Below are 60948 nucleotides of genomic sequence, written 5' to 3'. Positions count from 1 at the left end.
GCTGTGTGTGGTATTGCAGCTCTGCTGCCTTCACGCCAATAGAGCTGAGCTGCATTACCAGACGCAGGGAGAGAAAGCCCGCAACACAACGCAAGGTCTCCCATTAAAAATAATGGGAGAAACTCCGTGGCGGAGGATCGTTACTGCCACAACGTAATGGGAGAGGATACAAAAACGCCTTGCAGCCACGGGGAAATCGCATGCTGGCGAACGCCATATCGCACTCGCCCATGTGAGATTGGCCAACAGATGTGGAGTGTCTACATATGTGCAGCTGCAGCGCCACCTGCTGGTCGCTTCTGAAGCCACTGTAGAAATGGAATATTGCTGATGGCGGGGTCAGGGCGAGTATGGGTGATGTGTGAGGTGTGGGGGTCTTCTCCGTTCCTCCTTGCTCTGTGGGGCATTTCTGAATTTCTCATCTTTACAGATCTTAATGTTCCATTGCTGAAGATCCTGCGCAGCGTCGTCACATCCGTGGGCTGCCATGGTTGATTCTTCTTGATGTGAAGATGGCGGCCGCATCCTGGCAGAGGGCGCTATTACTTACAGCTCCTATTAAAGCGACCCTCTGGGCCTGAACAAAGATGGCGGCACGGCTTCGTGCCACGGTCTGTGAATTAGGCCTCGTTCACACCGGCTACAGATCGCATGTATGTGAAGCTGATGGCTTCCAACGGGGTCTTTCACAGGAGATGGTTTGTATCCTGAAAGCCCCCGTTAGAAGACATGAGCGTCACATACCTGCGATCAGCGGCCCGTGTGAACTAAGCCTTAGGCTCAGACTCTTCTCAGCAGGTGTAGCGTCTTAGCCTGGGGGCTCATTCCCATGGGTGTAAATACCCACCTTTTACACCCGTGCCTCGCAGTAATAGAACCCACTGACTTCCTTCTCATGTGATTTATGGCTCCTGGCCGGTATTGGTGCCCAGTAGGCCGTAGAGGTGACCGGACCGCCGCAAATACACCACGGGCGCTTCTACGCAGAAGGGCTGGAGTCTTCAGTGGGCTGTAATCCGCTCGTATAAGGATACTAATACATGGCGGTCAGAGAAGCTGGGGCGGCCATCTTGGTTTCTCCAGACCCAGGTCGTCACTTAGGAGAAACCAGTACGGACTACAAGAAGGAGATGAGGCCATGTGACGATTCTAGCGTTGTGATGACACGACGGCCGCCGTACCTGCAGCCAGGACTATGAGGAACAAGTCCCCTCCAAGACTGCGTCGGCTTCCACTAACGTTACAGAGAGACATGGCAGCACTTTGGATCACTGGCGGTTTTACTGCCTTGTTTTTTTTTCCTTCAGCCATCAAAATTATTTTTGCTCTGTTTATATCTTTTTTCACTGACTTTTCCCCCAATTTTTAGTTTTATTGTGGGTAAAAAGCTAAAAAAAAATAATTTAGGTTTATAAAATTAGTATATTTATGCTAAAATCAAGTCCGTGAGCGGGGGCATTTAGTTCCGGAAGGTTCGATATATAAATGTGCTTGGCTTTGGATTACAGGCAGCATACAGCCATGGTTGTGGTTGGCGCTGCCAGTGCGTCATTTTTATTTAGTGTGTGGTGATAAGCCCCGCCCCTGAGGTGTTGGCACTTTGCGATAAATAAGTGGGTTTTGGGTTGCAGTTTGGGCACTCGGTCTCTAAAAGGTTCGCCATCGCTGGCCTAGGGCATGAGTGCAGTGACCCAGAGAACAGCTGAAGGGCTCGGGCCTGACCTGTGTATACAACTGGACCTTTTGTATGGGGAATGCATGCGCCGAAGCCTGAGGACGTCAGCACCTTCTATAGATTTCTTACTTTCACAAGATCTCAGCTTGCTGTCAGAAAATGGAAACTAGAGGATGAAAACTTGTCCTGCTCGCTGTAGGGTTTGTTACAATGTATCCGTGTAGATGGCAGCCGGTCCCAACTTGGTCAGCACTGAAACACTAAAATGATACGTTCACATTGAGGACTTTGCCCTGCGGCAGCAGATCTCTGACTATTCTACTCCAGAGCCGCATGCAGGTTCCGCCCCGTCAGCGCGCCGCGATCCTAAGGAGGCGCCACAGAGACACGTTGGACATTCTGCCCACTGACTGTCAGATCCGCAGCAGAGTTGCAGCTTCGCCGCGGATTTCTGCTGCAGTTTTAGAGGTGGAGTTCGCGGGGAACATGCCAGTATGAATATACCCCAACAGCAGCAGCATGGTACCATCCACTGACAGCAATCAGAGATCTTGACAATGCTGGTTTATTAATGGTGTCTTAAAGGGATTTTTCCCATGAACACAAGTGATAACTTGTCAATTGAGCCGCAGACCTAAAGTTCACTCCATTCATTTCAATGGGACTGCTGGGTTTTTGCCCCTCATCAGTATCCGGTAGATGGAAGGCCTGAAGACGTGGAGCCGGAGGCCTTGTTGCATCTTTCCCAGGGGCGCACGGCTGGCCTAATAAGTCTCCTTGCACCTTCTAGATGCCCTCCCTAAGGAGAACCGTTACCCTTCACGACCCCCGCACCCATAGGCCTTTGGCAGTAAAACTCCTTCCCAGTGGTTTGCTGGCTGTAGCCTATTGAAGACTTAGCCTCAATAGTGGATTGGCAGGGGTTTGTTGCTTGGGAACACCCCACCCTGGATCAGCTGTTCACCAGGCTGGTGCACTCCAGGAGCTCCGTTCCTACTGCAGTGGCCAGGCTTGGTAATGCAGGCATTGAAATGAATGGGACCTTTGCCAGCAATACAGAGCCTGGCCTCTGCAGTGGGAATGGAGCTGTCTGCTTCCTGCGGAGAGCAGCTCAGGGCACAAGTACCCTGGCAAACAGCTGAGCTATGGCGGTCCCTGGCCAGGGACTCCCACTAATCTGCTATTGATGACTTATCCTGCGGATGGGCCATCAATAGTTCACGACCGGACAACCTTTTAAGCTACAGCGCAGTCTGGCAGATGGAATGACGGCGCGACTCGCAGGCGGCTGCTAGAGACCGTTTAATCAGAAAGGTAAAATGAGAAAATTACAACTACAAAAAATAGAGTGGAGACGGGGTTAATCTCATTTCCTCTTTGGTTCCTCATTACATCATATATACAGAGAGCACCGACAGCATAAATAGACGGGGGAATCCTCGCGGCAGTGACATAAAAAACCTTCATAAATAGGAACAGAAACCGACGACGATTGCATAGAAACGTCCCCTAAGTGCAAAAAACAGGATTCAAGTGTCTCCACGACCGTCGCAGGTGGGCGGAGCTGCGGCCGAAACGTCCCGCCCGTCCTTATAGCTGACGTCCATGGCTGGCAGGGCATGCTGGGACTTGTAGTTGTGCAGCAGCTCATTATTTCTCATCCTCATTAGTGTTTAACGAGGCAAAAAGATTTCAAACAAAGAAAAAAAAAATGGACAAAAATCTCCATCGTTACGTTTCATCACTTCTTTCTCGTTTTGCGCTCCTCCTGCTGATGGCGGCGATCAGATCCGTGGATTTGTGATTGGGGGTCAGCAAAGCGAATAATCAGCTCTTGATTCATTGTAATCTACGGGGGGGCTCGATATCTAGCGGGACCGGAAGGTGCGGATGGAGATCAGCGGTGACTGTGTGGGGGGAGGGGCGTGCGTGTACATAGAAGCAGCAGCGCTCAGGCCCCCCGATGGAGGCGGGAATGTGACAAGGGCCCAGCATGGCAGCGAACTGTATGTAACCAGCGCATTTGTCTGCAGCTTCGCCTCAGATGCACATTTGTCTGCTGCGTTTAGACCCCGAGGCAGCAGGTTTCCAATGGATCGCTTTCATCTCTGGACCACCGCAGTGATTTACAGGGATTGTCCAGGTGAAAACTATTGATGGTCGATCCTGAAGAAAGGTCATCAACAGTAGATCAGTAGGGGTCTGGCGCTCAGGACCCCCATCAATCAGTAGTGCTGAGGGCCACAGGATGAGACAGCTCCGTGCTCACTGAAGTAGGAGACGTGGCCTGCAATACCAAGCCTGGCCACTGTAGTGAGAACGGAGCTGTGCGCTTCCTGCAGAAATCATCTCCCTGCCTAAATGCACCAACCTAGGAACCAGCGGAATGGTGGAGTTTGTGGGCGTTGGACCCCCCACTGATCTACCATTCAGGAGCATCAATCGTCTTTAACTGGACGACCCCTTAACAAGCCACTTCCCCCAGTTTTATAGTAGGAAAAAGTCACAAATTTTGCACAAAAATGTGCAGCCTTTTGGATTCTTATGCTACTTAGCTGGCACTATTTAAAGCAGTGGGCGGGGCTTAGCATAGGGGGCGTGGCCTCTTAGTCCATCAGATTTACAGGTGACCCAAGAATGCATCAAATGTGTTAACTATTAATACTGTTGTCGCGCCTCCCATAGAGCGGCGGAGGAGACAATGTTAGCAAATCGCCCAAAGAGCTTCCAGCCACAGACACTCTCCATGCCTGAACATGGCCGCCAGAGACCGGTCACATGACACACGGTGGGAGCGTTACCAGCTGCTGCAGACTATTGCACCTGACGGTCCTGATGGACTGTATGACCATACGGCCTCCTATGTTATGGTGTACAACCCTGCAGATGGTCGCACACGAGCACCTCTGCACTGCCCACCTCTATGAAGATGGTCCTCTGCAGATGGTCGCACACGAGCCCTTCTGCACCAACCACCTCTATGAACATGGTCCTCTGCAGATGGTTGCACCCGCAGTACCGCAGCTGAACTTCCTCTTCTAACCGCTGCACTTACAGATGTGCTTTCTGCTCGGAGCAGCAGATTACGGCGCGGTGATATTGCAGTCGCTGGGGAAGGGACAGAAGTTGCGACTTCCTGAAGAGAACCCGTAATCCGCCATATCTTGCGGGCGTTGCAGTCTACACCCTTCACACTCACAGCTGGTCCTAACCTGTGACGCCCCCAGTGGTGATGACCGGTACTGCAAGTAATAGAGATGTCCATCTAAAATAGCAAAACTCTATTAGACAGCGGTGCTCAGTGCTGGCGTTTCCCCTTTAACGTCCCCCGGCGGCACGCAGGAGGGGGACGGGCGGTCTAGAGGCTGAATCCACAGAAATTTAAATGGAAATGTAGATTTAATTTAAGAGACGATGCGGCCGCCAACGCCGAGGGGCGCTCCGTGCAGAACGGGTGCTTAGATCCACATCCATCACCCCAACATTAAGCCTTAAGCAGAGGGGCTCCCGAACAAGTGCTGACTTCTGTCAGGGGTATTAAGGGGGTCTAATCCCTATTGGTGGAGCCCTGTAGCCCCCCATGCTGTGCCATCTTGTGCCAGCGCCCGAGGCGGGTTTATGTATCACGTTTAGCCGCAGTTTTTCACTTGCGCCCAACCTGACTACCCGGACCAATTAGGGGGGGGGGGGGGTTACGTTTTTCTTCTCTCATCGCCGCCCCTTCCCATCTGCATGATAATTTGCATCTTAAGTCCGAGGCCCTGGTCACCCTGAGGTGGATGTGGGAGGAGTCATCATAAACTCCGCCCAGCTTATTTACATCAACAGTTTAGAACAAAGTCAGGTACCGATATACGGGCTGGCACTGAATTGGTTAAGGCATCACAGACTGATATTAGCCCCCCCTGGGTGCCGTTACCGATCACATGAGGCTGGTGGATTCACCGCTGGACTGACGCGTGATCAATGGCCGTCGGTGAACTGCGGGGGACCTCAACACGTGAACATAAACCCGACAGCATGGTGCGCAGCTCGGGGGGGACACAGCGGGACAGGTCGGCTCGTTCGGAGGAGAGACCACCATTCGGTCACATCTTCACCACCCCCTGGCGGATGCGGCAGCCGGACACAGAGTCACACAGACAGTCCCTGCTCTCTGTACTGTCTATGGGCAGTAAGGACAGACCCCCAAACGGCGCCGGGGGGCTGCAGCTCAGCTGGTTGTCATTCAGTTCGTCCTCTATTTCCATGGCCTCGGAGCTGAGGCCCAGCGAGCGCTCGTCCGGGGGGAGGCAGTGGGTGGGGGTCTGGGGGCTCTCAGCGGGCTTCCTGTTGCTGACCAGCAGCCGGGTACAGTACTCGTCCGGGGCGCCAGTCCCATCCGTACAGTCCATCTCCTCGGTCTGCGGACAGTCGGGGACTGGAGACTTGGGCTTATAGGGCGGAATTTCTGTTACTCCGTATTTGACGTTACAGAGGAGCCTCGCCCGCACCTCGCTGTTCAGCTGCGCAGGGTCACACTTGCCCACAGTGGCAGAGAGAGTCGGAGAGGTGGTGCAGTCTCTTTTCAGGAGTTCTGGAGAGACGGGCAGAGACCTGCAGCGCCTCTTGGGTACGTAGCAATAGTCCACAGTGTCCTGGCTAAATGGCTGCCGCACCAGCCCCGCGGTCTGACCCCCCGCCATCTTGGGGGAGTGCAAGTCAAAGACATGGGAGATGACCGACTTGCTGGGCATGTCGAAGAATTTAATCTTCCCTCCCTTTAAGTCCTCCCTGGCATTGAAAGGGTTCACCTTGCGCAGCTGCCCCCGGCTGGGGGTATAAAAGGGGTCCTGCACATTTACTTTGCGCAGAGGTTTCCGGGCAAACACATCAGACTGACTCCGGGAGAGCGTGATATTCCGCCGGGGACGCGGCGACTTCTGCGGGATCTTGTCATCTTGCGGGATGGTGATGAGCCGCTTGACCCCTTGGCTTTTCTCGCTGGACCCTGGGGGGAGGGGAACAGAAACATTCTCAGACACCGTTCATAATCAGCGAGTAGAAGGAAAAAAAGTACAAGATGCGATCTGGTCGCCGCAGTGGGAGGAGTTATAGGTTACCTCCGCGTTCTGTGATGGGGACACGTCAAGGAGTCGTTCAGTAGGTGCGTCTTAAATCCCCCAGCACGTTTAACCCTTTCCAATCTAGTGTCGGACCTCGTTAGACATGGAGACTTCCCTGCATAGCCGCGCTTTAGGACGAGGTCCGACATATCTCTAACACCATACAGAGGAGAGCGGCGATGGCGCCCCCCCCCCCCCCCCTCTCCTGCGTAGTGAAAACCCCGAGGGGTCATTTCAGTGATCCCAAGTATTCCACAACGCCTTTTGCCACCCAATATAAGGGACACTGGATTGGAAAGAGTTAATTACCCCCCATATCTTTTTGGTTTTTCCTCTTCACTTTACAAATGAGAACGCTCCTATTTCCCGGTCGGACGGCCGCCTGTGTTTTGCGGAACACGTTGTATTTTTCAGTGCTTCTATTTAACCCCTCTGTGCCCGAGTCTCAGTGATGCCCTGCGTCGGGGCACAGCCCGCAATTCTGATATTTGCGCTTACAAATTATCCTGAAACTTTTATGTCTTCGTAGCGACACGAGGGGCGCCATAATACCAATCAACACGCTATATAATGGCAAATACCCCCAGTTACCCCCTTTCTGGAGGGGCGCCTCTCGTTTACCATTTTGGGGTACAGAGAGGATTTTTGATCACATTCTATTCAATTTTTTTCTTGGTGACAAGATGACCAAAGAAAGCGCAATTCTGGCGTTGTGTCTATTCCCTTACAGCAGTCGCCATGCGGGGTCACTAACCTAGTATTTACGTAAACTGGACTTTATAGACGCAGTAACACGGAGGGGGAGAGTTCTTTTTACATGACGACTTAGAACAGTTTTGTTTTTTTACTAGGCCAGCAGTCAGGAAGGGGTTAAGGCTCTTCTATGCACATATATACACATACTTTATATATGTGACTGCCGCCGTCCAATACTGCAATCTTCACGCTGTGGAATTCCGCAGCATGAAATTACCCGTGGCACGTCCTATTTGCTGCGGGAATACGCACGGACGCAGTCAATGGAAGCCGGCCGCCATGCGATACCCCGGCTGCAGCACAGCAGAACCATAGTGTGAATACGCGGCCCCGCCCACCACCGGAGCGTCATGCGCTGTACTGGTGCGTCATTGCGGGAGCTGCACAGCGGATCCGGAAGAAAGTATGGGGTCTTTGGGGGGGGGGGGGAGCTGTGACGGACTCCGCTGTGGTATTCCGCTTGCAGAGCCGGTCACGGCCGTGGGCAGGAGCCCTAAATGTGAGAAAGTTGTTTTTTTTATTTATTTTTTAAAAACGTATTCCTTTTTATTTTTTCTTATAATAAAGCTTTTTTAACGTATCGGGACATTTTTTCTCCACACGGGAATCGAACTTGCAATCATTTTATCACCATAGCATTGCTTTATATCACATTCACCCATGGTAGCCCTGGGGGTCTACTGAAAGCCCCAGACTGCCATGGCAACTGAACAGCACCTCACAATCTCATTACAGGGGTCCGCTCAAGACCCCCATATACCGATTGGGCCAATTAAACACTCCTGTCAGAATATAAAGGAGTAACAGCAGTGATCAGTGTTCGGGCTGACTGCGCTTGTTACGGGGGTGTCAGCTGTCAGACAGCCAGCGCCCACCATGTTTGAAGTGGGGTGGGCTCCTGATCCAAACAAGCCCTGCACCACCATGTCCTGGGGCATGAAGGGGTTAAGATCACTGCTTGCTGTGAGGTGAGCTGGACTGATGCATTGGGTGAGTTGAGCACATGAGCCGTGGCGGCAGCAAGGACTCACCTTTCGGCAGGGATTTCGTCTCGTTGACCTCAGGCTTGCTGGGCAGTCGCTCGTTTTCAGCCTCCTCCTTTCTCAAACGCTGTAGGATTTGCTCCGACTGCTTGACGATGTCCACGAAGGACGGACGGAGCGTTGGGTCCATCTGCCGAAAGCATCAACACATCCATTACTGATGAGCCTCGCCGCGACTATCATTACTGCGAATGTGGAAAGAATCCTGTAAAATGGCGCAGTTGTGGGACGAGGTGCGCTCATTGTACATGAATTCCACAGAAGCCATGTGACTGCGGCGAGAAGAGAACCAACGCATCCGCACTAAGGCGCCGCCCACATCTGGGCTTCATGGACCCAAACAGAGTGACGCCGAAGTTTTACACGCCGGCTGAGGCGTCCGTTGTTGGGGATCGCTCCAACTGATCCCTCATTTCCGCTCGCTTCAGTTTGGCGTCTGTTTTTTGTTTCTGGGATTGCAGGGCGGACGTGTGAATGAGGCCCACCGGTCCGCGCAGCTCTGCTACAGCAGTAAGAGCTCAGACTCGCTGATTACATTGTTGCTCTTACTACTTTTTAGATGCTACAACTGTAATGGCCCTTTTACACGCCGGGCGCTGGAGGTCACCGCTAAGGTCATCGGCGCTCGTGCAGAGCGTTTACACAGAGACTAGCCGCTGGATCGCAGGTTCCCCGTCCGCTTCTTGCTCAGCGCTTCACCCCCTATGAGGACCGCTGAGCACTTACCCCTGACGGGAAGCCCGCGAGCCAACAAGGTTTTTTAAGCTGACTGAAAAGGAGGAAATGTCGTGAGTTTTCCCGCAGTTTTGCACATGGAGGGCGCGTCGGAATCTGCAGCACTGCTGTGCGTAACACTCCTCACCTCCGAGCGCAGCGCCTGGGGGCAGCCTGTCACCAGGAAACAATGGCGGCGCTCAGTAGGGGCTGCCGCGTTATGGTGCGCGCTGCGCTCGGTGTTCGGAGGAGTTACATGCAGGTGGAAATCAGCTGTGGATCTGCAACCCAATCCAAACATCTAACCGATGCGGAGAAGCTGCCGATTCTTCACGCATGAAGCACCCAAAAGGGGTCTTCCAAGAAAAGCGGCAGCCAGCCCAATGTTTGCCCTACAGCGCCCAGAAACAACGCAGTGTTACAGGATGGCAGCAGGTCCGCTCTGGGAGGGAGACCCCCAACCTATGACGTTCACACGCCTTTATAGGCCATACGAACAGGGGGCGCCATCTTGGTCCAGCCCTTCTGACAGCACTGGGGAGGGAGGGTTACTCACATTGCAGCAGTTGAAGGTGAGCTGGAGGAAGTCCTGAGGGCAGTCGCCGACCATGTGCTGGAAACTGTCATAGTCCAGGCCAAAGTTCTAGGTAAAAGAGAGAGATGTGTCAGACCCAGCAGTGCTGCGCCGCAGAGTCGGGGTTCTGGTCCCCATCTTTGGGGTAGGGGGGGGGGGTGTTATTCTGCATTTCGAGTTCTTTTTTATGAGTGTCCGACTTCATCCAGCATTTAGGGAATTGCACTGTGAGCGACTCCCTAATACGCTCCGGTTACAGGCAGGAGTTATTTGGGAGACAGGAGAACAATCTGGGAAACCTCCTTCCCCGTTTCTGGTGGCCAATACTCTGCGGACGGAGGGCAGAGCGGATATAGCTATATACTAACAGCCGCTGACCGACCAATCAGCAGACTACGGGGCGGTTGGTAACCATCGCTTATAAAGCGTTGCCTGGATGCCCCCAGAGCTGCGCTACAGGGGCTTCTGTATGCCCACAACCAGCTATAGCTGAGCTGCCCTGCACTTCCCCTGTGGCCGGCAGGGGGCACTCTTGTCCTCAGACTGAAGGCATTTCTTTAGTATTGATCAGTATTTTGTTACTATGGATACAGCGATAACAATGACAAACATTCCCATCACCGCATTTATTGGGTGGCCATAAAAATACATTTGTCACATGGCATGTGGGCGGGGCCAGAGACACTCCCATTCTCTGCTTCAGGGATCTGGGCTGCGGCGGTTATGGGCTGTGCTAGTTACAGGTTATATACGACCCCTGCTGCATCGGACCTCACCTCGGTGCGCGGCAGGTAATCCGGGTCCGCCTGAATCCGGGCGATGATCTCACACAGGATGATTCCGTAGGAGAAGACGTCGGCCTGCGGGAGGAGAGGAAGTTACATAGAAAATTAGCGCACAATGCTTCCCTGATTCATGTCACACCCCAAGCCGCAGCTCTACGGACCCCATGTAGAAGGCACTGATGTACCCTCAGCAGGGGAGTCACACACGTCACACATATGCAGGTTTGTTACACTATGTCAGCGTCTCTATGAGCGAACCCTTCGGCCGTATTCACACAGGCGGTTACACTGGATCACAGAATGAAAACGGTTGTCTGATACTTGTTGCATCCCATGTGTGCGGCCTCCGCCGGCCGGGGTCTGCAGGCGGAGGAGGTCGCCTCCGCCGGCCGGGGTCTGCAGGCGGAGGAGGTCGCCTCCGCCGGCCGGGGTCTGCAGGCGGAGGAGGTCGCCTCCGCCGGCCGGGGTCTGCAGGCGGAGGAGGTCGCCTCCGCCGGCCGGGGTCTGCAGGCGGAGGAGGTCGCCTCCGCCGGCCGGGGTCTGCAGGCGGAGGAGGTCGCCTCCGCCGGCCGGGGTCTGCAGGCGGAGGAGGTCGCCTCCGCCGGCCGGGGTCTGCAGGCGGAGGAGGTCGCCTCCGCCGGCCGGGGTCTGCAGTCGGAGGAGGTCGCCTCCGCCGGCCGGGGTCTGCAGTCGGAGGAGGTCGCCTCCGCCGGCCGGGGTCTGCAGTCGGAGGTGGTCGCCTCCGCCGGCCGGGGTCTGCAGTCGGAGGTGGTCGCCTCCGCCGGCCGGGGTCTGCAGTCGGAGGTGGTCGCCTCCGCCGGCCGGGGTCTGCAGTCGGAGGTGGTCGCCTCCGCCGGCCGGGGTCTGCAGTCGGAGGTCGCCTCCACCGGTCGGGGTCAGTTCTACACGTATCATAGGCCGTTCATACAGATGCGAGAAATGAATCTCATGTTGGTTATCCGGCCGCCGGACAGAACTAGACTGTACTTCACACCGGAGAGATTACAGAGACGTCTTCACACTAACAGACCTGGAAATAAGACGTTCCACAACGCAGACTGTTCACAAGGGCTGAGCCAGCAGGAGCGGCCATCATGTTGGGTTCAGGGGGCCTGGATGTCTTTCTTCCATGGTGGCGTCTGTCCCCGCCGTCATCATCATGGCACCCAACACACCAGATGAGAATGTCAGACATGAGTGACACTCGGCCGTTACCGATCCGCTGCTAACATGCGGCTTACAAGTTCAGCGCGGTTGTCGGCCCGATGGTTGCCAAGAAGGTTTTGCACAGCCAGCACACGCTTCCAAGCGGCGAGGGCGCAGTTTGAATCTGAATGCATCACGCATTAATTTGCGGATTCCATGACCAACAAAAAACTCCTGCTTTTAGTTTGAAGGACAAATGTGGAAAGACCCAAAGTGCGGCCATATTCTGATCCGTAGCCACGACAGTTTCCCATCAGGCCCGGCTTCATGTGAAGCGGTGGGAGGTGCTCCTTCATGGGATCAACCAGTGATGCATGCTACATTGTATCTGCCGGCAGTGCGCTCGGCTCCGGACGGCCGCTGCGCCACTTTGTAGTGACTGCAGTCATCATGACTGTTCCATAGGCACAGGAGGCACGTGTGTGTTGTGTACCCCATCTGTAGACCCAACAGGGGGGCCACAACCTGCAGGCCACCCCAAATGGGCCACTTAGGCTTTGAACAGATGATCAGCCTCACAAGGAGTTCTAGTAGCCCGCAGCTCCCTTTCATTCCCGCAGGATGAGCGTCGGGGACAGAAGGCCGTTGGTTGCCGTCGTGCAGCTTTCAGGCTTCAGCAGAGTCTATAGCCCTCCACGGCTCCGGCACGGAGTCACCATCCAGCTCCAGCGTTAGGCCGGTCACGACAGCCCCGAAACAAGGCATATCCAGCTTGGAATACGAGGCTAATTCCACATGACGATCATGAAAGTGTGAAGGTGTCCATCTTTGTAGTAAATTCCATCCCTGTAATCTGGGGGCCAACAGTTCAGACTTCGGTTCTGATAAAGACCGGTCTCTCGCTAGAGCATTTAGATCGGCGGGGGGGGGTCGCCCTGTTCAGATCGCCTCCGCAGGCGGGGGTCGCCCTGTTCAGATCGCCTCCGCAGGCGGGGGTCGCCCTGTTCAGATCGCCTCCGCAGGCGGGGGTCGCCCTGTTCAGATCGCCTCCGCAGGCGGGGGTCGCCCTGTTCAGATCGCCTCCGCAGGCGGGGGTCGCCCTGTTCAGATCGCCTCCGCAGGCGGGGGTCGCCCTGTTCAGATCGCCTCCGCAGGCGGGGGTCGCCCTGTTCAGATCGCCTCCGCAGGCGGGGGTCGCCCTGTTCAGATCGCCTCCGCAGGCGGGGGTCGCCCTGTTCAGATCGCCTCCGCAGGCGGGGGTCGCCCTGTTCAGATCGCCTCCGCAGGCGGGGGTCGCCCTGTTCAGATCGCCTCCGCAGGCGGGGGTCGCCCTGTTCAGATTCTGCTTCATAACATGCGTCATCCTCATGATCCCCATCAGAACTGTCCCTTCCAGAGGCACGAGACGCAGGCGGTATTAACCCTGTAATCCCAGTGTCACGGGGCTTCAGACTCACAAGCAGGAGAAACTATTTTGACTTGTTCTCATTTGAAGATCCAGCACTATTGGTCGTGTAGAAATAGCCGTCCGCTGAGGATCTTTCAATTTGCGCCAAATCATAGGCACCGCAAGCGGCATTGCCGTCCTCTGGCCATGGAGCCGCTGTGTGCAGCCGGAGCGGTACATGGTGCGGCGGATGTCAGGCGCCCGGCTTTTGTCTTGATCTACAACTACAGCCTACATAATCCTTGTACGCGATCTTCACTCCTTGTCAGGTTTTTGCGCTGAAGCCATGCAGTGTATCCACCACAAATGCAGCAGACTGGATGGTTAGGGGCGCCGCCGGCTCATCTGTAGGCTGAAGCAGACATACTAGCGATATAAGAGCACCGTATGGTCAGCTAGAAGCCTGCGCCTGGCATTATATAGGCCTAGTAACTGCTGACATCAGCTGCCCGACACGCTCAGATGCTGCAGGGAGCCGCAGCTGCCAGGAGGTGTTGCTGAGGTGCTGGAAGGCAGCATGCAGGTAATGGTGCAGCAGTTATAATGCAGCCATGCATCAGTATGTGGGATCATCCACCGAGCTGTCGCCAAACTGCAGCTGCCCTATAACTGAGGACCCGGACGGCCGAGGCGAATTGGGACTTCGGATTCAGCGCAGCCGATTTCACGTGAATCACCCGTTTTACTCCCAGTTATCAGCGTTATCGGACTGCGAGGAAACAGAACACCTTCACCCAGTGGGGGGCTTCACTCGGATGGAAAATCACCCATTCAAATCAACGAGTGCGCTTAAGAACCGCCCGCCGTCACATGACGCGAGTGTGATCCGTGTTCAATGCATAGAATTATGGGATCCGTAGGAAAAATTAAGGGGCTCCGGCCGCGAGAAAAAAATGGAGGGAAATTGCGCATGAAAAAAATAAATCACAGAGGAGAGCCGGACCATTTGTTCTCAGATCGCGGTCGCCCTCGTGAACGGTCCTGATAGGTCAGACCGCGGTTTTTGCTCGTCTTTCATCCATTTTGCACCCGATTTTTACGTGCGTGAAAAAAAAAAAACCCCGATGAGACCCAATTAAAGGTTCTGCACGCTTTTTAGTTACATGCGATAAAAATAGATCGCGGCGGCATCCAACGACGACAATCCGGGTACTTAAATCGCATCCACGTCCGAACATCTCAACTAGAAGCTGCTGCACATCCGCGGCTCCCACCGTCTGGGCGCTTTACAATCGCACGCCAACAACGCCATTTATAATGTTCGGCCCCATTCCTGTCCGATCGGTGGAGACCTCATTCATGCCCAATATTAGGGTTATTCACACGCTCGCCCTTTGCAGAAATCGACAGTAAAATCCACGTGTAACATCTTCAGTCTCCATTCACTGACAGGAAGCAGAAAGCAGGGTGTCAGTAAGCTGCACGGCCCCTTTAATATTGGTCCAGTCCATGTGAGGACGGGCACGAGAATATCTGCCTGCATCACATGATCAGCTAGTGCCGGGCTGACTAACGCCTCCATGAGTCGCAGCGGGCGGATGTGAGGCGCTACCCCCCGGGGCGGCGGCGGTGGCAGTACGCCATGTTTACACTGTGCAGCCGCTTCCCTTTGTACGAGCCCACAGATTATAAGCGGGTTAATTATCTACCACCGGTGATGGAGCGGCCGGCGCCGCGGGTCTATCCCACTCCGGAGGAATTCCACGTATTTCCCTCTGACATGTCAAATCAATGCTAGTTACTATGGCAACAGCTGTGAGTGTCCAGGGGTTCCACCTTCCAGGTAGGTGGCAGGTAGGTGATCGCTTCAGACCCATGACCTGAAAATCTGGCGCAACAAGGACAGAAGAGGACGAGACGAGAAGGGGAGAATCTCTCCTCACCCATCAACAAGAGACGGCATTCCTACAGCGAGCTCTAGAGTGTCAGCTCCTGCGTCACACTGACTGCTAAGGAGGATTCCAAGACCGTGCGAGAGCCTGAAGGCGGCGGGACACGGAGGGCGCACTCACCTTCTCATTGTAAGGCTCATCTCGCAGAACCTCCGGAGCCATCCAATACGGAGACCCGACAACCGCCAGCTTCTCACCACCGCCACTACAAGGGAGACACAGAATAATGGCGGTCAGCTCTGCAGCTGCAGAACAGCGAGTGCAGCTCTGGAGTATAATACAGGATAAGTAATGTATGTACACAGTGACTCCACCAGTAGAATAGTGAGTGCAGCTCTGGGGTATAATACAGGATGTAACTCAGGAGCAGTACAGGATAAGTAAAGTATGTACACAGTGACTCCACCAGCAGAATAGTGAGTGCAGCTCTGCAGTATAATACAGGATGTAACTGAGGATCAGCACAGGATAAGTAATGTATGTACACAGTGACTCCACCAGCAGAATAGTGAGTGCAGCTCTGGAGTGTAATACAGGATGTAACTCAGGAGCAGTACAGGATAAGTAATGTATGTACACAGTGACTCCACCAGCAGAATAGTGAGTGCAGCTCTGGAGGATAATACAGGATGTAACACAGGATCAGTACAGGATAAGTAATGTATGTACATAGTGACTCCACTAGTAGAATAGTGAGTGCAGCTCTGGAGTATAATACAGGATGTAACTCAGGATCAGTACAGGATAAGTAGTGTATGTACACAGTGAATCCACCAGCAGAATAGTGAGTGCAGCTCTGGAGTATAATACTGGATGTAACTCAGGATCAGTACAGGATAAGTAATGTATGTACACAGTGACTCCACCAGCAGAATAGTGAGTGCAGCTCTGGAGTATAATGCAGGATGTAACTCAGGAGCAGTACAGGATAAGTAATGTATGTACACAGTGACTCCACCAGCAGAATAGTGAGTGCAGCTCTGGAGTATAATACAGGATGTAACTCAGGATCAGTACAGGATAAGTAGTGTATGTACACAGTGAATCCACCAGCAGAATAGTGAGTGCAGCTCTGGAGTATAATACAGGATGTAACTCAGGAGCAGTACAGGATCAGTAATATATGTATACAGTGACTCCACCAGCAGAATAGTGAGTGCAGCTCTGGAGTATAATACAGGATGTAACTCAGGAGCAGTACAGGATAAGTAATGTATGTACACAGTGACTCCACCAGCAGAATAGTGAGGGCAGCTCTGGGGTATAATACAGGATGTAACTCAGGAGCAGTACAGGATCAGTAATATATGTATACAGTGACTCCACCAGCAGAATAGTGAGTGCAGCTCTGGAGTATAATACAGGATAAGCTGTCGATCACTATCAGGTTCTGTGTGGGGTGATCGGACTTTGTGTCTCCTGTGGACTAACGTCTGCTATAAACTCCGGATATCGCCAGTTAAAATGTGTTTAGTTGCTAAATCGACCACAACTTCCTGCCAACGACTATCTGTCCATCAGAACATAAAATGCTGCACTACGCCTGAAGACTATGTACTCTCCACTTGCAAGTGAATAATCTACTACTCTCTGTTGTCAGCTATTTCAGGCTAGGGAGACGTTGGCTGTAGCATTCATTAATAAGATGAGTACCAAGAAGAGACACCTCTGCCCGCCGGTCACCACTATAGATCTCATATCAGCAGTGCCAGTAGCCTCCTGTGTGTGACTGATATCAGCCGCTCCTCTTAGGCTGGGGTCACACGGGACGGAATTCAGCAGAATGGCCGCACCGAAAAAACACGGGATTTCCAGCCTTATAACCTCCTGAGACATCATATAAGAGGAGCGGCTGATATCACATATAACGCTCCAGTACTGATATAACCCCCAGAGACTTCATATCCCACCGCACAACCACTGCAACCACAGGACGGCAACGGATGATTGGAAGGTGTTCCGATGGGGATATTGACTTTAGGTCTGCTCCTGATTGTTACATCCTCCTTTATACTCCAAACACAACCAGAGCTGCATTCACAATTCTCCTGAAAACAGCTCACAGTTTATCTGCAGTAAACAGAGATGTGACCGGAGCAGAAGACACGATGCCGGCAGCTCTGGATGTGACCGGAGCACAAGACACGATGCCGGCAGCTCTGGATGTGACCGGAGCACAAGACACGATGCCGGCAGCTCTGGATGTGACCGGAGCACAAGACACGATGCCGGCAGCTCTGGATGTGACCGGAGCACAAGACACGATGCCGGCAGCTCTGGATGTGACCGGAGCACAAGACACGATGCCGGCAGCTCTGGATGTGACCGGAGCACAAGACACGATGCCGGCAGCTCTGGATGTGACCGGAGCACAAGACACGATGCCGGCAGCTCTGGATGTGACCGGAGCACAAGACACGATGCCGGCAGCTCTGGATGTGACCGGAGCACAAGACACGATGCCGGCAGCTCTGGATGTGACCGGAGCACAAGACACGATGCCGGCAGCTCTGGATGTGACCGGAGCACAAGACACGATGCCGGCAGCTCTGGATGTGACCGGAGCACAAGACACGATGCCGGCAGCTCTGGATGTGACCGGAGCACAAGACACGATGCCGGCAGCTCTGGATGTGACCGGAGCACAAGACACGATGCCGGCAGCTCTGGATGTGACCGAGCTTCAGTAAAGCAAGTGACTCATCCCTAGAGATTGACTGCAAGTGCCTGAAGCGCGGAGCAGAAGTCATGTGGGCAGAGGAACGCTGTAATAATGGCCTCTCCGCTCCGGACCTGATGATTACCGTAATTGCCGGGTGTGCGGCGGCTGCAGGTTCATCCGGTCACCATCAACTTACCTGTAATCTGGAATTTTTTCCGCCAACCCGAAATCCGCCACCACGGCCGAGTATCCGCCCTCCTCGCTCTTGATGAGACAGTTCTGTAAGAGAAAACGGAGCCCGTCATAAGCTGCCCGGCCACCAAGGGGTTAATGCGGCAGCTTAACATCCACTAATGCAAGGAGCACAATCCCAGGAAAGAAGCTGAGGCGGCAAAACCCAGAGACGGTCCTGAAGGGCCACCAGGTGCAGACCACTGTGAGGGCCACCAGGTGCAGACCACTGTGAGGGCCAGGAACAGACAACGGCTCCCACCCAAATAAACACAAAGCAAGAACTCTGCAGGCCGACCCTGTGTGCTCAACCAGGGGGCGTCTGCTATGCGGCGCCTCGGGGGACCTTGCCCCGGTCACCCAGCCCCTGAGAGAACGCGGTACCCATCGCTATGCTGCACCTCGGGGGACTCTGCCCCATCGCTATGCGGCGCCTCGGGAGACTCTGCCCCGGTCACCCGGCCCTGGGGGGATGCAGTACCCAACGCCATACGGCACACATCCCAACTTCTGGAAGTGTTATTTCTGCAGCTCTCATTTATTGTATGCTTGCTGTCAGTGAATAGAACCGTTCTTTATATAATCCTCACCCTGCTCACATAGCTGATGGCCAGTTGCAAAGTGTCACTTTAACTCTTTCCCACCCAGGAAGTTTACATGCTAGCTGCGAAGGGGTTCCCCCAAATGGTTGTAAGCTTATGTCCCATGAATGGCGCGGGCTCAGAAGCTCCACCGTAAATAAGCCCAGGTTTGGCATCGCCACGTCCGTAACGACCCGTACAATAAACTGACACTTGTTAGCCTCAACGGCAAACACTACCTTAAAAAAACACAGACGAAAAAAGCTTTCTTGGTTCATTTCGTCTACCAAAAAAAGAAAATAAAAGTGATCAAAAAAGCTGCATGTGCCCCAAAACGGTAACCGTACAAACTGCAGCTCAAGCAGAAAACTAAGACACCGCGTATACTCCAGTGGAAGGCGACTGTAGAGGCACATTTTTATGCTGAACCCCCCCGCAGCTTATACTCGAGTGAGGGTCCCATGCACCACTGCTGGGCGGCCCCACTGAAAGCAATGGCCTGCCAGCACCCCTACAGTAATTTTCGGGGAAAGGCTTTAAATATCAGCCCTTCCCTGAAAATCATCCCTAGCTGCAGTAAAATATATATACACTCACCTCTCCGCCGCTGCCGGGCTCAGGCAGTCTATCCGCTTGGTCCCCGCTGCCGGGCTCAGACAGTCTAGCCGCTCGGTCCCCGGCATTGTAATGAAGTTTACAACAGCCAGGGATTTAAAATGAATCCAATGAATGCCCGAGCTCTGCCTGTGATTGGCCGAGTGCTGTGACCAATCACAGGCAGCGCAAAAACCCCAAGGAGGTAGAACGCAATTTTCCTCATTAAAAGAGGATTCCTTCCCGCCTCGGATCTGACGATCAGAATAATCCCAGGATCGCCAGCAATAAAAACTACCGCACGCCACACAAACCGCATCCCTCCCGCGGCCATGCCAACGGTAAATATACAAGCTATGGCAATTGGGAAGTGGAGATGAAATCTCCCCAGAAGTCACGCGCTTGTCCCCAATATAGTCTGCGTCATTAAGGGGTTAAGCACCACTAAGAGGAGCAGTGGAAACAGTCTGGCCTACGCAGGATCAGTATATCTGTATACGGGGAGCGCCCCCGAGTGGTGGATACAGGTAAAGAGAATTTTTATCATGCCTATAAAGCGGAGCAGAGGATCTGAACTGCCGGCGGTCAGTCGGACGCAGCGCCATCTCTGATATTATATTGATGAACCTCCTGTTCATCCTGATTCAAGAATACAATATGATAGAGCAGTGAAGACTGACAGGCATTACAAAGAGAGAGGGGAAGATAGGAATATCCAGTACACAGCAATGGCAGCCTCTACACCTTCCAGGGTCTGTGATGGCGGTCACCACCATCCATACCGTGTCAGACGTGGCGTGTAAACGGTCCTCACCGCCCTCAGATTCATGCGCTCAGCGTTCAGATTGTTAGGTGCTGCAATACAGACACCCCTATGTAGGACCGCTGCACACCGCCAGGCGGAACATTAAACTGTCTGACCGAGAATGGAACATCCAATTATTGAACTGCTGAGAACAAAATACCAGAGCGCCAACTGCAGGAATACACCGTCACAGTCCACACAGGAGCATTACCCATCCAAACTGAGCTCCAGAGCTGCACTCACTATTCTGCTGGTGGAGTCACTGTGTACATACATTACTTCTCCTATACTGCTCCTGAGTTCCATCCTGTATTATACCCCAGAGCTGCACTCACTATTCTGCTGGTGGAGTCACTGTGTATATACATTACTTATCCTGTACTGGTCCTGAGTTCCATCCTGTATTATACTCCAGAGCTGCACTCACTATTCTGCTGGTGGAGTCACCGTGTACATACATTACTTATCCTGTACTGATCCTGAGTTCCATCCTGTATTATACCCCAGAGCTGCACTCACTATTCTGCTGGTGGAGTCACTGTGTACATACATTACTTATGCTGTACTGGCCCTGAGTTACATCCTGTATTTTACTCCAGAGCTGCACTCACTATTCTGCTGCTGGTGGAGTCACTGTGTACATACATTACTGATCCTGAGTTACAGCCTATATTATACTCCGGAGCTGCACTCACAATTCTGCTGGTGGAGTCACTGTGTACATACATTACTTATCCTGTCTGATCCTGAGTTACATCCTGTATTCTACTCCAGAGCTGCACTCACTATTCGGCTGGTGGGGTCACTGTGTACATACATTACTTATCCTGTATTATACTCTACAGCTGCACTCACTACTCTGCTGCTGGGGTCACTCCAGAGCTGCACTTGCTATTCGGCCAAGTAAGCAGACAAGTTCTGATAATAGCGGGCTGTGGGCACAATCCCTGTGATGTAAAGCACATAAAAGCAAAGGGATTAACCCAATTTCTCCTGTAAGGCTTGAGGGACAGTTAAGGGGGAAAGCCTCATGGGATCTGGGAGCTTTATGTACATGATGGATGGATGATATGTCACCTTCTATGGAGCCTCATGGGATCTGGGAGCTTTATGTACATGATGGATGGATGATATGTCACCCTGTATGGAGCCTCATGGGATCTGGGAGCTTTATGTACATGATGGATGATATGTCACCTTCTATGGAGCCTCATGGGATCTGGGAGCTTTATGTACATGACGGTTGGATGATATGTCACCCTCAATGGAGCCTCATGGGATCTGGGAGCTTTATGTACATTATGGATGGATGATATGTCACCTTCTATGGAGCCTCATGGGAACTGGGAGCTTTATGTACATGAAGGTTGGATGATATGTCACCTTCTATGGAGCCTCATGGGATCTGGGAGCTTTATCTACATGATGGATGGATGATATGTCACCTTCTATGGAGCCTCATGGGATCTGGGAGCTTTATGTACATGATGGATGGATGATATGTCACCCTCTATGGAGCCTCATGGGATCTGGGAGCTTTATGTACATGATGGATGGATGATATGTCACCTTCTATGGAGCCTCATGGGAACTGGGAGCTTTATGTACATGAAGGTTGGATGATATGTCACCTTCTATGGAGCCTCATGGGATCTGGGAGCTTTATGTACATGATGGATGGATGATATGTCACCCTCTATGGAGCCTCATGGGATCTGGGAGCTTTATGTACATGATGGATGGATGATATGTCACCTTCTATGGAGCCTCATGGGATCTGGGAGCTTTATGTACATGATGGATGGATGATATGTCACCCTCTATGGAGCCTCATGGGATCTGGGAGCTTTATGTACATTATGGATGGATGATATGTCACCCTCTATGGAGCCTCATGGGATCTGGGAGCTTTATGTACATGATGGATGGATGATATGTCACCCTCTATGGAGCCTCATGGGATCTGGGAGCTTTATGTACATGATGGATGGATGATATGTCACCTTCTATGGAGCCTCATGGGATCTGGGAGCTTTATGTACATGATGGATGGATGATATGTCACCTTCTATGGAGCCTCATGGGATCTGGGAGCTTTATGTACATGAAGGTTGGATGATATGTCACCTTCTATGGAGCCTCATGGGATCTGGGAGCTTTATGTACATGATGGATGGATGATATGTCACCTTCTATGGAGCCTCATGGGATCTGGGAGCTTTATGTACATGAAGGTTGGATGATATGTCACCCTCTATGGAGCCTCATGGGATCTGGGAGCTTTATGTACATGATGGATGGATGATATGTCACCTTCTATGGAGCCTCATGGGATCTGGGAGCTTTATGTACATTATGGATGGATGAATGATATGTCACTCTCTATGGAGCCTCATGGGATCTGGGAGCTTTATGTACATGATGGATGAATGATATGTCACCCTCTATGGAGCCTCATGGGATCTGGGAGCTTTATGTACATGATGGATGGATGATATGTCACCTTCTATGGAGCCTCATGGGATCTGGGAGCTTTATGTACATGATGGATGGATGATATGTCACCTTCTATGGAGCCTCATGGGATCTGGGAGCTTTATGTACATGAAGGTTGGATGATATGTCACCTTCTATGGAGCCTCATGGGATCTGGGAGCTTTATGTACATGATGGATGGATGATATGTCACCTTCTATGGAGCCTCATGGGATCTGGGAGCTTTATGTACATGAAGGTTGGATGATATGTCACCCTCTATGGAGCCTCATGGGATCTGGGAGCTTTATGTACATGATGGATGGATGATATGTCACCTTCTATGGAGCCTCATGGGATCTGGGAGCTTTATGTACATTATGGATGGATGATATGTCACCTTCTATGGAGCCTCATGGGATCTGGGAGCTTTATGTACATGAAGGTTGGATGATATGTTACCTTCTATGGAGCCTCATGGGATCTGGGAGCTTTATGTACATGATGGATGGATGATATGTCACCTTCTATGGAGCCTCATGGGATCTGGGAGCTTTATGTACATGAAGGTTGGATGATATGTCACCTTCTATGGAGCCTCATGGGATCTGGGAGCTTTATGTACATGATGGATGGATGGATGATATGTCACTCTCTATGGAGCCTCATGGGATCTGGGAGCTTTATGTACATTATGGATGGATGATATGTCACCCTCTATGGAGCCTCATGGGATCTGGGAGCTTTATGTACATGATGGATGGATGATATGTCACCTTCTATGAAGCCTCATGGGATCTGGGAGCTTTATGAACATGATGGATGGATGATATGTCACCTTCTATGGAGCCTCATGGGATCTGGGAGCTTTATGTACATGATGGATGGATGATATGTCACCTTCTATGGAGCCTCATGGGATCTGGGAGCTTTATGTACATGATGGATGGATGATATGTCACCTTCTATGGAGGAGGTTTTCTGGTTAACCATGATATGTTACAAAGGTCATTACTGGGTCAGATGAGATGGCACAGAGTGAGTTCTGCCCAGTGATGGACTGGTTGGCAGCAGCTAATGATTGGCTGAAGAAAAATGGCGGGAAATGCCTGTGGTCATCAGGCAGAATCAGGTGGCCTGACAGTGGCTGGTGATTGGTCCAGAGGAGCAGGCTGAGAGGAGCAGCAGTGAGATATGGAGGTGCAGAGATGTGGGCCATCATCATCTAGACAGGAAGCAGCATCCCTCCCTCCCTTAGGTTTGTCGCGGTGTAGTTAATGGGGGGATTGTCGCCCGCATTAGGCGGGGGGAGGGGGCAGGTAAACCTGGGGAGAGTTTGGTAAGATTCCATGTGTTCGTTACACTACGGCCGGCACAGACGAGGAGCCTCGGGGCCCCTTCAGAAATACTAATAAAGCGAATGGAAAGTAGAAGGAAGAGCAGGAGAGACAAGTCAGTAATTTTGAGACCATTCAATACATTAAATGGATTTTAACCCTTTGAATCCAGCCACTCGATACAAGAAACTCGTGGAATACCAAATGTAAATAGATGTAAGCGTTGTGATGGGGAGGTGGGTATATACACTACCGTTCAAAAGTTTGGGGTCACATTGAAATGTCCTTATTTTTGAAGGAAAAGCACTGTACTTTTCAATGAAGGTAACTTTAAACTAGTCCTAACTTTAAACAAATGCACTCTATACATTGCTAATGTGGTAAATGACTATTCTAGCTGCAAATGCCTGGTTTTTTGTGCAAAATCTACAAAGGTGAATAGAGGCCCATTTCCAGCAACTATCACTCCAGTGTTCTAATGGTACAATGTGTTTGCTCATTGGCTCAGAAGGCTAATTGATGATTAGAAAACCCTTGTGCAATCATGTTCACACATCTGAAAACAGTCTAGCTCGTTACAGAAGCTACAAAACTGACCTTCCTGTGAGCAGATTGAGTTTCTGGAGCATCACATTTGTGGGGTCAATTAAACGCTCAAAATGGCCAGAAAAAGAGAACTTTCATCTGAAACTCGACAGTCTATTGTTGTTCTTAGAAATGAAGGCTATTCCATGCGAGAAATTGCTAAGAAATTGAAGATTTCCTACAACGGTGTGTACTACTCCCTTCAGAGGACAGCACAAACAGACTCTAACCAGAGTAGAAAAAGAAGTGGGAGGCCGCATTGCACAACTAAGCAAGAAGATAAGCACATTAGAGTCTCTAGTTTGAGAAACAGACGCCTCACAGGTACCCAACTGGCATCTTCATTAAATAGTACCCGCAAAACACCAGTGTCAACATCTACAGTGAAGAGGCGGCTGCGGGATTTTGGGCTTCAGGGCAGAGTGGCAAAGAAGAAGCCATATCTGAGACTGGCCAATAAAAGAAAAAGATTAAGATGGGCAAAAGAACACAGACATTGGACAGAGGAAGACTGGAAAAAAGTGTTGTGGACGGATGTATCCAAGTTTGAGGTGTTTGGATGACAAAGAAGAACGTTTGTGAGACGCAGAACAAATGAAAAGATGCTGGAAGAATGCCTGACGCCATCTGTTAAGCATGGTGGAGGTAATGTGAGGGTCTGGGGCTGCTTTGGTGCTGGTAAGGTGGGAGATTTGTACAGGGTAAAAGGGATTCTGAATAAGGAAGGCTATCACTCCATTTTGCAACGCCATGCCATACCCAGTGGACAGCGCTTGATTGGAACCAATTTCATCCTACAACAGGACAATGACCCTAAACACACCTCCAAATTGTGCAAGAACTATTTACAGCAGAAGCAGGCAGCTGGTATTCTATCGGTAATGGAGTGGCCAGCGCAGTCACCAGATCTGAACCTCATTGAGCTGTTGTGGGAGCAGCTTGACCGTATGGTACGCCAGAAGTGCCCATCCAACCAATCCAACTTGTGGGAGATGCTTCTAGAAGCGTGGGGTGCAATTTCACAAGCTTACCTCAACAAATTAACAGCTAGAATGTCAAAGGTGTGCAATGCTGTAATTGCTGCAAAAGGAGGATTCTTTGACGGAAGCAAAGTTTGATGTAAAAACAATGTTATTTCACATACAAATCATTATTTCTAACCTTGTCAATGTCTTGGCTCTATTGTCTATTCATTTCACAACGCATGGTGGGGAATAAGTGGGACTTTTCATGGAAAACACAAAATTGTTTGGGTGACCCAAAACTTTTGAACGGTAGTGTATGTATACCCCCCCCCCCCCCACTCCCCCGCAGCGTCAGGCATTAGCCGTCAGCAAAGAGGAAGTTTCTGCATTTCAGGAATAAACAAGCAAAAAAGGAACCGAAGATCTGCGAACAGAACCAGACGCTGCGCAGCGCCCCCTGCAGCTGCTACATTATACCCTTACACTACAGTCCAGCAGCACTAACGCCCGTTCACACGGGACGACTGTCGGGCAAACGCTGCCCCACACTCGTCCCCGCAAGCACCCGCTCACATGCTGCACGGGAGCGAGTATCCCAGGCTCACAGCGGGGCGGCTGCAGCAGATTTCACCCCCCCCCCCCCCCCCCATTCACTAACACAGCGGCCGCTCAGTACTGACCGCTACCGTTTACACTCATCGGCCGTCGTGTAGGCTGCAGGAGATCCTGAATGACGAGCGCTCAGTGTAAATGGCCGCTACGTTAGTGAATGGGGGGAGGGGGAGAAATCTCCTGCAGCCGCCCCGCTGTGGAGCAGTGATACCCGCTCCTGTGCTGAAGCATGTGAGCCGATGCTTGTGGGGGACGAGTGCCGTCCAATCTATATGGGGCTTAAGGGATGATGTCACCGCTGGATAATAGAACTGATAGCGGGGAGCCGTCGATGGTACGGAACTACAAATCCCAGGAACTCCAGGCAGAAGTTACAGGTCAGAATTGCTGGAGTCCACACAAACTGATGGGGTCAGGGATGATGAGAGTGATACATTGTGTGTGATGGGGGGAGATTAGATTGTGAGCTCCTGGGGTCAGGGATGATGGGAGTGATACATTGTGTGTGATGGGGGGAGATTAGATTGTGAGCTCCTGGGGTCAGGGATGATGGGAGTGATACATTGTGTGTGATGGGGGGGGATTAGATTGTGAGCTCCTGGGGTCAGGGATGATGGGAGTGATACATTGTGTGATGGGGGATTAGATTGTGAGCTCCTGGGGTCAGGGATGATGGGAGTGATACATTGCGTGATGGGGGATTAGATTGTGAGCTCCTGGGGTCAGGGATGATGGGAGTGATACATTGTGTATGATGGGATTAGATTGTGAGCTCCTGGGGTCAGGGATGATGGGAGTGATACATTATGTGTAATGGGGGGGGGGGATTAGATTGTGAGCTCCTGGGGTCAGGGATGATGGGAGTGATACATTGTGTATGATGGGATTAGATTGTGAGCTCCTGGGGTCAGGGATGATGGGAGTGATACATTATGTGTAATGGGGGGGGGGGGGGGGATTAGATTGTGAGCTCCTGGGGTCAGGGATGATGGGAGTGATACATTGTGTGTGATGGGGGGAGATTAGATTGTGAGCTCCTGGGGTCAGGGATGATGGGAGTGATACATTGTGTGTGATGGGGGGGGATTAGATTGTGAGCTCCTGGGGTCAGGGATGATGGGAGTGATACATTGTGTGATGGGGGATTAGATTGTGAGCTCCTGGGGTCAGGGATGATGGGAGTGATACATTGCGTGATGGGGGATTAGATTGTGAGCTCCTGGGGTCAGGGATGATGGGAGTGATACATTGTGTATGATGGGATTAGATTGTGAGCTCCTGGGGTCAGGGATGATGGGAGTGATACATTATGTGTAATGGGGGGGGGGGATTAGATTGTGAGCTCCTGGGGTCAGGGATGATGGGAGTGATACATTGTGTATGATGGGATTAGATTGTGAGCTCCTGGGGTCAGGGATGATGGGAGTGATACATTATGTGTAATGGGGGGGGGGGGGGATTAGATTGTGAGCTCCTGGGGTCAGGGATGATGGGAGTGATACATTGTGTGTGATGGGGGGATTAGATTGTGATCTTCTGGGGTCAGTGCAATACAGATGAGATGGTAGGAAGGCTGACACGGCATTACACAGGCGACCTCAGAGTATAAAAAAAATGTTTTTTTTAATTCATCTTCTTCTACACTTTTCACCCACAGACCCTGGCGGCCCGGCGCCACCCACAGACCCTGGCGGCCCGGCGCCACCCACAGACCCTGGCGGCCCGGCGCCACCCACAGACCCTGGCGGCCCGGCGCCGATGTGACGCGAGATTCGATAATAATCCCGGTTATATGAAGGGTCAGGGGTTGATTATGTAAAGGAGGAAAACGAATAAAAAATGATTTCTAAGTTCTGCAACTTACTCACAGACTTTGTCTTTCAATTTATCACTATTGTCAAGATCTCCGCCTGCTGTCAGTGAATGACACATTCTATACATTCAGAGACTAAAACTATGTTCCGATTTTGCTCTCACAGCTGAGGGTTTGTTACAATTTATCAGTACAGACAATCCTCTGTGAGCTAAACACATCAGCGGCAGGAGTCCAAGAAGAAGAATCTTTATTTGTATAGCGCCAACCTCAGGCAGGGAGAACACAGACAATACAACAATTACGTGTGATATACTAAGGGGGTACAGGAGGTACAAGGAGGGGGAGGGGTGGAGATGAGGCACGGGGAACACAGGCAGTAGGGGATTTTGTGTGGAAATCAGTTATTAGAAAGCAAATAGGGGAGGCGGGGTGGGGCAGTAAGAAGGTGCAGCGGTAGAGGTCGTGTGTGATAGGCAGGGTGGAAGGTGCGGGGAGCCATAGGGAGGGGCGGGGGACTAGGTCAGGGGATTTGGTATGCCTCCCTGAAGAGGTGCATTTTTAAGGTACGTATGAAATTTCGTGCATCGGAGATTGTTCGGATGCCTTGGGGTAGAGCGTTCCAGAGGATGGGTGCTGCTCTGGTGAAGTCCTGGAGACGAGCGGGTGAGGATCAAATCACAGGGATGTTTAACCCCTTAGTGACGAAGCCTGTTTGCGCCTTAGCGACAGAGCCAAATTTTGGAAATCTGACATGCGTCGTTCAACGTAGCATAACTCCGTAAAGGCTTTGCATATCCAAGTGATTCTGACATTGTTTTTTCGTCACATGTTGTACTTCATTTTCGTGGTAAAAAGAGGCCGATATAATTATTAAAAGTACCAATATTGGGAACATTTTGAAAAAAATTGTCATTTTTTCACATTTTCAACCGTAATATCTCAAATAGGTCCAAACATACTGTACACATTTTTGATAAGATATATATTTCCATCTGTTTACTTTATTCTGAATGCACACTTAAAAAAAATATTGTGTTTTTTTAACCATTTAGATGACGTACAAATGTAACATTACTTTTCAGCATTTTGAGGAACACTTTGTTTTCCTGCACCAAGCCAAGTTTGCAAAGGCTCATGGGTGTCAGAATAATAGAGACCCCCCCAAATGACCCCATTTTAACTCACTCGAGTAACTGCCTTATCCGAGCGTGCTCGCTCATCTCCAATTGTCACAAACCATAAGCTGTGTGAGCATTTGAATGTTTGCATTCACTGACACCAAGCAGACATGTTGAAAATAGTGGGGAAGTGAATCACAAACCATATAAGATATTTGCAGGATGTTTTATTATGCAGAGATGGCGACCGGCCCGAACAATTGTGGTCTGACATCAAGCGGCCGAATACACACAAAGCTCCTGGTCAGTAACTCTGCTACTTGGCAAAATCCAGGAGGTTGTGTGCAGCAGGAAACCATAAAACTGCGGATACCTGCACAGGACTCCCTACATTGTAACAAACCCTCAGATGCAGAAAGGTTCGGCTGCACTGAGTTTTACTGCTGGAGATAACCATGCTTATATTCAGTGACAGCAAGCAAAGATCTAGAGATTGTGAGGAAGTGCAACTTTACAGTAATCATACACAATCTTCCCCATGTGACGTCCATCCGTGCCGCTCTGTTGTAGCGCCCCCTCTAGGCTCACAAGTTTAAGACCCCTGCAGCCATCTTCTGAGGATGAGAACGTTCTGGACTTTACCTTGGATGTGAGGTCTCGATGGAAGATCCCCTTGGAGTGCAGATAGGCCAGACCCAGAGCCATGTCCAGCGCCAGCTTCACCCGCACCGTCCACGGCAGGTACTGGTTGCTGTCCAGCAGCTGCTCCAGGTTCCCGCTATTAATGTACTGCAAGACAGGAGCAGAGGAAGCGTTACACAGCGGACCTACAGATCGCCAGGTGCTATGGCTGACAGCCCCCCCCCCCCCCACCCCTCCCCTCTCACCCGTCCGGCAGAGACCCCCCCCCCTCCCCCTCCCGTCCGGCAGAGACCCCCCCCCCTCAAGACTGCAATAAAGTATTCTGAAAGCAGTTTTGGGACGGTTGCCGGCGGGGAATGATCAATTCTGCTACTCCACCGAGATAAACCAGCAGTCGGACGGGGGACGCAGCGGAGGTCTCGTCGGGACATGTGCAGGGGGCTCTGGTGACAACGGCGCAGTGACAGCGATCAGGAGGTCCAGCTGAGAAAACAGACTGCGCTGCCAAAGAAAACCCGACTCCACATACATGTGGGACATTAACTACTTCATGGACAGCAACGTCTGGAGCGCCCGGCATAGCAGAGGGGGACGTGCGGCCGCCGGGGAGTGCTGTAGTGTGGAGTCATAACCAGTCCAACAAGAATTATAGCAGAAGACAGCAGCAAACATGCTGACGTCACGTGACCGCGAGGAAAGAAAAACTAGCGGTTACAGGACATAGCGGTGACATCACCACTCTCCCGCTATTAGTTCTATTATCTAGAGGTGACATCACCGCTCTCCCGCTATCAGTTCTATTATACAGCGGTGACATCAGCGCTCTCCCGCTATCAGTTATATTACACAGCGGTGACATCAGCGCTCTCGCGCTATCAGTTCTATTATACAGCAGTGACATCAGCGCTCTCCCGCTATCAGTTCTATTATACAGCGGTGACATCAGCGCTCACCTGCTATCAGTTCTATTACACAGCGGTGACATCAGCGCTCTCCCGCTATCAGTTCTATTACACAGCAGTGACATCAGCGCTCTCCCGCTATCAGTTCTATTATCTGGCAGTGACATCAGCGCTCTCCCGCTATCAGTTATATTATCCACCGGTGACATCAGCGCTCTCCCGCTATCAGTTATATTATCCACCAGTGACATCAGCGCTCTCCTGCTATCAGTTCTATTATGCAGCAGTGACATCAGCGCTCTCCCGCTATCAGTTCTATTATACAGCGGTGACATCAGCGCTCTCCCGCTATCAGTTCTATTATCTGGCAGTGACATCAGCGATCTCCCGCTATCAGTTATATTATCCACCGGTGACATCAGCGCTCTCCCGCTATCAGTTATATTATCCACCAGTGACATCAGCGCTCTCCCGCTATCAGTTCTATTATACCGCAGTGACATCAGCGCTCTCCCGCTATCAGTTATATTATACCGCAGTGACATCAGCGCTCTCCCGCTAGCAGTTCGATTATGCAGCAGTGACATCAGCGCTCTCCCGCTATCAGTTCTATTATCCAGCAGTGACATCAGCGCTCTCCCGCTATCAGTTCTATTACACAGCCGTGACATCAGCGTTCTCCTGCTATCAGTTCTATTATCCAGCAGTGACATCAGCGCTCTCCCGCTATCAGTTCTATTACACAGCGGTGACATCAGAGCTCGCTCGCTATCAGTTCTATTACACAGCAGTGACATCAGCGCTCTCCCGCTATCAGTTCTATTATACCGCAGTGACATCAGCGCTCTCCCGCTATCAGTTCTATTATGCAGCGGTGACATCAGCGCTCTCCCGCTATCAGTTCTATTATCCAGCAGTTACATCAGCGCTCTCCCACTATCAGTTCTATTATCCAGCAGTGACATCAGCGCTCTCCCGCTATCAGTTCTATTATTCAGCAGTGACATCAGCGCTCTCCCGCTATCAGTTATATTATACCCCAGTGACATCAGCGCTCTCCCGCTATCAGTTCTATTGTCCAGCAGTGACATCAGCACTCTCCCGCTATCAGTCCTATTATCCAGCAGTGACATCAGCGCTCTCCCGCTAGCAATTCTATTATCCAGCAGTGACATCAGCGCTCTCCCGCTATCAGTTCTATTACAGAGTGGTGACATCAGCGCTCTCCCGCTATCAGTTCTATTATCCAGCAGTGACATCCACGCTCTCCCGCTAGCAGTTCTATTATCCAGCAGTGACATCAGCGCTCTCCCGCTATCTGCGCAGGGTCACACATCGTGGTCAGTAGTTGCGGTTCTGCAGCGCCGGTCAGTCATCTGGAAGTCCCACTAGAAACATTAAGGCCGATGCGGATCACCATGCCAGGGAGCACCGTGTGTGGCTGGAGGGGGATTCGCCGCGTCGCGTCGCACGCTTCATCCCCCGTATATCAGCTCCCCTCCGTCCTCCTCCATCACAAGAGTGGAATGTTTATGAGCTGGGAGAGGTTTGTTTTGGCGCGGCGCTCTGTGTGTAGAAGTGTCAGCCGAGCGTGAACAATGCGGGATTGTACGGCGACTGCCAACACCACGGATACCACAGAGCAGTGCCGCCAGTCGTGGTAGGACCCCCGTGAGCCCCTCAACAAGACAGCAGTCACATGATCGCCCATCGCATGCCAACGTCCTGCAAAAGGCAGAAGATTGGAGAAGTCGCTCAGTCGTTCACATTAGCTTATTCAGGGAATGAACGATTCTCTCTTGAATGAGCCAACATTGCATCTGCCTGTCTAAACAGACCGCCCGAGAGCGACCAGCTGGCGGTACATCTGCCTGTCTAAACAGACCGCCCGAGAGCGACCAGCTGGCGGTACATCTGCCTGTCTAAACAGACCGCCCGAGAGCGACCAGCTGGCGGTACATCTGCCTGTCTAAACAGACCGCCCGAGAGCGACCAGCTGGCGGTACATCTGCCTGTCTAAACAGACCGCCTGAGAGCGACCAGCTGGCGGTACATCTGCCTGTCTAAACAGACCGCCCGAGAGCGACCAGCTGGCGGTACATCTGCCTGTCTAAACAGACCGCCCGAGAGCGCCCAGCTGGCGGTACATCTGCCTGTCTAAACAGACCGCCCGAGAGCGACCAGCTGGCGGTACATCTGCCTGTCTAAACAGACTGCCTGAGAGCGACCAGCTGGCGGTACATCTGCCTGTCTAAACAGACCGCCCGGGAGCGCCCAGCTGGTGGTACATCTGCCTGTCTAAACAGACCGCCCGAGAGCGCCCAGCTGGCAGTGACGGTACGCACTCATTCAAATAAAACTAGTCTTGTCTAATACGACCTGAAGAAAACTCAGCGACACCCTGAGATCGGTGGCTGTAAAGGGGGCACCCAGCTCTCCAAGAGCCCCCCGCCCGTGAGTCCTTCACTGTGCGGTGCCTGCGCCGGAGGAACAGACTGTGGCCCCTGCCGCGGCTCGGGCCGGATGCTGCCACAACACGGGGTGATGCAATGATTGCTGCAGATACCGTTTTCCTTGCATCAATAACAGTTTTGATGCAACACAAAACTGAACCGAGAGTCAAGACCGCAGAGTATGACGCAAAAGTGAGGACTCGGGGGGTCCAAAGTGCCAGCTAAGCGCAGCACGGACAGTCGGGGTACAAGACGCCAACCCCCCGGCAGAGTAGAATGGAACTTGTGGTGATACAGTAACTAAGGGGTTAACAGCGCTGGAGGGATATCTGACAAGTATCCGCAGTAGCAGAGAGATAACATCTTCCTGCATCAGACATTAGAGGGCCAGAAGCCCGGGGGTCTTACCTCCGTCAGCGCGTGCAGCTGCCCCTGGTGGACGCAGACTCCCATGAACCTGCAAGGAGAGAGAAGAGGTTACCGGCCGGGATATTGGGAGAACCCATAGCAAAAAAACACAGCGATCCCCAAACTAGTGCGCCAAAACGCTCCATGTGACCGGGATCATGCATGAGGGACACATCCTCCATCCCACGCACGGTGGGGGGGCTCACTGCTCTCCAGATCGCAGGGGGTCTCAGCGACCCGACCTTTATTTTGAAGCGGCCCGGTCCTTTTTAGAACGACGGGAGTAAAATCATACGCGGTGATAAGCCCCGCCCCTGAGGTGTTGGCACTTTGCGGTAAATAAGTGGGTTTTGGGTTGCAGTTTGGGCACCCGGTCTCTAAAAGGTTCGCCATCGCTGGCCTAGGGCCGCTCTCACACATGCGTTCACAATATGCATTTTAGCGGGATTCTGAACGCAGGTCACGGTGTTTTGCGCACCTTATTGTGACGGGCGATCAGGTGAGTTAGGGGGAGAACAAATAAAATCACTAAAACACGTGAAACTAGGCAGGCAGCGAAGTGCAGGTCTGCGAAGCCCATTGAAATCAGTGTTGCCCCACGGTTAGCGCTAAAGAGCGGGCTGTGAGCGCAGCCCGACAGGCACTCGCTAAATGCCAACATCCACGTACAGAGGCCGGCGGTTAGGAATGGAATCCGCGCCCATTAGAACGTTTCAGAACTCCTATTTGATATTAGCAGAAGATGGACAGCGGCCCTTTAACCCCTCAATGCCCCAGGGTGTACATTTACGTTCAGGGTGCCTAAGGTTTGTATGGAGTGGGATCAGCAGCCGATTACGTGCCGTACGTGGCGGTTGTAAGCGGCCATCTTTGACAGCCGGCACCAGCCACGGCAGCGCTTACACTGATCAAGGCAGTTTGCCCTTTTAATGCCATAGTCAATTCTGACAGCGGCAATTAAATGCCCTGATCGCTGCTCGAGGGTCTCAAAAGGCCCCCTGCAATGAGATCGAGAGGCGTCGCTCAGTTGGTATGGCAGAACGCGATGGTGAGTGCCCCCCGGGCACTATGGGAAATAATGGATAAGGAGTGGAAAAAACAAAAAGGTAACAAAAAAAGGGTTTAAAAAACCTCTGATTTATTATAATAAAACATTAACAGAAGCCGCATACTTGGTGCCGCGCAGACGGCCGATCCACAGCGCGGTATTCTTCCCGTACGGCGAATGTCGTCAGAAAAACAAACGTCAGACGTGCGTATTGTGGCCCCCGCCGCCAAGACAAAATAGTCGGATACACTGCAAACCGGTACCAACAGAAACCGCGGGCGGCCCTCAAAAAGCGACACCCCCCCCCCCCCCAACTATGTGGAGGAAAAATAAAAACTATGGCAGTTAAAATGTATATAAATTCGGTCTCATCAGACTCATCCGAGTCCCGTCCGCTTCACCTCAGGGGGCGCCATGAAAAGACCCCCAGAATGTAACTCCTCTTAGGAATTTTTACGTTTTTCAGTACATTACATAATATCGCTGAAACATCCACTCTACTGGCCGAACACAGCGACCCCCCCAGACCGCGGCGTCCAGGGAACACAGCGACCCCCCCAGACCGCGGCGTCCAGGGAACACAGCGACCCCCCCAGACCGCGGCGTCCACGGAACACAGCGACCCCCCCAGACCGCGGCGTCCACGGAACACAGCGACCCCCCCAGACCGCGGCGTCCACGGAACACAGCGACCCCCCCAGACCGCGGCGTCCACGGAACACAGCGACCCCCCCAGACCGCGGCGTCCACGGAACACAGCGACCCCCCCAGACCGCGGCGTCCACGGAACACAGCGACCCCCCCAGACCGCGGCGTCCACGGAACACAGCGACCCCCCCAGACCGCGGCGTCCACGGAACACAGCGACCCCCAGACCGCGGCGTCCACGGAACACAGCGACCCCCAGACCGCGGCGTCCACGGAACACAGCGACCCCCAGACCGCGGCGTCCACGGAACACAGCGACCCCCAGACCGCGGCGTCCACGGAACACAGCGACCCCCAGACCGCGGCGTCCACGGAACACAGCGACCCCCAGACCGCGGCGTCCACGGAACACAGCGACCCCCAGACCGCGGCGTCCACGGAACACAGCGACCCCCAGACCGCGGCGTCCACGGAAAATCAAGGGCTCATGCCCACGGCCATGACGGACTCCGCCAGGGGAATCCACCACAGCCCCCCCCCAAAACCCTTATACTCACCACTCTGGATCCTCTGTACGCATCCCACATGGCTGCTGCGCATGACGTGACGCGCCAGCAGTGTCAGATGACGTGGCAGGCGGTGGGTGGCCACGCGTATTCAGAAGATGCCGTGGTTTATTATACACTGCGGATTTCCGTAGCGAGAACATCGAGCTATTAGGGTTAATAAAACCTAATGGGTGCGGGGCGACACCGTGGGCATTAGCCCTAAGAGTTATGATTTTTTGAAAGTGGGGAGGCAAAACCAAAAAAGGGGTGGGAGGCATCATTAAGGGGTTAAATACGAATCAACAGACAAGGAGCTGTAAATGGCGTAAGAGTCACCCATGACACAAGGGGTAAATAAATGGGGGGCGGTGGGGGGGGGGCGTCATCTTACAGGATCTCACAGAAATCAGACCTTTATCTCCCCTTTCAAAAGTCAGAGCACTAAAGCCGTAACCGGATCCCCGGCGCGGCGTCCTGCTGGGGCGCCGCCAATTATTAAAAGGGCTGACATTCTAGCGTTACGCTCCGCAGACGGCTCCGTGTCACATGGCTGAGTCGGGCCCTGACTCTCCAAATATCATGAAGTGACTGAATGTGACCCCCTAAGATTGGGGCGATACGGGGCGACTCCTACGAATATGCTGAAAAGTCTCGACATCACGGAGCTACACGTAATACAGGAGCCGCGAAAGTATCCGAAGGATGAAGATCCGCCGCTCAGGACTCTGGGAAGGCTATAACGGCAGCCATATTGGTTGTCAGCCAGCTTCCCTGCATTTACGTGATGGATCCGTCCCCGGCACACATCTGAGGCGGACATTTGTCAACGGACACATAAATCTGCTGCAGAGCCAACCTCCCCGTGTCGATAAACCTCGCGCCGCGGCTGGAACGTTTCTCCGGAGAACCATTACCTCCTGAAACTGCGAGTCAATCCGACAACAGCGAGCGCCGTGAAATAAATGTGCGCACAGCGAGGAACCACTCGTAGCTCTGCTCTGAGTGAACATGGAAAAAACTGCGCAAAAGTTTTGAACCTTAATGAAAATGGTTACTTTTCGGATTGAACCCCTGGAGCAGAAGCCGCCGCTGCGACCTCCGGAGCATGAGCTCACCCCGCAAACATGTGCTAAACATACCTCGTAAAGAGCGGCGCGGCGGCAGAACAAGACGGAGATCTCGCAGCATAAATAGAGAAGGCTGAAAGCTGCCAAAAGCTGACGGGCCGAGGGGCAGGAGGCCAACAACAACAACCCAGCAGGGAAGGGGTTAACAGGCTTCTACCCCGGGCTCACGCCCAAATTCATACCTGTGGCCGCGGCTCGCCCCGTTACAGTTGCTAGATTGCTTTGCGCCTTTTGTTCGCTCGCACTGAGCCGGCACGAGGTTCCGTTCTGTTTATTCTGCTACATCCGACAGAGATCAAGTTACACCAGAGAGAGAGCAACAACCCCGATGCAAAAGTAAGAGCACGCCCTGCGACAATACACCCCGACCTCTGCACCCCAATACAGGCAGACTAGAACCACCCCGCTTACAGACCAGTACTCTGCTCTAGAACCTTTCTAGTCGTGGACCAGATTAATCTGGAACCCCTCCACACACCGGGCGGCCCTCTCGCCGGGAACCCCTCCACACACCGGGCGGCCCTCTCGCCGGGAACCCCTCCACACACCGGGCGGCCCTCTCGTCGGTAACCCCTCCACACACCGGGCGGCCCTCTCGTCGGTAACCCCTCCACACACCGGGCGGCCCTCTCGTCGGTAACCCCTCCGAGACACACCGGGCGGCCCTCTCGTCGGTAACCCCTCCGAGACACACCGGGCGGCCCTCTCGTCGGTAACCCCTCCGAGACACACCGGGCGGCCCTCTCGTCGGTAACCCCTCCGAGACACACCGGGCGGCCCTCTCGGCGGTAACCCCTCCATACAATAGTTAACAATCTGGTCTAGTACCTGCCTGCTTACCTCTAGCTAATTTGGTCTAGAACCTCTCCATATACTGATCAGCAGTCTAGTACCTCTTCATTTACTAGAACTGCAGCTGTATGGCTCGTGCACACATCTAACCCCAGATGTGCAGCTTTGAAGCCAGACCCTCACAGACCTGTAGACCCCGGTATCCTGCCACACATCAGTGATCACATGACTTACACAACATGAATTTTAAAAAATGGTTCAAACAAGTGAAACTGAACAATAATCCTAGAATGGTGGAGTTAGAAGGGTCCTCGGGGGTCATCAGGTCCTCCGGGGTCATCGGGTCCGACCCCCTGCTCAGTGCAGGATCACTAAATCATCCCAGACAGATGTCTGTCCGCCTCTGAAGACTTCCATTGAAGGAGAACTCCCCACCTCCCGTGGTAACCTGTTCCACTCATTGATCCCCTCACTGTCTAATATCTAATCTGTGTCTCCTCCCTTTCAGTTTCATCCCATTGCTTCCAGTCTTTCCTTGTGCAGATGAGAATAGGGCTGATCCCTCTGCACTGTGACAGCCCTTCAGATATTTGTAGGCCGCTATTAAGTCTCCTTTCAGCCTTCTCTTCTGCTAAACATTCCCAGATCCTTTACCCGTTCCTCATAGGACATGATTTGCAGACCGCTCACCATCTTGGTAACTCTTCTCTGAACTTGCTCCAGTTTGTCTAGGTCTTGTATAAAGTGGGGTGCCCAGAACTGGACCCAGTATTCCAGATGAGGTCTGACTAAGGAAGAGTAGAGGGGATAATGACCTCACGTGATCTAGACTCTCTGCTTCTCCTAATACATCCCATAATTGTGTTTGCCTTTTTGGCTGCTGCATCACACTGTTGACTCATGTTCAGTCTATGATCTATTAGTATACCCAAGTCTCTCTCACATGTGCTGATTAGCCCAATTCCTCCCATTCTGTATGTGCGTTCTTCATTTTTCTTGTCCAGATGTAGGACTTTGCATTTCTCCTTGTTAAATACCATTCTGTTAGTCGCTGACCACTGTGCAAGCTTGTCTAGATCTTTTTGAATCCTCTCTCTCTTCCCTAGTGTAAGCTATCCCTCCTAGCTTTGTGTCGTCGGCACATTTGATCAGTTTCCCACAATTCCCTCCTCCAGATCATTTATAACAATGTTGACCAACACTGGGCCCAGGACAGAGCCTTGTGGTACCCCACTTGATACATTCTTCCACTTGGATGTGCAGCCATTTATGACCCCTCTTTGAGTACGATCACTCAGCCAGTTGTGAATACACCTAACAGTTGCCTTGTCAATCCCAGATTTGGTCATTTTCCCAATAAGTATAGTATGAGATACTTTGTCAAATGCTTTACTAAAGCCAAGATATACTATATCCACCGCATGTCCCCGATCAACCCAGTCGGTGATTCTGTCATAGAAGGACATTAGATTAGTCTGGCATGACTTGTTTGTTACAAACCCATGCTGGCGCTGGTTAATTACTCCATTCTCATCCAAGTACTTGCATACATGCTGTTTAATTGCTTAATCGTTTTGTTTAAATACGGCCCACGATCGGCTAACGAGAATCATTCGCTTTACGTTTGTCATTCGGTTTCAGCAGGACTAAAAATCGTCGGCTCGTTTGCTTCTCGTTGTGTTTAAACGGCCGCCGCTCACGCAGGAATGTAAAACGCTGAACGGGAAGAGCGATTCCCAACGGCGATCTGTCTAAACAGGCCGCACGAGAGCGAATAAGTCAGCGGTGACGGAATCAGCTCGCCTAAAGGGGCATTAAACAGTTTATCGCCACAAGAGCCGGTGACGGACCCCAGAACCCCACAGCTGTGAGTCCCAGCGTCGCCTCATCCGGTACACAATGTGTTCTGCCGCGCTGCACCGAGGCGTTTGCTCTAAGCGCCATATCTGATCCATGCGACAATACAATATATAGCACAATGCATCATGGAACCCCCAGTGACCATCAAGTGGGGGGTGGATCTGCTTACAAAGTAGTGCAGGATCACATACAGTAAATGGATTATAGATGCAGCTTTGGTGGTGACTGGAGCATAACACATGAAACACATGTATCCGTATAGACAAGCATTTGTGTGAGAATAAGCCAACATCAGTCAGCGTTCTCCAACACGGGACAGCGGAGTGCGGCTCAGTCCATACCCTAGTATATTGGGGTGCGGCTTGGCCCCGACCATACCAAAGCATATTGGGGTGCGGCTTGGCCCCGACCATACCTGAGTATATTGGGGTGCGACAGGCGGTTCATCAGCTGCACCTCCTTCAGCATGTTGGCCCGGTTACTGCTAAGCTTGTTCATCTTCAGCGCCATGACTTGGTCGGACGTCCGGTGGCGAACCTGCAAAACGAAGAGTGGCTTATGTCAGGAGTTGCCATGGTAACAGTATTTAATCAGGTATAAACTGCAAACTGGGGGGTTAAATTACAATCAAAGATGTAAATCCCGCGCCACATGGCAGCGTCCGCAGGGTCCGCAAACAAAATATGCAGCAAATCCGCCCCGTGTAAACACGGCCTTCCAGCCATAGAGTAAAGGATGGTGCACTGCCCCTTTAAGAGCCTTATAACTGCAGCAGCGCTGGATTTGGCGCCCTGCAGATTACGAAACCCTTTTCTCAGAGCGCTGTCATCTCCGGGCAGCTTTCGCCTTTTATGGATTTCATCTGCCTTGAAATCCTCACAAAATGTTAGAATCGCTGCAAACACTGAAGTTTCAGCCCGGCGGAACACCATCGGGGGTCGCCGACTAAATATCCCTCCAACCCCGAGGAAGTGTTCCATCTGTCCTTCAGATCTGCTTCCCAGTTAGCGTCAGGCGGCAGCGCCTCGTGCCACTAGTGCTGCAGTGCATTGTGGGAGAGGTAGTGCACAATCCAAGGTAGGTGGAACGGACTGAGCAGCAGTAACCTGCAGAGGACTGTGGGTGCAGCTCTAGAGGTGACTGGAGTGTAAGACCCGATCGGCACGAGAAAAGAGTCACAAACCGCAAGAACAAACCGGTAACACAAAAACATCCCCAACGTCTCAGCAGGATGCGTCACGTTCCCTCCGGGCGCGGCCTTATTACGGTGGCTGTCGGGATTACATCGTACAGCAGTGGCGCCCATCTGTTACCCTCCATGAGATCAGAGGGCGGTCGGGTACAGGAGGCGGCTGTCATCTCATATATAGATCATGTGATATTATCACACATGACGTAATGGAGGCCGCAGTCATTATAATAGCCCCCCGTGGAGGTCGGCTCCTTACCCCCCCACACAGGATACGCTCCCCGGAGGGGGATATCATTATATACATGTCCTGGCTGTGACACGCTGTATCCGTGGGGGTCCCGTCCTGCTAGGACCTCATACTGTACACTAACCCGGGGTCACTTAGCGGACATGTTATAACTGTGGGGGTCGTGTCCTTGATATGGTATAATGTAGGGGTCACTTCCTGCATGCAGCACGCTCTAACCCCGGGGGTCACGTTCTGATACGGTGCAGGGGGCTGGATATGGGATATTATACAGGGGTCACGTTCCGGATATTGCCCATTCCATAGATGCTCAGACCCCCGGCGGTCCCGACCTGGTACTATAATACAGAGATCAGGCTGGGGGTCGTAGCCGCGGCTCTGCAGCGTCTTCATGCTGTGTAGCAGCGGAGCGATGGCGGCCTGCGATTCCTCATGATCCGAACACCTAATAAACACGCAAGGTGTCGGCGGGTCAGAAAAGTGTTCTCATCGCCACATTTCACACAAGCAGTCCTAGAACGACTGCCAGCGGACGCCATGAGGGAAGTCTGGTCCAGAAAGCTGAGCTCCGATTGGCTGCTATGCAGAAGAATATAAAACTCCCTTCCGATTGGTTGTTATGGGGGGAAATAGAAAGCAGCGCACTGAGTGGCGGACACGGACGCCTCCAGCTCATTAGGCTTGAATTAGTCAAGCTTTATTAACAACAGAACAAGCCGGTGAGAATGAGATCAGCGGATTAAACCTCAGTATGTGCGGATTACAGACACCTGCAGGTCACTCTGGGACTTCTAGTCCTACGACAGCCGCTTCATCCTGTTCCAGCGCCCCCGTCACATCGCATCATGGGACCCGACCAGAACAGAAGCGGTAATTACAGCTCGCCGCAGCCAGTAATTAGAGACGCCCGTTAATAATAAACCTCCGCCGCGGCTCAGAAATAGCATCAAAGACGAGAAGCCACGCCCCCCGACCGGACGCAACCAGCGGATCGCCGGATAACCTGCAGCAGGCGGCCGACGGGGTACTTACCTCAAGCAATCTCCCTGAAGGCTCATAATGTAGTAAAGAGCCACCCGGCACTGGCGCAAAATACAGGAGAGCGCCGGCGCGGCACGGCGAACCAGATGCGTCCAACACGCCTAACCTGACAAATCCGGGGCATCCGGCGCCATTATCTCCTGTGTATTCAGACATGGTTTAGCGCTATCAATAACTCGCCTGCAGAGGCGGTCTGCGCCCAGAAAGAGATCGCCGTCCCACCTGGCCCGTATCTCGGCGCCGCGAGGATGCGATGTGCTGCAGAATCTCAGGACGTCTCCTGACAGAAGATTCCAAAAGACAAAGTGACTCGAGAAATGGAGCCGCGCACAAAACCAGGGACCACGAGACAGTCAGCTCAAAGAGACAGAGCACGCCCTTTATGTTCATTGGCTGTGCAATTCGACGTAATCTGTTGTTCCCTGTCATCAGCCATTCCAGGCCAGGAAAAAGGTTGACAGGTGATTACACGCTATTGCTCCCTGTTATCAGCTGCAGCACTATAGCCATGAGGTGAACGACCCCTCTGATACAAACTCTACATTCGGGGTATTGTCCCACCCTACACAAGCAGCAGTTTGGGGTCCAGACAACCCAAGGCTCCCCCCATACAGTGACTACGTGACACACGGCTAGTGCCCTGTCAGGTGGGGTCCCTGCGCACACATATATACAAACGCTAATGACCTCACAATGAGACGCAGCGACTCCTAGGAGCAAAACAAAGGCTCATATACTCCAGTCACATCCAGAGCTGCACTCACCATTCTGGTACAGTGCATCATGGGAACTCAAGTTTAGTGTCAAACACAACAAAGTGTTACCTTATAGGTCTGACCTCAGCTACATCAGAGTCTGAGGTCTAACATTTACCCCTTCTCACTATCTGAGGCTCAGGCCGCTGCTCTGTCCCCCATGCTTTACACTGCAGCTCTGCTTGCTCAGTGTACAAGCAGGCGCTCAGCAGGAAGGACGTGATCAGATGCTTTCTGCTACAATAAGGACACTTTTACACGTATCGATAAATCGTTCCAAGATTCCCGGGGGGCATGCAAATGAAACTAGCAAGACGGAGTGCCACAGGAAGGGGTTAACGACCAGTATGGAAAACACTACCTTGAAAACTTCGGAGAAGAAGCCGGATCCGATCTTCTCGCAGGTGAAGTCATCGAGCCGCGTCAGCCGGGAGAAGGCGCTGATGAGTGCGTTGTAGGACGAGGAGTAAACTCTGCCCAGCTGACCGATGCCGCCCTCGCCGGAGACGGCGTCCTCAATACGGTCCAACCGCGGCGGGAATCCAGCGATAGAGTTGCGCTTATTCCGGTCCATTGTTCCCTGAGTTCCGTTTGCCTGGGCGGAGGCGACGCTCACATCTTAGGACGGCCGGCGTCTCCGAAGCACTGCAAGATAAGACGGAGAGACGTTAACCGGTGAAATATGGCCAAAGACACGCACGGCGCTCGCGCAGATTCCTTCTGATGGTACAAACGTTACGCTTCGGGTGTGACCAGTAACAAGACCTCTGCTTGCTGGATCCGAGAGCCTCTCCTGACAGCTGAGGGTTTGTCACACTTGTAGCACATTTGTAGGTCTGGAGTCCAGGACGCTGCCCTCACAGATGGCTGACCAGACTGAACTGTAACAAACCCTCAGCTGTTTGGGTCGGAACAGGTTTCAGGCTCAAGACGTAAACAAAAGCATTCCTATTCACCGACATCAAGCAGAGATCTTGAAAACAGTGAGGAACCGACAAAAAGCGTCTTACAAGGTGGGAGGATTAAAGGGATAACGAGGGGAGAGAAACACCAACTGCCCGTCCCATAGAAGTGTATGAGCTCCACCGCGCCATTCACATGAAGCATTGGGTGCGCCGGTCTTGGAGGTCCCAGCGGTCACACCGACTGCCGCCATTCACCCTTTAAATGCTAGTCTGACAACTGCATTTAAGGGGCCTGGTTAGAATTCAGGGGTCCTGAACCCCCTCCGCGATGAGATCATGAGGTGACAGCAGGGGGCCTTCTGAAGGTCGCCATAAATTGCTGCCTGTGGCCCGTCTTAGTGGAACACCGCACATTGTAATCCTGAAGTATTGCAGTGTATTATAAGTGATGGCGAGCTCAGAGCCCTCCGTGGAATTTCCGCCCGTGTGCAGTACGCCTATATCGTAATGCCAATATCGTGCTTTTTTTAGTCATCCAGCCACCAAGGAGAATTTTAATAACATGCGTATGTACGCCAAAACCACAGGTTGCAGCGCCAAAACGAGCCGTGGCACAACCCCACGGACGGAAAGATAAGAACGCGATGGCGGTCACAAAAGAAAAAAAAATCGTACCGCCCCCAGGATGAAGCATCCTGTCAATTTTTGGCGCAGTGTATAAGCCATAAGAACAAGATGGCAGAATTGAGTTAGAGGTTTGTGCAGGAGTGATAGTCTGCAGAGAACGAAGGCGCGCCGCTGCTCGGAGATCGCCCCAGTCACTGGAAACCCCAAACCGCTCCGCAGTCGCTGCAGGAGCTGAAAAAGATCGACCAGCGGCAACTTGCTCAAAATCCTTGATCCGAGCAGTTATTCGGCGACCGTCCGCTCGTGTAGAGGCGCCTTCAAGCCTTTTGTAAATAAACCCAGTGACTGCAGCTCTGGATGTGACTGGAGTAGAACGCCGGCGATAACTTCACATCCATGGCAGAAAACATTTAGAGTCGCGGTCCGATTGTTACCGAGTGAATATGAATCGTTGTGTGGTGTGACCGCGGCCGGCGAGCGAGCGTTCACATACACGCACCGCGGTGTGCGAAACCAGTGCGGCACGTCCGATCTTTAGGCGTTCCTTAGGAACAAGTCGCCCATCATTTTCAATGGGGCCGTCAGAAGCGTCACTCGGCGTGCGATGGGAGGTAAGCCATTTAAAAACAATGGGAAACACTTCTTCCTCTGCCGCAGCGGATCGCTGCGGCCCTGAAGCAACGCCAGGCATGTGTGACGCCAACACCTTGCGTCTGAGATGCCAAAAATCACACCTTCCGGAGCGCAGGTGAGTATCGCAGCCCGATATCGCACTCACCCATATGATATTAGCCCCCTGGGCCGACAGCCGCAGCGGCGAACCGCGGAGTGTGTTCTCAATGGGGAAACCTTGCATCGCCCAAAGACGGACGCGGTGCGGGGAAACAAGGTCATGTGTCCGGCGCCGTTCAGAAGAATGGGGTTCATATCCGTATGAGACCTGCGCATCTTAACCGCGTGAAAGCGGCCGTATATCGACATACAACGTATCGCCGCGGATGGAGAACACAGCGGAAAATCATCAGCGCATTTACAAACGAGCGCAGAGAGAAGCGGACGGCGGCGAAGAAACGCTCCAAAGGAAGATCTCAACGGCCAACATAGATGCACGGGTATGGTCACTTGTAAAAGGCGATCAGGTGAGCGCTCACGGCCGCTCTGGCCGCGCACACCGGCCGCTATGGCCGCGCACACCGGCCGCTATGGCCGCGCACACCGGCCGCTATGGCCGCGCTCACCGGCCGCTATGGCCGCGCTCACCGGCCGCTATGGCCGCGCTCGCTTTCCTTCAGTTTATCTTTCCGTGTAAGCCGAGAAATACGGCATAAAATAGTCGGAACCCGTAATCTGATTCTCAGGAGCGTCGCACTCCGCGGGGCGCAGTCCGCGCGATGACTGCAAGGGACGCTGGGATCTCGCAGAAAAGCGCTTTCCCAGCTGCCAAACAGGAAACAAATCAACGGAGAATGACTCTCTGAAAGGTGTCTGGTACGAGCGGCGACCTCGGGGGACAGGTGATCAGCGCCATGGCAGGCGGCGCGCTCCTACGCCATCCGTGACCGATGAGCTCCAGCGGCCGCAGTCATTAACCTTTAGGAGACACAAAATGGATTAAACCGAAATCCAATTTATAGAGCAGGTGAGGGGTCAGCGGCGGCTGGGCATGCTGGGGCTTGTAGTACTGCACTCTAAAACACCATAACAAGGAGATCCCAGCGCAGTCAGACAAGTAGATTCACACGTGGCGCTCAGGCAACGCCGCCGGATCTGCACATGACGAGAGGCTATGCTGGATCATCCGACACCCGCAGGCCCTGATCGTCGCGGTGAGGTCATCGATCGCCAGCGGCCAACGGTCCTGTTACCCAGGGAGCAATCTGTGGATCGGAAACAGATTGTACTGCATCTGATCATTGCATCCCGTCTGTGCAGCTGCACCGCTGCCAGAGGGGGTCACGGCAGGGATTGGTCAGAGCGGTCTGCACCGCTGCCAGAGGGGGTTACGGCAGGGATTGGTCAGAGCGGTCTGCGCCGCTGTCGGAGGGGTCACGGCAGGGATTGGTCAGAGCGGTCTGCGCCGCTGTCGGAGGGGTCACGGCAGGGATTGGTCAGAGCGGTCTGCGCCGCTGTCGGAGGGGTCACGGCAGGGATTGGTCAGAGCGGTCTGCGCCGCTGTCGGAGGGGTCACGGCAGGGATTGGTCAGAGCGGTCTGCGCCGCTGTCGGAGGGGTCACGGCAGGAATTGGTCAGAGCGGTCTGCGCCGCTGTCGGAGGGGTCACGGCAGGAATTGGCCAGAGCGGTCTGCGCCGCTGTCGGAGGCGTCACGGCAGGAATCGGTCAGAGCGGTCTGCGCCGCTGTCGGAGGCGTCACGGCAGGAATCGGTCAGAGCGGTCTGCACCGCTGCCAGAGGGGGTCACGGCAAGGATTGGTCAGAGCGGTCTGCACCGCTGCCAGACGGGGTCACGGCAGGGATTGGTCAGATCAGTCCGCGCCGCTGTCGGAGGGCTCACGGTAGGGATTGGTCAGAGTGCTCTGTGCCGCTGTCGGAGGGGTCACGGCAGGGATTGGTCAGAGTGCTCTGTGCCGCTGTCGGAGGGGTCACGGCAGGGATCGGTTAGTCACGCACCATAAACCCCTCCACCACCGTCATACATGCAACATGAGCAACAAAGACCAGGCGAATGCCAGCGTACGCACCGACAGTCATGTGACCTATATCACTTAGTTGGGGGAGTCGCAGCATGTTGATCAAAGGGGCGGCGTCCTCCGGTGGCGCAGTGCGGTACAATAGGGCACATTAGACAACACACGACGATTATCAGCGAGGGATCAGAGGGCGCGGACATTACTCCTGCTGCAGCGCCATTGTCCCCAGTCATAGCGAACGGACCCCTAATAAAGGTCTAGTACTCCAGTCACCTCCAGAGCTGCAGCAACTAGTCACTGCGCTCATCTACAAAACACCTAAGTCACAAACATTTCTTACAGACCGTTTCAATCACCGTTCCTAATATTGCTGCTTGCCATCAGTGAATGGAAACAATATCATTTACATCCAAAGGCTGAAAACCCGAAACGTCTCACAGCTTTGCTCCAGCAGACCGACACAATGTATCAGCACCGCTGCCGGGCAACAGAGGAGCTGCTGCTGAGGGCGCTGAAAGCAGAGACAAAAGCTCCAATTCACTGACAGCAAGCAGAGGGCTGAAAAACAATGATAAATGTAAACACACAGATGCACTTCTTACACGATGATCCGGATCCACCATAAGAGGGAAGATCACCGGGATATACCATCAACTACCAACCAGGGGGGAGGCCAGCTACTGGGACCCCACCGATCCGACAATAAAGGGACCGCACGTTGTCAGATACACCCTGCTGAGAGACTGATCTGTAACACTGTATATAATGAGATATACCTATATATAGTACCGTACATACTGATCTATAGCCCCCGCACTGATATACATATATATATATATATATATATATATATATATATATATATATATATATATATATATATATATATATATATATATATATATATATAACACTGTATACACTGATCTATAGCCCCCATACTGATATATATATATATAACACTGTATATACTGATCTATAGCCCCCATACTGATATATATATATATAACACTGTATATACTGATCTATAGCCCCCGCACTGATATATATATATATAACACTGTATATACTGATCTATAGCCCCCATACTGATATATATATATATAACACTGTATATACTGATCTATAGCCCCCATACTGATATATATATATATAACACTGTATATACTGATCTATAGCCCCCGCACTGATATATATATATATAACACTGTATATACTGATCTATAGCCCCCGGACTGATATATATAACACTGTATATACTGATCTATAGCCCCCATACTGATATATATATATATATATATATATATATATATATATATATATAACACTGTATATACTGATCTATAGCCCCCGGACTGATATATGTATATATAACACTGTATATACTGATCTATAGCCCCCGTACTGATATATATATATATAACACTGTATATACTGATCTATAGCCCCCGGACTGATATATATAACACTGTATATACTGATCTATAGCCCCCGTACTGATATATATAACACTGTATATACTGATCTATAGCCCCCGTACTGATATATATATAACACTGTATATACTGATCTATAGCCCCCGTACTGATATATATATAACACTGTATATACTGATCTATAGCCCCCAGACTGATATATATATAGCACTGTATATACTGATCTATAGCCCCCATACTGATATATATATATAACACTGTATATACTGATCTATAGCCCCTGTACTGATATATATATATAACACTGTATATACTGATCTATAGCCCCCAGACTGATATATATATATATATAACACTGTATATATTGATCTATAGCCCCCGTACTGATATATATATAACACTGTATATACTGATCTATAGCCCCCGTACTGATATATATATAACACTGTATATACTGATCTATAGCCCCCATACTGATATATATATATAACACTGTATATACTGATCTATAGCCCCCGTACTGATATATATATATAACACTGTATATACTGATCTATAGCCCCCGTACTGATATATATATATATAACACTGTATATACTGATCTATAGCCCCCATACTGATATATATATATAACACTGTATATACTGATCTATAGCCCCCGTACTGATATATATATATAACACTGTATATACTGATCTATAGCCCCCAGACTGATATATATATATAACACTGTATATACTGATCTATAGCCCCCATACTGATATATATATATATAACACTGTATATACTGATCTATAGCCCCCATACTGATATATATATATAACACTGTATATACTGATCTATAGCCCCCGGACTGATATATATATAACACTGTATATACTGATCTATAGTCCCCGGCCTGATATATATATAACACTGTATATACTGATCTATAGCCCCCGGACTGATATATATAAACCACTGTATATACTGATCTATAGTCCCCGGACTGATATATATATAAATCTGTATATACTGATCTATAGCCCCCGGACTGATATATATATAGCACTGTATATACTGATCTATAGTCCCCATACTGATATATATATAACACTGTATATACTGATCTATAGCCCCCATACTGATATATATATAACACTGTATATACTGATCTATAGCCCCCGTACTGATATATGTATAACACTGTATATACTGATCTATAGCCCCCGGACTGATATATATATAACACTGTATATACTGACCTATAGCCCCCGTACTGATATATATATATATATAACACTGTATATACTGATCTATAGTCCCCATACTGATATATATATAACACTGTATATACTGATCTATAGGCCCCGCACTGATATATATATATATATTTAACACTGTATATACTGATCTATAGCCCCCATACTGATATATATATAACACTGTATATACTGATCTATAGCCCCTGTACTGATATATATATAACACTGTATATACCGATCTATAGCCCCCGCACTGACATATATATAACACTGTATATACTGACCTATAGCCCCCGTACTGATATATATATATATAACACTGTATATACTGATCTATAGTCCCCATACTGATATATATATAACATTGTATATACTGACCTATAGCCCCCGGACTGATATATATATAACACTGTATATACTGATCTATAGCCCCCGGACTGATATATATATAACACTGTATATACTGATCTATAGTCCCCATACTGATATATATATAACATTGTATATACTGACCTATAGCCCCCGTACTGATATATATATAACACTGTATATACTGATCTATAGCCCCCGGACTGATATATATAAAACACTGTATATACTGATCTATAGTCCCCGTACTGATATATATATAACACTGTATATACTGATCTATAGCCCCCGTACTGATATATATATAGCACTGTATATACTGATCTATAGCCCCCGTACTGATATATATAACACTGTATATACTGATCTATAGCCCCCGGACTGATAGATAGATATATATATATATATCAGTATGGGGACTATAGATCAGTATATACAGTGTTAGATATATATATATATATATATATATATATATATATCTAACACTGTATATACTGATCTATAGTCCCCATACTGATATATATATATATATATATATCTATCTATCAGTCCGGGGGCTATAGATCAGTATATACAGTGTTATATATATCAGTACGGGGGCTATAGATCAGTATATACAGTGTTATATATCAGTATGGGGACTATAGATCAGTATATACAGTGCTATATATATATATATATATATATAGCACTGTATATACTGATCTATAGTCCCCATACTGATATATATATATAACACTGTATATACTGATCTATAGTCCCCATACTGATATATATATAACACTGTATATGCTGATCTATAGCCCCCGTACTGATATATATATATATATAACACTGTATATACTGATCTATCGCCCCCGTACTGATATATATATATATATAACACTGTATATACTGTTCTATAGCCCCCATACTGATATATATAACACTGTATATACTGATCTATAGCCCCCATACTGATATATATAGATATATATATATAACACTGTATATACTGATCTATAGCCCCCGGACTGATATATATATAGCACTGTATATACTGATCTATAGTCCCCATACTGATATATATATATATATAACACTGTATATACTGATCTATAGTCCCCATACTGATATATATATAACACTGTATATGCTGATCTATAGCCCCCGTACTGATATATATATATATATAACACTGTATATACTGATCTATCGCCCCCGTACTGATATATATATATATATATATATATAACACTGTATATACTGATCTATAGCCCCCGTACTGATATATATATAACATTGTATATACTGACCTATAGCCCCCGTACTGATATATATATATATATATATAACAGTGTATATACTGATCTATAGTCCCCATACTGATATATACATAACATTGTATATACTGACCTATAGCCCCAGTACTGATATATATAACACTGTATATACTGATCTATAGCCCCCGTACTGATATATATATATATATAAAACACTGTATATACTGATCTATAGCCCCCGTACTGATATATATATATATAACACTGTATATACTGATCTATAGCCCCCGTACTGATATATATATATAACACTGTATATACTGATCTATAGCCCCCGTACTGATATATATATAACACTGTATATACTGATCTATAGCCCCCGTACTGATATATATATAACACTGTATATACTGATCTATAGCCCCCGTACTGATATATATATATAACACTGTATATACTGATCTATAGCCCCCGTACTGATAAATATATATATAAAACTGTATATACTGATCTATAGCCCCCGTACTGATATATATATATATATATATATATATAAAACACCGTATATACTGATCTATAGCCCCCGTACTGATATATATATATATATAAAACACTGTATATACTGACCTATAGCCCCCGGACTGATATATATATAACACTGTATATACTGATCTATAGCCCCCGTACTGATATATATATATATAACACTGTATATACTGATCTATAGCCCCCGGACTGATATATATAACACTGTATATACTGATCTATAGCCCCCATACTGATATATATATATATATAACACTGTATATACTGATCTATAGCCCCCGTACTGATATATATAACACTGTATATACTGATCTATAGCACCCATACTGATATATATATATAACACTGTATATACTGATCTATAGCCCCCGGAATGATATATATATATAACACTGTATATACTGATCTATAGCCCCCGTACTGATATATATATATATAACACTGTATATACTGATCTATAGCCCCCGTACCGATACATATATAACACGGTATATACTGATCTATAGGCCCCGCACTGATATATATATAACACTGTATATACTGATCTGTAGCCCCTGTACTGATATATATATATATATAACACTGTATATACTGATCTATAGCCCCCGTACTGATATAAATATATAACACTGTATATACTGACCTATAGTCCCCGTACTGATATATATATATAACACTGTATATACTGATCTATAGCCCCCGTACTGATATATATATATATAACACTGTATATACTGATCTATAGCCCCCGGACTGATATATATATAACACTGTATATACTGATCTATAGCCCCCGGACTGATATATATATAACACTGTATATACTGATCTATAGCTCCCGTACTGATATATATATATATAACACTGTATACACTGATCTATAGCCCCCGTACTGATATATATATAACACTGTATATACTGATCTATAGCCCCTGTACCGATATATATATATAACACTGTATATAGTGATCTATAGCCCCGTACCGATACATATATAACACTGTATATACTGATCTATAACCCCCGCACTGATATATATATATAACACTGTATATATACTGATCTATAGCCCCCGGACTGATATAGATATATATAACACTGTATATACTGATCTATAGCCCCCAGACTGATATTTATATATATATATATATATAACACTGTATATACTGTTCTATAGCCCCCATACTGATATATATAACACTGTATATACTGATCTATAGCCCCCGGACTGATATATATATAACACTGTATATACTGATCTATAGTCCCCGGACTGATATATATATAACACTGTATATACTGATCTATAGCCCCCGGACTGATATATATAAAACACTGTATATACTGATCTATAGCCCCCGGACTGATATATATATAGCACTGTATATACTGATCTATAGTCCCTGTACTGATATATATATAACACTGTATATACTGATCTATAGCCCCCGTACTGATAGATATATAACACTGTATATACTGATCTATAGCCCCCGTACTGATATATATATAACACTGTATATACTGATCTATAGCCCCCGTACTGATATATATATAACACTGTATATACTGATCTATAGCCCCCAGACTGATATATATATATATATATATATATATAACACTGTATATACTGATCTATAGCCCCCAGACTGATATATATAACACTGTATATACTGATCTATAGCCCCCAGACTGATATATATATATATATATATATATATATATATAACACTGTATATACTGATCTATAGGCCCCGCACTGATATATATATAACACTGTATATACTGATCTATAGCCCCCGTACTGATATATATATATATATATATATATATAACACTGTATATACTGATCTATAGCCCCCATACTGATATATATAACACTGTATATACTGATCTATAGCCCCCTGTACTGATATATATATATATATATAACACTGTATATACTGATCTATAGCCCCCAGACTGATATATATATATATATATATAACACTGTATATACTGATCTATAGCCCCCGTACTGATATATATATAACACTGTATATACTGATCTATAGCCCCCATACTGATATATATATATAACACTGTATATACTGTTCTATAGCCCCCGTACTGATATATATATATAACACTGTATATACTGATCTATAGCCCCCAGACTGATATATATATATAACACTGTATATACTGATCTATAGTCCCCATACTGATATATATATATAACACTGTATATACTGATCTATAGCCCCCATACTGATATATATATATAACACTGTATATACTGATCTATAGCCCCCATACTGATATATATATATAACACTGTATATACTGATCTATAGCCCCCATACTGATATATATATATAACACTGTATATACTGATCTATAGCCCCATACTGATATATATATATAACACTGTATATACTGATCTATAGTCCCCGGCCTGATATATATATAACACTGTATATACTGATCTATAGCCCCCGGACTGATATATATAAACCACTGTATATACTGATCTATAGTCCCCGGACTGATATATATATAAATCTGTATATACTGATCTATAGCCCCCGGACTGATATATATATATAGCACTGTATATACTGATCTATAGTCCCCATACTGATATATATATAACACTGTATATACTGATCTATAGCCCCCATACTGATATATATATAACACTGTATATACTGATCTATAGCCCCCGTACTGATATATGTATAACACTGTATATACTGATCTATAGCCCCCGGACTGATATATATATAACACTGTATATACTGACCTATAGCCCCCGTACTGATATATATATATATATATAACACTGTATATACTGATCTATAGTCCCCATACTGATATATATATAACACTGTATATACTGATCTATAGGCCCCGCACTGATATATATATATATATTTAACACTGTATATACTGATCTATAGCCCCCATACTGATATATATATAACACTGTATATACTGATCTATAGCCCCTGTACTGATATATATATAACACTGTATATACCGATCTATAGCCCCCGCACTGACATATATATAACACTGTATATACTGACCTATAGCCCCCGTACTGATATATATATATATAACACTGTATATACTGATCTATAGTCCCCATACTGATATATATATAACATTGTATATACTGACCTATAGCCCCCGGACTGATATATATATAACACTGTATATACTGATCTATAGCCCCCGGACTGATATATATATAACACTGTATATACTGATCTATAGTCCCCATACTGATATATATATAACATTGTATATACTGACCTATAGCCCCCGTACTGATATATATATAACACTGTATATACTGATCTATAGCCCCCGGACTGATATATATAAAACACTGTATATACTGATCTATAGTCCCCGGACTGATATATATATATATATATATATATAGCACTGTATATACTGATCTATAGTCCCCATACTGATATATAACACTGTATATACTGATCTATAGCCCCCGTACTGATATATATAACACTGTATATACTGATCTATAGCCCCCGGACTGATATATATATATATATATATATATCTAACACTGTATATACTGATCTATAGTCCCCATACTGATATATATATAACACTGTATATGCTGATCTATAGCCCCCGTACTGATATATATATATATATATATAACACTGTATATACTGATCTATCGCCCCCGTACTGATATATATATATATAACACTGTATATACTGATCTATAGCCCCCGTACTGATATATATATAACATTGTATATACTGACCTATAGCCCCCGTACTGATATATATATATATATATATATAACAGTGTATATACTGATCTATAGTCCCCATACTGATATATACATAACATTGTATATACTGACCTATAACCCCCGTACTGATATATATAACACTGTATATACTGATCTATAGCCCCCGTACTGATATATATATATATAACACTGTATATACTGATCTATAGCCCCCGTACTGATATATATATATATATATATATATATAAAACACTGTATATACTGATCTATAGCCCCCGTACTGATATATATATATATAACACTGTATATACTGATCTATAGCCCCCGTACTGATATATATATATATAACACTGTATATACTGATCTATAGCCCCCGTACTGATATATATATAACACTGTATATACTGATCTATAGCCCCCGTACTGATATATATATAACACTGTATATACTGATCTATAGCCCCCGTACTGATATATATATATAACACTGTATATACTGATCTATAGCCCCCGTACTGATAAATATATATATAACACTGTATATACTGATCTATAGTCCCCGTACTGATATATATATATATATATATATATATAAAACACCGTATATACTGATCTATAGCCCCCGTACTGATATATATATATATATATAAAACACTGTATATACTGACCTATAGCCCCCGGACTGATATATATATAACACTGTATATACTGATCTATAGCCCCCGTACTGATAAATATATATATAACACTGTATATACTGATCTATAGTCCCCGTACTGATATATATATATATATATATATAAAACTGTATATACTGATCTATAGCCCCCGTACTGATTTATATATATATATATATATATATATATATAAAACACCGTATATACTGATCTATAGCCCCCGTACTGATATATATATATATATATATATAAAACACTGTATATACTGACCTATAGCCCCCGGACTGATATATATATAACACTGTATATACTGATCTATAGCCCCCGTATTGATATATATATATAAAACACTGTATATACTGCTCTATAGCCCCTGTACTGATATATATATAACACTGTATATACTGATCTATAGCCCCCGGACTGATATACATATAACACTGTATATACTGATCTATAGCCCCCGGACTGATATATATATAACACTGTATATACTGATCTATAGCCCCCGTACTGATATATATATATATATAACACTGTATATACTGATCTATAGCCCCCGTACTGATATATATATATATAACACTGTATACACTAATCTATAGCCCCCGGACTGATATATATATATAACACTGTATATACTGATCTATAGCCCCCATACTGATATATATATATATATATATAACACTGTATATACTGATCTATAGCCCCCATACTGATATATATATATATAACACTGTATATACTGATCTATAGCCCCCATACTGATATATATATATAAAACACTGTATATACTGCTCTATAGCCCCTGTACTGATATATATATAACACTGTATATACTGATCTATAGCCCCCGGACTGATATATATATAACACTGTATATACTGATCTATAGCCCCCGGACTGATATATATATATAACACTGTATATACTGATCTATAGCCCCCATACTGATATATATATATATATATATATAACACTGTATATACTGATCTATAGCCCCCATACTGATATATATATATATATATATAACACTGTATATACTGATCTATAGCCCCCATACTGATATATATATATAAAACACTGTATATACTGCTCTATAGCCCCTGTACTGATATATATATATAACACTGTATATACTGATCTATAGCCCCCGTACTGATATATATATATATAACACTGTATATACTGATCTATAGCCCCCATACTGATATATATATATATATATATAACACTGTATATACTGATCTATAGCCCCCGGACTGATATATGTATATATAACACTGTATATACAGATCTATAGTCCCCATACTGATATATGTATATATAACACTGTATATACTGATCTATAGCCCCCGTACTGATATATATATATATAACACTGTATATACTGATCTATAGCCCCCATACTGATATATATATATATATATATAACACTGTATATACTGATCTATAGCCCCCGTACTGATATATATATATATATAAAACACTGTATATACTGATCTATAGCCCCCGTACTGATATATATATATATAACACTGTATATACTGATCTATAGCCCCCGCACTGATATATATATATATATATAACACTGTATATACTGATCTATAGCCCCCGGACTGATATATATAACACTGTATATACTGACCTATAGTCCCCATACTGATATATATATATATATAACACTGTATATACTGATCTATAGCCCCCGCACTGATATATATATATAACACTGTATATACTGATCTATAGCCCCCGGACTGATATATATATATAAAACACTGTATATACTGCTCTATAGCCCCTGTACTGATATATATATATAACACTGTATATACTGATCTATAGCCCCCGGACTGATATATGTATATATAACACTGTATATACTGATCTATAGCCCCCGTACTGATATATATATATATAACACTGTATATACTGATCTATAGCCCCCGTACTGATATATATATAACACTGTATATACTGATCTATAGCCCCCGGACTGATATATGTATATATAACACTGTATATACAGATCTATAGCCCCCGGAGTGATATATATATATATATATATAACACTGTATATACTGATCTATAGCCCCCGGACTGATATATGTATATATAACACTGTATATACAGATCTATAGTCCCCATACTGATATATGTATATATAACACTGTATATACTGATCTATAGCCCCCGTACTGATATATATATATATAACACTGTATATACAGATCTATAGCCCCCGGACTGATATATATATATATAACACTGTATATACTGATCTATAGCCCCCGGACTGATATATATATATATATAACACTGTATATACTGATCTATAGCCCCCATACTGATATATATATATATAACACTGTATATACTGATCTATAGCCCCCGGACTGATATATGTATATATAACACTGTATATACTGATCTATAGCCCCCGTACTGATATATATATATATATAACACTGTATATACTGATCTATAGCCCCCGTACTGATATATATATAACACTGTATATACTGATCTATAGCCCCCGTACTGATATATATATAACACTGTATATACTGATCTATAGCCCCCGTACTGATATATATATAACACTGTATATACTGATCTATAGCCCCCGGACTGATATATATATAACACTGTATATACTGATCTATAGCCCCCGGACTGATATATATATATATATATATAACACTGTATATACTGATCTATAGTCCCCATACTGATATATATATATATAACACTGTATATACTGATCTATAGCCCCCATACTGATATATATATATATAACTGTATATACTGATCTATAGCCCCCGGACAGATATATATATATAACACTGTATATACTGATCTATAGCCCCCGGACTGATATATATATATATAACACTGTATATACTGACCTATAGCCCCCGTACTGATATATATATATATAACACTGTATATACTGATCTATAGCCCCCGGACTGAGGTAGATATATATATATGATATCCCAGTATATCTGCGGGCAGTCACCAGGTAGCAGTTGCGCACCGGCCCTCGGCTGTGGCCCCGCATATATTCGGGCTGCAGGCAGGGGCCGCTCTTGCGGGGGGAGGGTCACACACGGCCTCGCTGCACGACACCGGGCCTCATAGATCAGGCGCTTACCGTAGGCGGGTTCCCGGGGCGCTCGGAGCCCTCAGCGTCCTCCCCCGGCCTCCATGTCTGCTAGTCCCGATCTCTCAGCGGAGACTCCGGGAGGACCCAGCGCAGCTCCAACTGGGGGCAGGCCGTTTCCGTGGACCACGCCCATCTTTCGTCGCCCATCCAATCCACACCCACCACAGCCTGACTGACAGGACCCTCTTGCCCAATCACATACCGTAATCTACGCTAAACCCGTAGACCTCCAAAAAGCCGTTTTCCTATTAGCTGCTTGCGGCTGAGTGACGTATGAATTATCAAATGGGAGAGTGTAAAGTGTTAGGGCGGGCTCGTAAATCATCAACCAATAGGAGAGGAGGGTCGCATGGCGCAGCTCAAAGTTAGTAAATAGTTTTGTGAGGAGAATGTTTCTCTCCTGGGATTGGTTCGTGAAATTACCTAGGCGGGACTAACAACGAAGCATTCCACCAATGCCTACGATGTACGCATGATTGACAAGCGGACAGACAAATGGAAAGTGACCGAAGGTATAGATCTGGATTGTTGACAGAGCATTACATCACCACGTGACTGCCCCTCCCCCGCGTGCATCCGAAAAGCTGCAACAGATGGCGCTATGGAGTCATGTTACCGAACTCAACCAATAGATGGCGCCACATGTGACTGCTGCAGACATAGGAGATGGAATTAGATACAGCAGACAGTATTACACAGGATAGGATTAGATACACAGCTCAGCAGACAGTATCACACGGGATAGGATTAGATACACGGCTCAGCTGACGGTATCACACAGGATAGGATTAGATACACAGCTCAGCAGACAGTATCACACAGGATAGGATTAGATACACGGCTCAGCAGACAGTATCACACAGGATAGGATTAGATACAGGAGCTCAGCAGACAGTATCACACAGGATAGGATTAGATACACGGCTCAGCAGACAGTATCACACAGGATAGGATTAGATACACGGCTCAGCAGACAGTATCACAAAGGATAGGATTAGATACACTGCTCAGCAGACAGTATCACACAGGATAGGATTAGATACACGGCTCAGCAGACAGTATCACACAGGATAGGATTAGATACACGGCTCAGCAGACAGTATCACAAAGGATAGGATTAGATACACGGCTCAGCAGACAGTATCACACAGGATAGGATTAGATACACAGCTCAGCAGACAGTATCACACAGGATAGGATTAGATACACGGCTCAGCAGACAGTATCACACAGGATAGGATTAGATACACGGCTCAGCAGACAGTATCACACAGGATAGGATTAGATACACGGCTCAGCAGACAGTATCACACAGGATAGGATTAGATACACGGCTCAGCAGACAGTATCACACAGGATAGGATTAGATACACAGCTCAGCAGACAGTATCACACAGGATAGGATTAGATACAGGAGCTCAGCAGACAGTATCACACAGGATAGGATTAGATACACGGCTCAGCAGACAGTATCACACAGGATAGGATTAGATACACTGCTCAGCAGACAGTATCACACAGGATAGGATTAGATACACGGCTCAGCAGACAGTATCACACAGGATAGGATTAGATACACGGCTCATCAGACAGTATCACACAGGATAGGATTAGATACACGGCTCAGCAGAGAGTATCACACAGGATAGGATTAGATACACAGCTCAGCAGACAGTATCACACAGGATAGGATTAGATACAG

At 48.5% G+C, this 60948-nt stretch overlaps 1 protein-coding gene across 1 annotated transcript; it reads right to left on the bottom strand.

Annotated features, from left to right (window-relative positions):
* Positions 1–2961: 2961 nt before the first annotated feature.
* Positions 2962–59371, bottom strand: TESK2 (testis associated actin remodelling kinase 2). Its single transcript, XM_066597978.1, is given in 12 exon segments — positions 2962–5806; positions 5809–6665; positions 8568–8709; positions 9850–9936; positions 10644–10727; positions 15258–15342; positions 17996–18078; positions 29561–29707; positions 33324–33372; positions 39762–39883; positions 42943–43226; positions 59235–59371. Coding segments are annotated over 11 exon segments (2007 nt in total). The 5' UTR covers positions 43156–43226; positions 59235–59371; the 3' UTR covers positions 2962–5668.
* Between the last annotated feature and the right edge of the window lie 1577 nt (positions 59372–60948).

The sequence above is a fragment of the Eleutherodactylus coqui genome, chromosome 3, assembly GCF_035609145.1.
Source record: "Eleutherodactylus coqui strain aEleCoq1 chromosome 3, aEleCoq1.hap1, whole genome shotgun sequence".
In the NCBI taxonomy this organism is placed as follows: Eukaryota; Metazoa; Chordata; class Amphibia; order Anura; family Eleutherodactylidae; genus Eleutherodactylus; species Eleutherodactylus coqui.
This window is presented reverse-complemented; position numbering and strand designations above follow the sequence as displayed.